The sequence below is a fragment of the Hemicordylus capensis genome, chromosome 7, assembly GCF_027244095.1.
Source record: "Hemicordylus capensis ecotype Gifberg chromosome 7, rHemCap1.1.pri, whole genome shotgun sequence".
In the NCBI taxonomy this organism is placed as follows: Eukaryota; Metazoa; Chordata; class Lepidosauria; order Squamata; family Cordylidae; genus Hemicordylus; species Hemicordylus capensis.
The window spans coordinates 15,677,176-15,749,264 of NC_069663.1; the positions used below are offsets into that span (position 1 = coordinate 15,677,176).

The 72,089-nt window shown below is 45.3% G+C and overlaps 1 long non-coding RNA gene across 1 annotated transcript; it reads left to right on the forward strand.

Annotated features, from left to right (window-relative positions):
• The first annotated feature begins 11,530 nt into the window (after positions 1–11,530).
• LOC128333115 (uncharacterized) lies at positions 11,531–26,148 on the forward strand. The gene is made up of 4 exons (XR_008310853.1): positions 11,531–11,643; positions 11,854–11,927; positions 12,973–13,036; positions 26,052–26,148. It is a non-coding gene; the product is annotated as an uncharacterized LOC128333115 (long non-coding RNA).
• The last annotated feature ends 45,941 nt before the right edge of the window (positions 26,149–72,089 follow it).

Genomic DNA, 72,089 nt, shown 5'->3' on the forward strand with positions numbered 1-72,089 from the left:
CACACACACACACACACACACATACACACACACACACAATTTGGCCCTTAGAAATGACTCCTTAAAATAATTAAAGATATAAATAAAAGGTGTCCATGAAGGGCTAGGCTATGTTTTATGCCTTGTATTTTGAGAAGAAAGGAGAGGCGGGGGGTGGGGGTCTGGAGCAGGTCCCCAGGTGTGGAATTGTTCCTTTGGCTGTTATAGACCTGACGCTGATTTACGCACACTGAAGATCCAGCCCTTGGCATGTCATCAGTGATGTATGATACCACCTGGCAGGCAGAATCAGCACCACTCGGCAGTCCTACTCATGAGCGATCAAGTCTCTTCACTTGGGAAGACAAATGACAATAAGAAAAGAACACAGCAGCATTTTCTCTTCATTGTGTTTGCCTTTCTCTGTTTCTCTAGGTGAATTTTGACAGGGATATTTCGGTACCTTTAATACCATTTTTAAGGTTATTACTTTGCAATTATGAAAGCAACATGATGGGATGATCTAGCATGGATTGCGTTTGAAAACTCATTTTAAACGAGCCTAGTGGCTGTCAAATGGAAGGACTGTTTTCACAATTAATATTAGAGTATGAGAAGGCTCTGTTTGAGAGCTGTGCAGGCTCCTGATATGTGATCATGGGTTCAATAAAAGCAAAGTCGGAGGTGGGGAACTTGTTCGCCTGTCAAGTGAAGGGTTGAGGGTTGACAGGTTTTCTTCCTGGGTCTTTCTTCCTATCTCGCAACCGAAGCTGGGGACAGAATCTGGGTAGGGCATTCTTATCCTACCCAACTGGGGCCAGACTGTTTCACAAGCTCCCCACCACCAGCCTTGCTTTTACCCAATGCACAATCAAATCTCAGAAGCCTGCACCTAGCTCCATTAGCTTTCGTTCTGATCATGAGGACAGTCCTGTACTTGTACTGTTGGGGCTGAGCTGTGGGCAGCAGCCACTAGAAGCCAGGACTGGGAGATCCAAGCAACAGTCTGGGCTCAGGGATCAGAATTAGGGATGTGCAATTCGATTTGCCCATGATTTGATTCAGATTGAATAGGGTGTAATTCAATGATTCTAACCCAAATCGAATTGCCTTGAAAGCTTAGGTCCAGATTCCTGGTAGAATAAAATTAAATTGGTGCTTCTTTCTGGTATACAAATTGGGATCAGCAGGTAGACTAGCTCTCTGAGGCAGGCTGACACACAAAGTCCAGAGTGGAGGGTTGGTCTACACGGTAATCCCAATTTGTAGACCATCTCTCCTGGTTTTCTGGAGAGAGATGGTCTACCAACAGGGATTGGAAGGTAAACCAACCCTCCACTCTGAACTTTGTGCAATAGCCCACCTTGGAGGACTGGTCTACTCACTGATTCCAATTGGTAGATCAGCTCTTCCTGGAAAGGAGCACCATACTGAAGCCTGTTTTTCGAGCAAAATGGGCCTCAAAATGGTGCCCAAATCTTTCTGGATCAAATCAGAGGTGCTTTGTCGTGGCAGCTGGCCAAGCCAGCTGCTTTTGATGAATCAATTAAGAGGTCTGCAATTCGATTCGACCTTGACTCAAATCACAGATCTTGATTTGTGCACACCCCTAATCAGAACTTGTAGCCTGAGGTCAAGCCAAACAGAGAGTCAGGAGTCAGGGACAACTAGGAGCTGAAGGTCAGGAACTCATGAGAGGTCAAGCCAAGTAGGGAGTCAGGAATCAAGGATGAACCAGGAGCAAAAGGTCAGGAACACACAAAAGGTTAAAATGAGCAGGCACAACAATGAAGAACAAACATACCGACAGGAAGGAGATCTTGAAAAAGATACAAGATTTGTTTCAGGCAGGAAGCCTCTCATACTCTTCCTGTCTTCAGAAAGCAACTAACAGGCCTCAAAAGGTAGGGCCAGTATGGCAACTCAAAAGTTGCTACAGTGCAGTATGTCAACACAAGAGGAGTGGAAAACAGAGTCCCAGCCTCAGAGAACTCTGACATGTACAATCTTTAATTTAAAAGAGGGTAGCAGGATAATTAATAATGAGGATAAAATACTGAAGGAGGATGGTTATACAATCAACCTTTGTATCAATGATGGAGGACTAAAATTATTGAGTTCTTTCCCTAGATTTTTCATTATCTATAACAAAAACTTTTTTTAAAAAAATAGACATGAAGGGCAAGTCATAACTAAAAGCAGGAAAGTGCCAAATTTTTTAAAAAACCAGATATATTACCATTCCTTTAGCCAGGAGGAAAAGAAGTTTCCAATAATTAAATTACTTCCCTGTTAGGAACATAGGAAGCCATCTTATATGAAGTCAGACCCTTGTTCCATCTAGCTCAGTATTGTCTACACGGACTGGCAGGACCCTCCAAAAGGGATGTGCACAGACCAATTTTTGCAGTTCAATTCAAATCCACACCGAATTTGAACTGAACCCCCAGTCTGTGAACTGGCGGAGGCTGGAACTGAGTCTCCAGGCTGCTGGGGGCAGCACTGGGGTTTCAAGAACCAGTTGCCACCAGATTGGTAAGCAGCACTTACTTTAAAAGGGGCCCTCTTGCTGCCCCCACCTTGGCTACCATGAGAAGCCTTTCAAAGCCAGGATTCCCCTTTGCTTGTAAAGGGGAATCCTTACCAGATCGCTCTTTACAAGCATAGCCCATTGAACCGTTAGACCATGTCAAATTGGTCTGCAATGGTCTGGTTTTGGTTTGGTTCGATTACGTATTGGCCGCCTCTCCTGGAGGCCAGTTTGGTTTGTAACCAAACCATCGAACCCACCCCATTCATTGAAGACCAGTTCTCTGTCGAATGGTTTTTGTACACCCAAGGTTTCAAGTGAAAACTCCAAGGTTTCAAGTAGGAGTCTCTCCCAGCCCTACCTGGAAATGCCAGGGAGTGACCTTGGGGCCTTCTTCATGAAAAGTAGATGAGCTTCATCTCCATTCTCCAGGTGAGCTTCATCTCCAAGGAGGATATCTTACAGCACTCACATGTACTACTACTTCCACTACTGCAAATATTTTATACCACTCTTCAACCAAAGTTCTTCAAAGTTCTTCAACCAAAGTTGGAAGGGTGACATGTAGTCACCCATCCAAATCAAAACCAAGGTGCACCCAGGTTGACAAAGGGGACACTTCATGTTCACTAGTGTTTTTAAAAAAATAATTATAGACATCTTTTTAGAGAGGCTTTTTCACATCTTATCTGCTGCTTATATCTGGTAGGTTTTCTTAGTTTTTTTACTTACAATTTTTAATTTGGAACTTTTACAATGTTGGGTTTAAATGTAGTTTTTGCTTGGTTGTTTATTATTATTATTTCTTGTTTACACAGTCAGACAGGTGTTATTGACTGGTTTGTTTTATCCAGACATTGAATCCTTCCCAAGGACCTGGGATGGCTGCATTTTATTGTCAATGTTGTTGCTGTTGTTATAGATATCGTCGCAGAATATAGGCTGTTCCCAGTAAAGTTGCTTTTTGTAATTGGCTGATGGTGATTTCTGTGGCCCCTATGGTGTTGAGGTGCTCTTCAAGGTGTTTTGGAATTTCACCTAGGGCGTCAATTACCACCGGGATTCTTTTGGTCTTTTTCTGCCACAGCCTTTCAATTTCAATTTGTAGATCTTTGCATTTGGTGATTTTTTCTATTTCTTTTTCTTCTATTCTGCTATCCTCTGGTATTGCTATGTCGATTATTTTGACTTGTTTTTCTTTCTTCTCGATTACAGTTATATCTGGTGTATTGTGTGGCAGATGTTTGTCTGTTTGTAGTCGGAAGTCCCATAATATTTTTGCACCTTCATTTTCGACAACTTTTTCAATTTTATGGCCCCCACCAATCTTTGGCTACATGTAGCTTGTGTTTTTTGCAGATGTTCCAGTGTATCATCCCTGCTACCTTGTCATGCCTTTGTCTGTAGTCAGTCTGTGTGATCTTTTTACAACAGCTGATTAGGTGGTCCACTGTTTCATCTGCTTCTCTACAAAGGCGGCACTTGCTGTTTGTTGTTGACTTTTCTACTTTTGCTCTACATTTGTTCTTAGTGCCTGTTCTTGTGCAGCCAGTATTAAACCCTCTGTTTCTTTCTTCAAGTTGCCATTCTTAAGCCATTGCCAGGTCAGGGTGATGTCTGATTTTCCACTTATATTGTGCAAATATTGACCATGCAGTGGCACATTTTTCCATTTTTCTGCTCGGTTCTTGACTTGTTCTTTCTTGTAGGCCTGCTTTGTTTCATTGGTGTTGAATAGTTTCTCGTTATTGACCATTTTAAGTGCATCTTCTTTGCTGTCTTTATATTCTTTATATTCTTCAAGGCCTCTTTTCTCCTCCTCTACTGTTTGATGGACTTGCAGCATTCCTCTTCCACCTGAGCTGCAAGGGAGGTATAGCCTCTCTACATCACTGCAGGGGTGTAGAGCATGATTGATGGTCATTATTTTCCTGGTCTTATGATCTAGCGTCTCTAGCTTTGCCTGGCTTGTATAGTGTTCCCGCCATTGAGTTTGGACTTGAGGATTTTTCTAACTCTCCTGATGTATTCACTTCCCATTTTTCTTTTAATTTCAGTGGGTGCAATATTATCAGCCTGGAGAATGCCCAAGTATTTGTAATGTTGTTGTTGTTGTTATTACATTTTATATCCTGCTCTTTCTCCAAGGAGCCCAGAGCAGTGTACTACATACTTAAGTTTCTCCCCACAACAACCCTGTTAAGTAGATTAGGCTGAGAGAGAAGTGACTGGCCCAGAGTCACCCAACAAGTATTATGGCTGAATGGGGATTTGAACATGGCTCTCCCTGGTCCTAGTCCAGCACTCTAACCACTAAACCACGCTGGCTCTCTTTTGAATTGTTTAATTGCATTATTTTTTTATTGTTTTATATTGTATCTATTGTGAGCTGTCCTGATCAGTACTACTACTATCACGACGAATATTTATATACCACTCTTGAACCAAAGTTCTCAAAGCAGTTTACATAGAAAAATAAATAATACATAAATAAATAAGATGATATGCTGTCCTCAAAGGGCACCAAAAAAAAAAATGTTTTTTCTGGGCAACCCACATTCTGTGCCTGAAATGCATGAAGTTCCCTTCCTTGACACTTGCTGTGTGAACTTCCTGTGTTGTTGTCTTCACAATTTAATTTTCAGCAACCGACTGGACAGATGGAAGCAAAACGATAATGTCATGCTTTACTACTGGCCAATGAAATATATTTTCTCTTGAGCACAATTGCAGCATGAAGGTTAGAAAGAGGCAGGCGAGGAACTCCTTGCTTCCATATGTTCCAAGACAGTAGCCAGCTGTACTGTTGGCAAGAGGGCACCCAGGTCTGCAGTATTTGTGTTGTCAAAGGGGTAGTAAGCCTTTTTCTGGTTTGCAGGGGTGGCAGGGGGGCATTCAGATTAGTCGACTGAATAATTGTGGGAGAATTTCAAAGGTCATCAATATGGTGTGGATTCTGGCATGTCAATGGCTCATAAATGGTGACCTAACAGTCTGACCTAACAGTCACCTTGCTCAAGCTACTGGTGTCCACATGAGCAAGGTGACTGTTAGGTCAGAAAAAGCTTTGCTGGACCAGGCCAAACACGCATTCTAGTCCAGCATCACCCAGTGGCCAATGAGGTGTAGTTGGGAACAGGGGTGTAGCAAGGTTGAAGTGAGCCCAGAGACAAGATTTTAAAATGGGTCCCTCCCCCCACTGAAGCTCAGTTCATGAAGTAAAGAAATTGTAAATGAGGCTGAATGGTGGTAACAAAAACACACACACACACACACACACACACACACACACACATATATACATATATATGAATATGAAAGAGGCAGTGTGGAGCAGAGCCCTTGCCCCAGGGAACCATTATGTCATTGTTGTATTATTTATTTATTTATTTATTTATTTAGTCAGTCAGTCAGTCAATTTCTGTACTCCCTTTCCTATATGGGTGCAGGGCAGTATTATTATTATTATTATTATTAAAACCCATAATAAAACAATTACTTTAAAAAAAAAATTAAACCAGATTAAAATTTAAAATTGAAACTAGATATCATTGAAAGCCAGGCTACAAAGATGGGCCTATATGGCTCTCCTGGAGGCCTCCAAGGAAGATAATCCTCTAATATCCACGGTTGTGCCTTCCATAACTCAGGGGTGACAACTGAGAAGGCCTGATCTCAGTTCGCCACCAGATGAACTGGTGGCACCTGAAAATGGACCTCACTCCTGATTATTTTAGTGAGAGGTGGGGCTCTTGTAGGGAAACACACTCTCTCAGGTAACCCAGACCTAAGTCATTTAGGGCTTTAAAGGTAATAACCAGCACTTTGTACTTTGCCCAGAAACATATCGTCAGCCAGTGTAAACCATTTTGCTGTTTCACTGTGTAATCCATTTTAATTTTTTTTGTCTGGAAGTGGTATGTAGATGCTAATAATACTAACAATATCTTTATCTCAGTAACTGGAAAGTCAAGATACAAATGTGCAGAAATAAATACATAATTAAATACAATCCAAATAGCGAGGGATAACTGGTTTGGTGGTTTGAAGGGACATGCCTGTAAAGGGGAATCCAAAGAGGATTCCTCTTAACAAGCAAGGGGGAACCTTGCCTACCTAAAAACAAAATCCTAACAGGGGTGGGTGAGAGAATACCTGTAGTCTGAGGGCTCGGCAGTGGCTCCACCTTTCTGGACCAGACCAGGCGCTCCAATAATCAATAATCACTCCAATAATCAAACCGGGCCAGTTGAACTGGGCCACTTCTATTTGAATCAGGTTAGAATAGAACCGGTTCTGTACAACCCTATTTGCTTTGATCATTGCAATAGTTAACTCTTTTAATCCATAGTATAAAGAAATATTGTTTAACAAGTCATTAGACTAAAGATTGATTGCCCATCTGCTTCTTCTTACCTGTAGTAGAATACTAAGTGAATTACACATTTGTTTAGCTTCCCTTCTGCTCCATTTTGAACACAAAAAAGACTTCACCTTAGCACTGAACTGAGATTTGAGTCGAATGGTAAACTTATTTGAAATTGCTTTCTGAAATACTTCTCTGACTGGATTCTAAAAGCTTGTCATTTTTTCCTCCTGCATTTACTTATTTTAGAGATCAGTAATTTGTTACTTTCTTAGATACCAATTTATGAAACGGCTGTATTTAAGCTGTAAACCACTTCTGGATTAGTCTCACCAACTTTTTTTTTTTTTTTTAAAGTAGGCTGGCAGCTTATTTTTCAGAATGTACTGCCAAATCACAAGGTGAAAGGGATTTTGCTTTGCTGGATGGGTGGACTTTTCGAAAAGTTGAAAGCCACGTTTACTTAGGCCATTGTTTGCCTGCTAAATGAACTAATCAAACTAATACTTTGGCTTTGTTTAAAATGGAGCTAATAACACTTTCACAGGCTGTTTAATTGCATTGAGAAGTTTTTTATTAATGGAAATGCATGATTTTAAATTCAGGTCACTAACCGTGTAAACCTGATTCGTTTTGGGGAAAGGAGGACCCTGTGCCTGCGATTCCACAACCATTCCTCCTTTAGGCAAAACTAAAATAGTATCTTCAAGTCTTTGAGGAAATACTGCTTCCCCAAGCGATCAGAAGTTCCAGTGACAGCATTATCCGCACTGCCGGAGACAGTGCTTATGGAGTCTGGTAAGGCTCCTGTCATGCTCCTCCTTGGATAATCTCTCTGGGGTGGTCAGCATGGTCCAGTGTGCTGCAGCCTAGCCTCAGAGTAGTTGTGGGGGAGGGCACTCCTATCCCCCTGTGAGGGCTTGTTCAGTTCACAAGACCCCTCAAGGGGAAGCATGCCCCCCTAGGCATTAGGCCGAGTCACAGAACTCCTGCCAGGGTGAGCTCTCCTCTGGGTCTGGCCCCTCATCATTGGCAAGCTGGTCTTTAAATAGTCCCTGACCAGTGGAGCAAATCTCACAATATCTAAGCCCACTCTCCCCAAAGACCCGACTGAAGCTCTCATCACGGATCATAAGAACATAAGAACAGCCCTGCTGGATCAGGCCCAAGGCCCATCTAGTCCAGCATCCTGTTTCGCACAGTGGCCCACCAGATGCTGCTGGAAGCCACAGACAGGAGTTGAGGGCGTGAGGATCGTAAGAAGAGCTTCATTCTCTCCTCTCTTGTTGTGTTATGCTGTGGTGGCTGTGTGGGCTGTGGAGTTTTTACAGCCCCCACCCCTACCCCCATGAGGTGGGTTGGGCTGAGAGAGATTAGGAGCCCAGTGAGTTTTGTGGCTGAATGGGGATTTGAACTCTGGTCTTCCCTTCCTGGTCCTAGTCTGACAGCCAGTAAAACCACTGAGTCTCTCCACTCCATCTATGTTATCCTCAACTCTCCTTCTGTTGTCTGTTATGATGAGAGACATTAGGAGCCCAGTGAGTTTCATGGCTGAATGGAGATTTGAACTTTGGTCTTTCCTTCCTGGTCTCAGCCTGACAGCCAGCAAAATCATTGAATTCCCCCGCCCCCCAGTCTACCCTCTACAACTTGTTCACTAAAACTGTCGTTCACTACATCTCCAGCATCCCCAGCGGCCATGGCTTTTGGCTTTTTGTGGGGGAGGGTTGTAGTCAAGAACCTCTGGGAATTCCTGTTAAAGGGAACACTGGTCTCTCCACTTCATCTATGTCAGGGATTCTATTTAGTTTAGAAAAAAGATGACTGCGGGGAGACATGATAGAGGTCTATAAAATCATGCATGGAGTGGAGAAAGTGGATAGAGAGAAATTCCTCTCACATAACACTAGAACCAGCGGTCATCCCATGAAATTGATTGCCGGGAAATTTAGGACCAGCAAACGGAAGTACTTTTTCACACAATGCATAATCAACTTGTGGAATTCTCTGCCACGAGATGTGGTGACAGCCAACAACCTGGATGGCTTTAAGCGGGGCTTGGATAACTTCATGGAGGAGAGGTCTATCAATGGCTACTAGTCAGAGGACTATAGGCCACCTCCAGCCTCAAAGGCAGGATGCCTCTGAGTAGCAGTTGCAGGTGAGTAACAGCAGGAAAGAGGGCATGCCCTCAACTCCTGCCTGTGGCTTCCAGTGGCATCTGGTGGGCCACTGTGTGAAACAGGATGCTGGACTAGATGGACCTTGGACCTGAACCAGCAGGGCTGTTCTTATGTACAAAGGATTACTCTCCAAGGAACCATTGCTGTGGAGATGGCTGGGTCTATCATGTACCACATCGGTGAGTCCCAGAGGCTCCTTGTTGTGTGACAAGCTGCAAAACTATGGATTCCCAGGATGAGAAAATAGTAGCATCCTCCATGTGTCTGTGTGTGCGTGCGTTTCTGCGTACACGTGTGTGTAGATCAAGGGGCAAATGATCACCTGAAATCTGCCTGGCCCAGTTTTTGCTCCTCTTCTCCCAGGGGCCTGAGGGTGATGGCACAAAGCCAGTGGGCTTCTGAATTACCTTGCAGGACATGAGATTTGACTGGCCATCTGCTGCACTTGGCTTAGTGGCCACAATAATCAGGCCTGCCTTAGGAATGAAGCCTTGCTATGATCCAGAAAGAAGAGATTCCTGGCCTGGGCCCCATTTTACACACATGCACACCCTCTGCCAAGGCTTCTGCTCCTCAATAGCTCTATTTCCCACATTTACTGGGAGCTTCCGTCATGTTGGGCAACACCTGTGTGGATACATCTCCCTTTACTTCTCTGAAGATCTGGAGACCCAAATGTTTGGAACATTCCTCCTGCCACTTGGAGAAAAGTCACAACCATGTTGTCCCCCCACCTGTGAGCTCAGTGACTGACTTCTGGATCCAGGCCTGCAGGGTTGCCAACCTTTTTACTGGCCTGGCTCCTGTGCCTTTAATAACAGCTTGACATTCCAAAAAATCAAGCAGATGAAGCTTTTGCTGTAATGGAAATGAAGAGATAAGGAAATCTTCTATTTTCTAATTTCTTAGAACTAATGATCTTTCCTCATCATTAGTTCCTGCCTGGAGTCAGATGTTCATTTTACAAACTTGTATATTACAAAATAAACAAAAACAAATGCTGAAAAGGATGATGAACAGAGCTTCACCGTTCCAGGGCACTGTTTAACACAAGTTGGCAGAAGCCATCCCATCCATTTTGAGGCCTTGACATCTCTTCTTATCCATACAATATACTTCCATTTTTCAAAAATCAAAACAGCAGCAGTCTTCTAATTCTAAAATCTTCTAATTTCTATATGCCAGGTTTCCTCTAAAAGCATAGGTGCAGGATTAGTTAGAGAGTTGGCAACCCTGCTGCTTGTGCCCCATGCCCACCACTGGGCCCTGGGTGTTCCGCCCTAGAGGTGGGGAGATGGAGGGAGGATAGAAATGGAAATATCGGCCAACAGAGAGTTGCAAGTTATTAAATCAAATAGGTTTAATGGGGCGGGGGGAGACCACCAGGGGTTGGATTAGGGTCAAGGTCTAATTTCTATATGCCAGGTTTCCTCTAAAAACATAGGAGCAGGATTAGTTAGAGAGTTGGCAACAATTCTAAGTTGGCAACTTAGGAAGCAAGTCGCTCCTGGACCCTTTGGGCTGACCCAGGTGGGCATGAATGAACTGGCCAAGCCCATCTTCACGTCATCTTCATGGAACACAGGCCCCCATTCAATGGCTCAGTCTCATCTGCCCCCTCCCTCCTCCAGGACCTCTTCCAACAAGGAAGCACAGAGTGGAGGCACCTGCACAGAGCCAGGGAGGGAGCACCTGGCCTCACCGTGCTCTCTGCAGCTTTCCCCTTCAGAGGTGCAGTATTGCCATATTAGGGACTTGAATAAACATACGGAATTCTTCTTTGGGGGCTGGGTATGACTGGATTAAATGATCAAAAGGGCCCAGGCACTGGAGCGTTTAAATATCCAGCACCCCTGCAGGGAGGCTCCTTGTCTCTCTTTATCTTCAGATAGATAGTGAAGATCTCCTTGTTTTGGAAGACTTCTTACTCTGCAGCTTAGGGCAATTTAACGACTTTGAGTGAGATTATGAGTTCTATTGTTTATAATCCACTTTGATATTTTAAAATTAAAAGTAGGTTAGAAATGAAATGAAATGTGGAGGGGAGATGGAGGGAGGATAGAAACTGCAAGATCCCCCAAGTAGGAGTTGCAAGTTATGGGGAGGGTGGGGATTGACACCTCTTGATGTGGCCTGGCTCCTCTGCTTTGAGCAAAGGCTTGACATAATTGAGCAGGTGAAGCCATTTCTAGCCTAAAGTGATAGGAAACTCTTCACCAGCTTAAGAACTGCATGTCAAGCTTCTACTGGAGTCACAGGTGCAGGAGCAGGTAAAGAGTTGGCAACCCTGCCTGCTGGTGCCTCACTCCCACCACTGGGCCCTGGGAGTTCCACCATACTTGTATGGATTCAAAAAGTATCAGTTGCTTCACTGGATCCCAGGGCCGGGTGTGTTTACTTGGTTGCCATGGTGCTGAAGTTCCAATGGACTGTAATGGGACTGGAGGTTCTGCTGCTGCCTTTGGACTCTCTGGACTCAACTGTTGTCAGGAGGGCTTTCTGGTCTCTCCTGCTCCTCACACCAAATTTTGTCCATATTTGGCTGTGAGGGAATGCTGAACATGGCCTCAGGCAAGGAGTTCAGAGTGAGTGTTCTCCACCCTCTCCCAAATGGGTTTAATGGTGGGTAGGGAGGGAGGGGGAGACCACCATAGGTTTGGGTTTGGGTCAAGGTGAGGAATCTAGGATGGAAGTCCCCACTGGCAGCTTAGGAATGACCCAGGTGGGTATGAACTGGCCCACCCCAGCTTGACTTCTGACCCAGGTGGACACCTGCTCTCGACTCTCCTTTACAGGACATGGGGAAAGGATGCCCCTTACTCCACGGCATGGGCAGCCTTGATGAGGAAACTCCTGTGACTTCTTTCAAGTACGTTCTCCTGCTCCTCCTTGATTATTCGGGCCCATTGTTGATTTATGACACCATGGAGTTGTATACTACTTGTGACACTCTCAAGAAACATGGCACTTGCCAGGGTTTCTAGCATAAGCCCCCCCTCCTCCGCCAAGGTCCCTGTTCGCAAAGAGCACCCAGTCTAAATTCTGACAGTTGGAACACTGGAAAGTCAGAAAGGAATGACAGAAAGGACAGGCAAAGGGAGTTCTACAGGAGAAGAGCCGATCAGTCTGAGCTACCTGGGCTTTGGGTGAGAATCCAGAGGTTAAGGCACAGGAGGTGAGGGTGGGTTCTCATGTACATTTAGCTCCCTAGAAATCAGAATGAGGCTGGGTGGGGAATCGGACCCCTAGTCTGCTCGGTGAGGACCAGGCTGAGAGGCTCCATTTGCTGGTGTGCCTGGCCCACAATCTGTCCGTACCTTGATTCGAGGTGAGCCCTTCAGCCACCCGGAGTGTGAATGGCTATTTAGGGCTGGATCCCATGTTGCCTCCTTCAATGGTTGCTGGGATGGGGAGCAGTGGAAGCTCCTCTGTGGGGCAGAGGAGGGGGTCATGGCAGCCTCTCTGAACATGTAATGCTGAGTCAGACCATTGCTCCCATTGGTTCATGGGTGTCTACTGTGACTGGCAGCCACTCTCCAAACCCCAGCAAAGGGAGCTGAGATCTTTTCCAGGGTTGATCCTGGGATCCAGCATGAGCCCTCTCCCTGAGCTGCAGCCCCCTCTCTTAGCTACAGCCCAGGAGAGAAGAGGGAATTTTGGCAGGTGCTGCTTGTCACACCAGGGTGCTCCAGGGGTGAGAGAAGCTGCACTCTCCCCAACTCCTATAGGTCATAGCTAGGAAGCTCCACCCTTTGTCCACCCTAGACTTCCCATAGTGAGATTGAAATGTTCATTATGTTGCTGAGGTGGAGGAAGGGTTGTTGCCTTCACACCCTGCCATGAGGCACCCCGCTGTCTATTCTTGGAAACCGGGTATCACTTAGTTGTGTCTTTTGTCTTTTTTCTCCTCTCAGTAACTTCAAGCCACAGGAGCCTTTTGACCAGCACTCTGTGACCGAAAGAACCAAATGGACACTGGTAAAGGATGAAAATCCCATCCGTACATGGCAGGGCTGGGAGGGGACAGGAGAGACCCCATTTTAAGCTATAATAGAGGGAGTGTGGGAGGAGGCAGGCAGAAGGAATGTTTTGAGAACTTGTATTGAAAAGCCATATACATTGATGTTTGCAGTGGTAGTAGCAGTAACTTGTAGTAGTAGCAGTAACTTGCAGTGGTAGTAGCAGTAAAGTGTGCCGTCAAGTCAGTGTTGACTCCTGGCGACCACCTGTGGTTGTCTTTGGTAGAATACAGGAGGGGTTTACCATTGCCTCCTTCCGTGAAGTATGAGATGATGCCTTTCAGCATCTTCCTATATCGCTGCTGCCTGACATAGTTGTTTCCCATAGTCTGGGAAACATACCAGCAGAGATTCGAACCAGAAACCCAGAGATTCGAACCAGCAAGTCACTTCCCTGCTGTGCCATTAGGTGGCTCTACTCCCCTTTAGGGGTGTGCAAACAGGTTCAAATTTGAACTGGCTTGATGTCAAACATGCTCAGTTCAAGGGTTCGATGTTGAGCCGGCCTTGAACTGCCCCTGCCCCTGTTTGGCTCGATCTCGAGCCGAACACCCCCTGCCATTTCAGGGGTTATACATTTTTGGTTTTTTAAAAAAGAATTATACTGAAACTTACTGCCTCCAGGGTCACTGCTGCAGCCTGGGGTGTGGGGGTGGGGCAGAGTCTTCTGGATGTCCCCACCACCACCAGTGGTGTCATTATGGCCCGGTTCAGGCAGTTTTTGGCCCATTCTGGGCCTCTGTGTAGTTGCTTTGGCCATTGTGGAAGCCATTTTGGAGTTGTGGCAGTCATGACGTAGCCACTCAGAGGCCCATTACGGCCTCCCCCCGATATTTAATAGGAAAGAATTGAGGAGGAAGTCTCATCTTGGATTCAGATAAGTATGGTAGATGCTACCCACAGCAGTATGAGAGTACCCTCAAAATCAGTAGCAATCATTTCATTCCAGGTAATGTGCAAACAGTTCCCAACTCCCACTGTATCTATGTCAGTCTAAAATCTGCATTGTTATATGTAGTAGGTTCTTATCCCACCAATAACACTGGATTTGAAGCACTGCTTAGGAAGTAAGTAACACTTTCTCAGGCTTTTGTGAAAATTAGATTGTCAATTCCCTAGGGCAGTTTGCCATTCCTCGTTGAAGTATTCTAGCATTCCCCACATTTTACACAAATTGCACCCTTTTCTCTGAAATTCACATCAATTGCATGCAAAATTGCAGAAACTGCTTTATAGCCAAGACTCTAAAGAAGGATATCTGGGAAAAGCTCAAGTCTTGACATCCCCCTGGAGAAACATTTAACTTTGATATGAAATGGGATTCTCCAAGGTTCTGTATGTAGTCTGTGCAAGTCTGGAATTGAGCATTGTGTGTAGAATCCAGCATCCTGACAATCTAAGCATTCATTTTCTGAAGTTGCTAGTCTTTATGAGCACAACGAAAGGCTTGAAAGTAAGGATGTGCAGAAGCACCCTGATAAATGTTGCTGGTCTTATAGAAACTAATTGAGGTCATTCACACAATCAACAACTGTGTTCTACGCAGGTTTGGGAGCTGTGTGTGCTCCCAGTTTTCGGTTATGTGGAAGCCAAGTAGGAGGAAAACCTGGGTAGAAGTAATTGTGTGGAAGCAAGGTGGAAGGAAAGCTAGCCAGGTTTTCCTCCTACCTTGCTTCCACACAACTAAAAATCGGGAGCACAAACAGCCCCCCAACCTGGATAGAACACAGTTTTTGATTGTGAGAATGACCTCATTTTGTCTAGTGAGGAACCCTGAATTTTGCTTTATGTTTCATTTTTTCCAATGATTTGGTTCCAACTCTTCCAACTGAAAGAACAATATTTGTTGAAATCTCTGAAGGCGAAGAAGGGGCAGAATAAGATTCATGGTGTTAATAGGCATTGCTTCAATGCCCTGCATGTTGGCCTTCCTCAAACACAACAGAGGCAAAATAAATAAATATATTTATTTATTCTTTATCAAATTCAAAACAATTCATTTTGAATTTGAGTCAGATCCAAATTCAGTCCAAAAATTTGATTTGAATCCAAATTGAGCTTGAATATATTTAACCATGTTTTGGCACCTTTTTTTAACCAATCAAGGGTCCTGAATGGTTTTTAAAAGGTGCCAAATGACTCTTGAATTGAATTTGAATCAAATTTCAAAAATTCATTTTGAATTTGAATTGAATTGTCCTTTTAAGGGGTGATTCAAATTGAATCTGAATCTCTCAAATCAACCAGATTTGAGTTGAATCCATTTTTTGAATCGATTTGCACATCCCTATCTAGGATGCTTATTGTAGCAATTTTTCTAGAACCTGAGGTGCAGATTCTTTCCCAGAGTGCTAGATTATGCATGGGAATCTTCACCATGGGCCCATCTGATTCGGTCACTCTTTGCTTGATCATCAGGTTTCTGTCAAGGGAAGAATTTTCTGGAGTGGTATCACATCCCAGTGAGAGGAATAATCTTTAACATCTTTTCTGAAATTCCTCCTAACAAAGGTCTCATTTATAGAAGATTTAGCCTCTGATATTGTACCAGGAAGTGAAATTACTGGTTAATAATCTTGTTAATTTAATTAGAGACTATCATGCCTTTCTTGCCACCACAGACAATTCTGACAAGATAGGCCAGATTCAATATAAAGAAAAGAGAAAAGATCTCCTCCCTCCCCCCCACCAAATACATATTCAGGAACAAAGGATGGCAGGGCCTGAAAGGCTTCATTCTTGCACCTTTACCATCAAGAGAGTTACAAAGACATGCCAATCTTTTATTCTTTGCAGTCAACAATACAGCCATCCCAGTATATAAAAAAAGAAGTTGGAATGATACCTTGAAAGGCAGCATGCATTTTGATGAAATAGACTAACACCCCACTCTGAAGCAGATTTAGAAATCAAATTTATTGTAATCAATGAAATGTTTGGGAAATGTGGGTATAGGTGTAAATATGCGTAAATATATGCGTAAATATGTGTAAATATGTGTAAATATTTGGTTCGTGCCTAGCACTGGGATAGTTTGAAGCAGTTTGAACTGATTCAGCTCCAGTTCTAGTGCTTGTAAAGGGGAACCCAGTCAGGATTCCCCTTTACAAGCACTGGGGGGAACCCTATGTAGGGATGTGCAAACAGGTTCGACTGTTTTGGATCAAACCAAACCATCCCCTGTTCAGTCCGACCCCAGACCAAACACCCCCCAACGGTTTGTGGGGGTTTGTGGACATTTTTAAAAAAATATATTTAACTTACTCTCTCTGGGGGAATTATTGGAGTAACAAACAGCAGGAGAGAGGGCATGCCCTCAACTCCTGCCTGTGGCTTCCGGCAGCATCTGGTGGGCCACTGTGCGAAATGGGATGCTGGACTAGATGGGCCTTCTTGGGCCTGATCCAGCAGGGCTGTTCTATTCTTATGTTCTTATGAGGTGGCGGGGGGAGTCCACAGAGGTCCCCCCTCCCCCCACCAGCTTTCTTTGATGCCCATACCAGCCATCTGGCCAACTCTGCAGCCCATTCAGGCCTTCCCTCTCTGGCAAGGTGGCCATTTTGGAGGCCACTGTGCCTGTGCAATTGGCCTCTGTAGACCCCCACCCCCCACTCTGCCACCTCCAACAACTCTGCTGCAGGGAGTAAGTAAAGTTTTTTAAAAAAAAAATGTTTGTGAAACTCCACCTCCCCGCCGACCAAACCGAACCCGGGGAGGAGGGTTGAGCGGGTGCTGCGCTGAACTGACCCAGTCTGATTCGGGTCCGGTCCAGACTCAGACTGAACCAGACCAGCCAGTTCCATGCACACCCCTAACCCTATGGGGTTTTAAAAGGGTAGGTGGGACAGATAAGAAGTTATCTTGCCAGGCGGTGGTGGCGTGGCTCCTCGTGGGCTTTTGGTGGCTCCCCTAGGCCCCACCGGAGCTCCCCTCATTGTCTTGGGCCAGCGGGGCTCCAATTTGGTTTGGAAGGCCAGGCTAGTTCGAGCTTAAACCGGTTGAACCGAGCTGGTTTGACTCAAACACCAATTCTAATTGAACCAGTTTGCACACCCCTATATTGGGCAGCAGATATATAGGAAGATGCTGAAAGGCATCATCTCCTATTGTGTGGGAGGAGGCAATGGTCAACCCCTCCTGTATTCTACCAAAGAAAACCACAGGGTTCTGTGGTCGCCAGGAGTCGACACCGACTTGAGGGCACACTTTACCCATACTCAGTGCTAATTTTCTGAAGCCCATAAGTTGGCGGGATTGGTACACTGAGGTTTAGCAGCTAGCCAGCCAATCAAGTACAGAGGAGGAGGGTCTTCACCTGCCTCCCTCACCTTTTGCAGATAACACGTCGCTGAAGATGTGCCAGCATTAAGGCAGCTATACTCAGATGGTGAACAAATAACATGACTGCAGCATGAAGAGGCAGAGGGGCTTTGAGTACCCCATGGGAGCCATTCAATTTCCCCTGGGGGTACTAGTACCCCCCTGTTGGATCACCCCTGGGATTGAATCAAGATTCTTTTTGTGCTCCGCTGCACATATGAACTCCTCAGCATTGGTAAAACACCACACAGAAAGGCTCTTGATGGAATCATACACACGATCATATTAAAACTGCTTTGTTGCAGTGTTTCAAAATGGACATCTGCACATCATTAAGAGGACAGGACATGACCGAGCTGAAAGCTGTGTTCAACTGCTCTCATGGAAGATTCCTAAGATATTGTTTCCACTCCAAAAACAAGGGCAGGTCACTTGGAACTCTTAAATCTGAAGGGAAATTAGGATAAGGAGTGTTGGAAGTATCCATAGTTCAGGGTTGGGGTATAATTGAATTTGTACATCTGTTACTTTTGAAAGAGTTGAGAAGCGGGCACAGAGGCAAAGATGGGGAATTTTAAAAATGCTGAAATAAATCAATTGACTGTTGAGGATGTTCAGAGTTATATCAAATGCAGCATGGGTAAGAAAGGCTGCTGTTATAGACAAATCAGGAAAAAATGCCAAAATGGTTTTGACCCGCACAAAGGAGAGGGTCTTCTTAAAAAGCAAATACCATATCAAAGGGTATATAACTCCATAGTGTAAGTAATGGAAAAGAATGAGCCTGGGAGATAAACACATTGAAGGCTGAGAGGAGCACAAAAGGGAGAAATGAAGCGGTAATGTATAAAACAGAGAGGAAGACCTCATCTAGGAAATAGAAAAATGGTTATGGAGAAGTTGAAGATGCTGGCAGAGGAAAAAGAGGCTGATATTATAGTATTATTGTCCTTCTCACAGGAAGCTCTAGAATAACTAGGGACAGCAAAGTGGTGGCAAAGCGTGTTATTAGGGGATAGAGATGTGCACAAAACCGGTTTTGCCAGTTTGGCTCAGTTTTGTGCCCATTCGAGCCGGACCTGGTTCGAATTTGAACTGAGCTGGTTCATCCAGCTTGGAGCTGTACTGGGCTTGGAGCTCTACTGGTAAAGGGGAATCCAGTGAGGATTCCCTTTCATCAGTAAAGGGATAGCATGGTTCCCTAAGGGTAGAACAGGCAGGAGGGGAATAAATAACTACTTACAAGTGCCAGTGGCTGAGGTGGCCACCGCCATAGGGGAAGGAGTGAGGGTGGGGGTGGCTCCCCCTGTCCCTACTGACCTCCCCCAGAGTATGCCAGGCTGGCAGCAGCATGGTTTGGGTCACTGCGCACACATGGAGGCCATTTTAGTAACCTCTGAGAATGTGCAGAGGCTATTTGCATGCACACTCCGATTAGGGGAGCAAAGATTTTGCTATATAATAATAATAATTTGATTTCTATACCTTCCAAAAATGGCTCAGGGCAGTTTACAAAGAGAAATAACAAATAAGATGGCTCCCTGTCCCCAAAGGGCTCACATTCTAAAAAGAAACATAAGACACACACCAGCAACAGTCACTGGAAGTACTGTGCTGGGGGTGGATAGGGCCAGTTACTCTCCCCCTGCTAAATAAAGAGAATCACCACGGTAAAAGGTGCCTCTTTGCCCAGTTAGCAGTTAAATACTTAATTAATGTTGTTAGTTTATTTAACTTACTAATGAAGCTTGCTTGACATTTTCAAGGTTATTCAGAAATCGGGCCAGATTTCTCTTAGAAAATGCAGTCTGCTTTCCAGGCTAGTTTTATTTTCTTGCTCAAGACCATGTGACACGAAAGACTGGGCTGGAGAGAGAGGTCAGGACCAGGCCAGTTGAAATCTGTGGGGGAGATCCTACACCACCACCCCTGCACAAATGGGGGCTATTCTTACGATCCCAAAAATCGGGCTAGGAAAATCCTAGACCGATTTTTGTGATCGTCAGAACCACCGGGCTCGCAGCCGAGCCCGGTGGTTCCGGAGCAGCTAAGCCGCTCCTATAGCCCACCCCTTGGCCCGGGTTTGCTCACTTTTGTTGAGCAGTTGTGTATAAATATTGAAGAAGGAAGAGGAGAAGGAGAAGGAGAAGCTGCCTTGTAATGAGTCCAGACCATTGGAGTCCATCTAGTTTAGTATTGTCTACATCAACTGGCATTGGCTTTCCAAGGTTTCAGGCAGGAGTCAGTCCCCAGTCCTCTGTGATTCCAGGGAGTGAAGCTGGGACCTGCAGCATGCAAATCAGATGTTCTTCCATTGAGCTACAGCCCCATTGCATAAGATAGATATCTTACAGTGCTCACATGGGGTCACCCATCCAAATGTAAACCAATGCAGACCCTGTTTAGGAAAGGGGGCAATTCATGCTCACTACCTAAAGACTAGCTCTCCTCCCTTAATAACAATAACAATAATAATTGATTATGTTGGCCAGTGGTTAAGAACTGGCCGACATCATTTGTACTACACAGGAGGCAAACCTGAGGTGAGTTCGCCTTTGGCTTGTTATGTCTGAAGGGGGCCATAGAGAAAGGGATTGAAACTGTACCAAATACTTAAGAATTATGTCGCCTGAATCTTTAAGTAGGTTGAGTGCACAGCCTTACTCTCTCCTACTACATTTACACCTGCAATTAACTGTGTCTACATTTTTGCAACTACAATTAACTTGAAGCCACAAATGACAGGATTTAGCTACCTCACTGCGCCTTTTACAGATGCAACCAGATAGCTAATTCCTATAATTTGCAACAGTAATTAGCAGATGGAGGTACAATTTCTATTGCGAATGAAATGGTGCCACTGTAACCAGGAGCTCCCTTTCTACTTCCCTACATCGTGCTCAGAGATTCAATCATGTTGTCAATCTCAGAAAGAGGTGGTTGCACCACATATCTACAATCACTTTCATTTGTGCCTTCCCATCGGCAGGAGTCTGCAGTCTAAGGATTAAACAGATAAAATGCACAAGGCATATAACTAAGTACTACCATGGCTACCACCCACAGTTTCCCAGCTGCTGTTTGCAGAAATCAAGCCCCACTCATATATGGGGGAAACTTGGGGAGAAGGGTATGGGGCCAGAATGCCAGATGTTGCTAGGGCCTCTGAACATATGATAAGATCATATACCAAGTCTACTGGTCCTCCTAGTGTCTCTTGGCAGAGGTCTTTCCCAGCCCAGAATGAAGACACCCAACCAACAATGAAGCCGTCAGGGAAGTGAGCTCTGGAGGGTTGTATAGGGCCTTTCCAGGTGCTGGCCACACACCCGGTATATGATGTCACACACAAGGGGCACGTCTGGCACACGCGAAGAGCCGCAAGCAAGAAGGGCAAACATGAGCCCACTCTCCCCTAGCTATGCACTTGATAGGAGTAACTCGCTCCCCTGGATCAGGGGGTGGGGCACTGTCCATTCATCCCACAACAATGTCCCTGTCAGTGGCAATATGCAAATTGTTTCAAATTCAATTAAAGTTGAATCGAATCACTCTTTAAAAGGGCAAGTTGATTTGAATTTGAATCCAATTTTTTAAATTCTATTCACATTCAATCTGAGAGCTGTTTGGCACCTTTTAAAAACCATTCAGGCCCCCAATTGGTTAAAAAGGTGCCAAAACAGGGTTGAATCGATTCAAATTTGATTCAAATTGAATTTTCAGACCAGATTCGAATTCGATTTGAATTCAAAATGAATTTTTTGGAATTTGTGCACATCTCTAGTGGCTGTTGCTTTGCTCCCCACCCTCCCTGGGATCTCTGCAATCTTTAGAAAATTCAGTCTATGAATAACGTTGTGCAGTATATAAGTCAGTCTGTCCAACAGGGCAATTCTGTGTGTCTCAGTTATTTTGAACCGGAAGTAGAAACACGTGTGTGTGTGTGTGTGTGTGTGTGTGTGTGTGTGTGTGTGTGTGTGTAAATCATAGGAAGGCAGGCTATTGTAAAAATGCATACTCTATTATACTGAGAGAGCTGAGACAAGCCCGTCTTTCCCAAGAGCTTTATTTAAATTATGTAATAGGCCTGAAGCCTTTCTGATGACATCATCAAACCCTTCTCCTAGCGGGGATTAACCCTTTATATCACCCATACGACAAACAGCAGGAGGTGTGCAGCTTCCAGAAATGTGTAATGAGAGAGGGAAAGCTCAGAAATTGGTCTTTAAGATGAGAACTGGGTTATTACAAGCATGTCATGATTTTCCTCTGTGAAATGTTGGAGGGTACATTTTATCGCTTAGGCCCCAGATTCAGAAACCATTGAGGGCTGTAGTCCCGACAAGGAAGCAGAAGAAGGGCACCCTGTTTTAAGGTCAGATGTGGCCCTTTAATATATGGCATTGATTTTGTACTAAGAAATGGCATCTCAGAAAGAACTTTTATTTAAGTTGAACAGCTTTAAGCATCCAGGATTACAGCAGAGCCTTGCCTTCTCATGCTGACTTTTCCCACAGTTCAGAGTTGACTCTCATTTTTGATCCCTTCCTTTGTGTGGAAGTTTTAAAAAGCACCAGGTTGTAAGGTGTGTGATCAATAACGAAGAAACCCATCTCTATTTTGATCCAAGATGTCAGCCTCCGATTGGCTTTTGAAATGCAAATAGTCCCTTTGAAAGCCTGTAATCTTCCCTTAATTCTCAGCAGGGGAAAATCTGACTCTACAAAATCCTGAAAAGATACAGAAAAGATTTAAGATGACCTGAACATGTTAAGAGAGGAAAATATCCTCACTGCTGAATAAAGGATTTGGGACATGGAGAGGCTATCTCTTCTTCATATGGACATTCTGGTGCCAGGCAACCTAAAAGCATTTATATATTCATAGAAAGTAGAAGCTGGGAGTCTTAATTTTATTGGATTGCTTACTGCTACAAGATTCTGGGCCTCAGAGAGCTTTTCATCATGCAGAATTTAGGAGAGGATAATTTAGAGAGAGGATGACGTCCCCCTAGCTAAGCAGGGTCCACCCTGGTTGCATTTGAATGGGAGACCACATGTGAGCACTGTAAGATATTCCCATCAGGGGTTGGAGCCACTCTGGGAAGAGCAGAAGGTTTCAAGTTCCCTCTCTGGCTTCTCCAAGATAGGACTGAGAGAGATTCCTGCCTACAACTTTAGAGAAGCCGCTGTCAGTCTATGAAGACAATACTGAGCTAGATAGACCAATGGTCTGACGCAGTATGCAACAGCTTCCTATGTTTGAATGGCATACTTTCTTCTCTCTCAGGGCAAAGTGAAAACGAGGCCAGTAGTGGCCGGTGCGGGTGTGCCAGGGGGTGGGGGTGAGCGAGAGCCACTTTTAAGTGTAAATTAGTCGGTGCTTACCTCTGCTTTAGCTGCTCCAAAAAGCTGCTCTGAGCAGCGGCGTGGCGGGGCGCCCAGCACCTCTTGTGGCAGGGGATCGGCTCTGCCGCTCACCTTGCAGATGCCATTTGCGAGGCCAGCAAATGGCCTCCATGCATGTGTGGAGGCCAGGTGAGTAGCACAGCTGATCTATCTGTCAGCTAGAAGAAGCCCCTGCCAGTCACACAATGATCTGACTCCGTGTATGGCAGCCTCCTCTGTTCCAGTGTCCCCGGGCCCAGAGGGTCACGGGACCCCCACGGGGCCCCCAAGCAGACCGGCCCTGCCTTTGCGCCACTGCCCTTGCAACGCCACCCCTGCCCTTTCCCCATGCCCCATGCCCCTCCCCTTGCCCCATCGCCGCTTCTTATCTTTGCCCCCATGTGGCGGGCGTTGTGGCTTGGCCATGCTTCTCCTCTCCGGCTGGACAGTGTGCCTCTCTCTCTCTCTCTCTCTCTGGCCGAACTGCGTGCCTACGCAGTTGAACTATGGAAGTCGCATGCTCATGATGTCATGGGCGTGTGCGATGTCCATAGTCAAACTGTGCAAGTGCGCAGTTCGGCCGGCGAGAAAGAAAGGCGCATGCTGGCCAGCCGGAGAGGAGAGCCCCGGCCCAGCCCCATTGCCCACCGCTGCCACACAGGGGCAAAGATAAGAAGCAGCTGCTGGGCAAGGGTAGGGGCAGCGGTGGGGAGGTGTTTGTTGCCCCGCCCCTTGCGTCTGATGTCAGGTGCAGGGGGTGTGGCTTGGGGCATGCTCACGCTTTGTGCACACGATGGGGGGGGGGGCCCTACAATGATTTTGTCCCTGGGCCCCAGGGGTCTCACTACTCCCATGCCCGTGTTCCTAGGTCTGAGGTGGAAAGGGCTGAGAGCTCACTGGTGTATCATATGTCAACTTGCAATGAGTTTTATAGGAAATGTTACAGCTCATTTCTGCTCAGGCAACACAGTACTGAAGATGTATGAGCTCTGGAAGACGGAATGCTGGCTGTATAATAGCGATTTATTTTCTCCTTCTGCTTTGTGGTGGTAACGATATGGAAAATGCTAATCTGCCTGGCTGCATATCACACTCAGAAGGTTATATCCTATGGAGATTATCGTGCTTTGGATACAGATCATAGGGTCGGATCCAAAGAACTATGGACAGAAAACAAAGAACCACAAGTGCTGGTCTGCAAAGGCAGGAGAGAGGGTAGGTTCTTGAGCAGGTCTCATGATCCTATTATAATCTTCTGGAGAAGGATCTTTCTGCGGTTGCCTGCAGCTTGTCTGGTGGCAACATGGGAGGAGATCTGTGGCAGCAAGCATGACTTATCCCACATGCTAAGCAGATTCCACCCTGGTTGCACATGAATGGGAGACTAAATGTGTGAGCACTGTAAGATACTGCCCTTAGGGAATAGAGCTGCTCTGGTAGGAGTTCCCTCCCTGGCATCTCCAAGACAGGGCTGAGAGAGTCACCTGCCTGCAACCTTGGAGAAGCCACTGCCAGTCTGTGTAGACAATACTGAGCTAGACAGACCAATGGTCTGATTCGGTATATAGTAGCTTCCTATTATCCTGTGACTCAGGGTTGGGCCTTTTCTATAGCTGTGACTTTGGAATGAACTTCCTGTGGGTATAAGTGCTTCCCCATCTCGGGGAGCTTTTTAAGAGAGTTCTCCAGATTCATTTTTTCAAGCAAGCCTTCAACCTTGTTTCGTTGGTTGGTTTTATTGCTGTTTTACATTTTAAACTGTCTTAATGCTTGGTGTTTGAAGGGGTTTTTATTGTCTTATTGTTTGTAAACCTCCATGGGACATTTCTGTGTGGTGGCATAGAAATACAAGACATAAATGCTAACTTGGTAACTGCCTGCTAACTTGGCAAAGAGGCACCTTTTAATGTGGTGATTCTCTGAATGTAGCAGGGAGAGAGTAAATGCCCCTATTCACCCCCAGCACAGTACCTCCAGTGACTGTTGCTGGTGTCTATCTTATGTTTCTTTTAGATTGTGAGCCCTTTGGGGACAGGGATCCATCTTATTTATTTATTATTTCTGTGTTTTAACTGCCCTGAGCCATTTTTGGAAGGGTGGTATAGAAACTGAAATAATAATAATAATAATAATAGCGGGAATACAATGCTCTGCACCCCCGCAGTGAATCAGCTGTTGTAAAAAGATCGCACAAACGGAATACAAACAAAGGCAGGACAAGGTAGCAGAGATGATACACTGGAACATCTGCAAAAAATACAAGCTACCTGTAGCCAAAAATTGGTAGGACCATAAAATTGAAAAGGTTGTAGAAAATGAAGATACAAAGATATTATGGGACTTCTGACTACAAACAGACAAACATCTGCCACACAATACACCAGATATAACTAGTCGAGAAGAAAGAAAAACAAGTTAAAATAATCGACATAGCAATACCAGGTGATAGGAGAATAGAAGAAAAAGAAATAGAAAAAAATAGCAAAATACAAAGATCTACAAACTGAAATTGAAAGGTTGTGGCAGAAGAAGACCAAAATCATCCCAGTAGTAATTGGCGCCCTAGGTGCAATTCCAAAAGACCTTGGAGAGCACCTCAATACCATAGGGGCCACAGAAATCACCATCAGCCAATTACAAAAAGCAGCTTTACTGGGAACAGCCTATATTCTGCGACAATATCTATAACAACAGCAACAACATTGACAATAAAATTCAGCCATCCCAGGTCCTTGGGAAGGACTTGATGTCTGGATAAAACATACCAGTCAATAACACCAGTCTGACTGTGTAAACAAGAAATAATAAATGAACAACCAAGCAAAAACACCTGTCTGACTGTGTAAACAAAAATAATAAATAATAAATAACTAAATCTGAAACAGTTTGCTCACAGGAACAGAAGAAACTGCCTTTTACCAAGTCAGAACATTGGTCCATCTAGCTCAGTATTGTCTTCACAGACTGGCAGCGGCTTCTCCAAGGTTGCAGGCAGGAATCTCTCTCAGCCCTCTCTTGGAGAAGCCAGAGAGGGAACTTGAAGCCTTCTGTATACAAGCAGGCAGGTGCTCTTCCCAGAGCAGCCTCATCTCCTAAGGGGAATATCTTACAGTGCTCACATGTTGTCTCCCATTCAAATGTAAACCAGGGTGGTCCCTGCTTAGCAAAGGGGACAAGTCATCCTTTCTAAGAGGTTTTCATTGTGTTAGCAGTTGTTTTGGTACGACATTTCTTCTTTCTCTTCTCATTGTTTCCCTTTCATTTCAGACGCCGCTGGAATAATCCTGGCTCCTGGGTATGATCATCATAAAAGGATCACAATAAACATGAAATGGGTGTAGTGTTTACTTGTTAACAGTGAGAACAGCTGGAATGTTTTGTTTCCGAATTCCTAGGAGGGATATAGGAAAGAACTGGAGACATATTGGGGGCCCTCAGTACTGGTGGGCAGCCCTCAAATCAACATCCTGCCTCTCAAAGTCTTACAAAGGCCGTGGGCTTCTGTATGAATGATCTAGGCCCCTGGAAAACGGAGGTCCTGGACTGCATCTTTTTAATGGCATCGCATAAACTCAGTGCACATCAGCAATTCATTCCTGCAGTCATATTCCAGGACTCTTTTATATTGTTTTTCATTCTTCCCTACCCTGAGAAGGACATGGTTGTATTTTTTTTTTAATAAGGTCAACTTCATTGTGAGAAGACAGCACTGGGGACTTAAGATGTTTGCGTAATATTGGTTTACTGATAAACAAACTGGGCATGGAGGAGCAGGTAAGCATCCACTCCACGCAAATGGTGAAAGCAGCCTGCCTTTCGCAAAGGCAAACAGCACACACTGGAAGCTCTTCAGGCAGCTGGGGAAAAACAAGATTTCTTCCTCTTGTTCTACCGCCTACATAATTTAGCCCTCCCCCCGCCCCGCCCAATCTGGAGAGAAGCTTCTGCCGGCCAACCCAGCTGGGACCTGTGCCGCACTCTGATTGGCTGTACACAGCGGTGGCTCCAGCTGGGCTGCGCCCCTCTGTGGATGAAGCAGAAAGGAGGGCAGCCTAGCTGGTGTATCACCTTTTCCCAATGGTGGTTCTCTTTACTGAGCAGGGGGAGAGCAACTGGCCCTATCCAACCCCACTACAACATCCCTCCAGTGGCTGTTGCTGGTGTCTATGTGTGTCCAGTTGGGTCAGGAGTGCTGCTAACATAGGAACTGTCTGGCGGGGACTCCCGCTGGCCTTACCGGCTCCGACGTGCTTGCGGCAGCTGAGGCCAGAGAGGCCCCAGGCGGGGCGGGCGACCGGGCACTGCAGCCTGATGAGCGGCCTGCCAAGACGCTGTGGGACCAAGGAGCTGGGCTAGAGGGGCCGGGGGAAGAGTGGGGGCAAGTGAGGGAGGAGGCAGTAGCAGACAGAGGCACAGCTGAGGGGAATAAGGGTGAGAGCAGCCTGATATGGCAGGGCAGAGGGCATGGGATACATCAGTTGCCAGGTGGGATTTAAGGCAGGCTCAGCTAGTGGTGAGGGCCAGTTGGAGGGCGTGTGGTGGTGGAGGCCTCCAGAGAGAGACTGCCACAGTGACCCTGAGGAGCCTGGAGGAGGAGGCCTCGGCTGAACCAAACCCCCTCGCCTCAAAAACTCTGAGGCCCTGCCTGGGGGAGGTGAGAAGGAGAAGTAAAGAAGAGAATGGCCATGGAGAGTGAGACCAGTGTCGTGACAGGAATTTAGGAAGCTGCCATATACTGAGTCGGACCGTTGGTCCATCTAGCTCAGCATTGTCTACCCAGACTGGCAACATCTTCTCCAAGGTTGCAGACAGGAGTCTCTCTCCACCCTAACTTGGAGATGCCAGGGAGGGAACATGGAACCTTCTGCATGCCGTATGCAGATGCTCTTCCCAGAGCAGCCCCATCCCCTAAGGGGGAATATCTTACAGTGCTCACATATGTAGTCTCTCATTCAAATACTATCAGGGCAGACACTGCTTAGCAAAGGGGACAGGTCCTGCTTGTTACCAGGGAGATTCCAACTTGGAACCTCTAAGCTGCTGGTACAGGGCCAGGGATGGGTAGAGGGCTTGTGGTTAAGGATGGTGTTGAAAAGTAGAGATATACGTGCAAGCATGCAGGTGCTCTTCCCAGAGCAGCCCCATCCCCTAAGGGGGATATCTTACAGTGCTGACACATGTAGTCTCCCATTCAAATGCAAACCAGGGTGGACCCTGCTTAGCTATGGGGACAAGTCATGCTTGTGACACCAAAGCCAGCTCTGAGCCCTTCTGGGATGGGCAGTATATAAATGTGAATGAATGAATGAGTGAATGAGTGAATGGAGGCAATAGCCTCACCTCGCCTCATGAAAGGGCTGACAGTGTCTACACTTTCGCCATGCAGTTTGGAGCCCCATTTCTCACTCTTTGCTTACCTTCCTCTAGTTATCTGCTATTCAGACCTGCAACCTCCAGGTGGCACTGGGAAGTGATGGAGGCAGCCAAACTAGCAAACGGACCCCTTGGATCCATAGATGCTTCCCATCATGTCTCTGAAAGCACAGAGCAGGATGGGGAGGACAAAGAATGATCCATATCAGCAATGGCATATCTTTATCCAACTTCTATACCAGCAGGCATTGAGAAGTCCTTCTCTACAGATTTATGGCACGCCTCTCTATTCACCCACCCCTCCAAAACTGATATATCTTTCCTGTTCTTTTCTCAGCGATGAATTCCGGAAATTCATGAACTCTTGGGAAGTTATAGCTCTTTAAAACCATATTCATTTGTGGTGTGAAAAATGGGTCCATGTATATCTAAGCCTTGGGAGATTTTATGAGGCTATTATACCGCAGGTTTGCATTGGATTGCTATATATCTGTCTATAATTACTTGGCGTTAACTCTTGCTATGGCTCGGAAAGGTGAAATTGCAGGGGAGGAGAGTTTTTGTTAGTTTAGGCAATATTGTGGGGGGGGGGGGCGAGAAAAAGTTGCACTGTTATTAATTTTAGACCACTTAAATATTAAATCATTCTGAGTTTACTGAGCCTCAAATGAACATGCTATGAGTCTGTCTTATGGTGATTCAGATCATTGGTTATCATCCAATGATTATGCCAGAGGCATTCAAATGAGTGTGCAGATGTTCTGGGACTACAACTCCCATAATCCCCTGCTACAATGACTGGAAGTCACAGAGCATAGTGTAAGACCACACAATAAAGCCACCTTCCTGCAGCTAAGCAATGCAGCCATTCCCAGCGTTTTCCCCACAGGGCTCTTAAGAGAGAATTCCATCTCTCTTAAGGACCTTCCCACCACTGAGAAAAGCACAGTACTGTGCAGGGATCAACACAGTGAGCAACGGCTCTCACACTGAAAGTGTGTGTGTGTGTGTGTGCGCACGCGTGCGTGCACCGAAGTGGCACCACTTGAAAAACAGTAAAGATCGCTGCCCTAGATCTCAGGTTTAATCTTTTACACTTCTCGTTTGTTTGTTTTTTAAGTATATCAGGGCTGGGCAAGACTCAGTTGTATGAATTCTCCTTCTCACTCCCTGGTTAGATCCCCCCTCCCAAGCATAACAGCACCAGAAGTAGTGCTTGTAAAGAGTACTGCTTAGTCCTTTTGGGTTCTGTTGTTCTTCTACTCAGTATAGTTTGGCCCTTTGACGTTCATTTAGGACTTGCATAATTGAGTTCACATTGAGAAGGGACATTCATACTGGCAGCATTCACACATCACGTGGAATTGCAGGTCTAATTGACCCGCGGTTCCACTTCCCCTGCTCTCCTGTCCACATTCGGACGACAGGGAAAGTGTCCTCTCTGCAGTAAGCAAGACTGCAGAGAACATAGGACCTGCCATATACTGAGTCAGACCATAGGTCCATCTTGCTCAGTATTGTCTACACAGACTGGCTGTGGCTTCTCCAAAGTTGCAGGCAGAAGTCTCTCTCAGCCCTATCTTGGAGAGGCCCAGGAGGGAACCTGGAAACTTCTGCTCTTCCCAGAGCAGCCCCATCCCCTAAGTGGAATATCTTACAGTGCTCACACATCAAGTCTCCCATTCAAATGCAACCAGGGGAGACCTTGCTTAGCTAAGCTAGATGATTGATGGTGAGACATGGTATAAAGCAGCTTCCTGTGTTCCTATGTAAGCAGCTGTTTGTATACAAACACTATTAAAATGGCGTGTCCCCCCACCAACAGGTCGATAATGAAATCTGCAATTATATAAATGCAGCACCTTTTCTGTTTGGCTGTGTTGACTTTCCAGAGGTAACCTCTGCATCTTCACAAACCTGAAAACATTCCTCTGCGCGCACAGCAGCTGCAGGAGGGCATTCAGCATCTCGGCATGTCTCTGCCGTTTTCAGCAGATATGAAAGGTTCCATCTTATATTCATTGCCAAGAATAAAAGCTCTGAAGTCTTTGATTTCAGTAAACTACCATTTATTAAACACACGAAAAAGACAGAGAGTCAAAAGGAGAACTCAGCAAAATTTCAGTGTAGGGAAGCCGGCTCCGTCAATCAGCACCTTGAATTCCTCATCATCCACACAACACTGTCTTTTCAACACTTCAAAGGTAAAGTGCTGATGTAAGTAAGATATAAAGTCATTTATGAGATAAGGGTGCACATTAATGGCCCTAAAGAGGGAGATGCGTTGTGATAGATAAGTCAGTCTCTGAATGTACATTCCCATTTATCACCTTTGATGCATTATTCATAGATGTTACAAGTACATGTTTTCTGCCCTCACCTACTAAAGAAAGATTGGAAAGTGTAAATATCTCGATCCCAGCTGGAAAGCATCTTTCATTGAGAGCACGTACTCAAGATAATTTAACGCAGGTTCGTTATTTCTTGTTGCATGGCAGCTCTTTTTGTAAACACAATCAGAGGGTGATAATACACTTGGATCTTCTGTTATTTGTTGCTTTATAACCCACCATACTTTCCTCTGTCATGGAATTCAGAAAGCTCATGATCAGAATCGCAGTAGGAGGAGCACCCAGCCGGAATAGGAGAGTTATGTGTGCTCCCAGGGAGTACATGTGTGCCTCCTCTCAGAGAGGAAAGCTGGTCTTGGGGTAAGGGGTAAAGTTATGCCAGTCGAGTCACTGTTGACTCCTGGCACCCACAGAGCCATCATGTGGTATCCTTGGTAGAATACAGGAGGGATTTACCATTGCCATCTCCCGTGCAATGTAAGATGATGCCTTTCAGCACCTTCCTATATCTCTGCTGCCCAATATAGGTGGTTCCCATACCAGTGGGGATACGAATCAGCAACCTCTTGCTCCCTAGGCAAGTTACTTCCCCGCTGCACCATTAGGTGGCAGGTAGCAAACATGAATTGTCCTCTTTGCTAAGCAGGGTCAACCCTGGTTTGCATTTGGATGGAAGACCACATGTGTCAGCACTGTGAGATATTCCCCTTAGGGGATGGGGCCTCTCTGGGAACAGCATGTGCCTGCTTGCATGCGGAAGTTTCCAAGTTCAATCACTCTTTATTATTACAGTCATATACCAGCATAAAGTATAAGGGGTGATTACATATGGTAAAGGTACATAAGGATAATAGAAATTAAAGTACATTAAAATACATAAGAAGCATAAAGGCATAAACAGCCTTAAAAGGCATCAAAATTATATAAAAGCATAAAAGGCATAAAAAGACATAAAGGGATGGAGGGCATACAAAGGGATGAAAAAGAAGACATAAAAAGATACATATTCTCTTTTTGTACCTTTACCATAATCATGCTGGTCTATGACCGTAATAATAAAGATTGATTGATTGATTAATCCAGGTTCAATCTCTGGCATCTCCAAAATAGGGGTAGAAGAGACTCCTGCCTGCCAGTCTGTGTAGACAATACTGAGCTAGATGGACCAATGGTCTGACTCAGTATAAGGCAACTTCCTGTGTTCCTATGTTATTCCCAATCAGTAGTCATGTACTAGCAAAGATCAAAGTAGGCGGGGAGAATGATCGAATGCAAGCCGGGAGATGGGTAGGACAATTTTTAATAATAATAAAAGTCAATAAAATGTTGGGGACAGAATGAGGGTTGGCCATGGCTGTCCTAGCCAAATAGATAGATATAGATTTTATTTTGGTCTTTGACCAGCTGAAAACACAGTACAGTGCAAGTAACAAGACTAGAATACAGCAAAACAACTTTAAATTACTAACATTAAAATGTTAGCTTACTCGGATTATATAAAGAAAAAGGTCTATTGGAATTTGATATGGCCTCCTGCTGTACACTACGTGCTACGGCACAAAATTTAGCAACATTAAAGGTAATAGTTGAATTCTTGTCAGGAAGGAGACATAAAATTCATCAGATGATCCTGGCAAATTCAATTTTTAAAAGGAGCAATAAGGGAAATACACAGTTCACAATAAAAGCTACAATACAAAATGTCTCACTGTCTCAACCGTACCTGCACCACAAGGGCAGGTGTATTCTGGAAAAGGAATTTCCAAAATCTGCCCTCTAACCCAGTGGAAGGGAGAGCATCACAACTGGCCATAATAAGCACCCTCCAATGGAGCTGTCCATACTTAGCTCCTATGGGAGGAGAGCTGGTCTTGTGGTAGCAAGCATGACTTGTCCCCTTTGCTAAGCAGGGTCTGCCCTGGTTGCATATGAATGGGATACTAGATGTGTGAGGACTGTAAGATAGTCCCCTTAGGGGATGGAGCTGCTCTGGGAATAGGATCTGTATGCTTGCATGCAGAAGGTTCCAAGTTTCCTCTCTGGCATCTCTAAGATAAGGCTGGGAGAGACTCCTGCTTTCAACCTTGGTGAAGGTTGAAAGGTCTATTCTCAGAGCAGACTGGTCACTGCCTGTCTGAGTAGACAATATTGAGTGCAATGGACCAATCAGCTGACTCAGTATATGGCAGTTATCTATGTTCCCAGCTCCCACAAGTTCACCCTCCCCTCTTCCTACCCTGATCTTTGCAAACACACAACTGCTAATCAGGAGTGTGGTTCCCTCAATTTTCTAAAAATCTTTAAATGTTAATTTTATTTTTTGGATGGCAGTGACAGCAATCAGCATTGCCACCACAGAGTTGCTGCTGTGACCACCGCCACCCCCACCCCCAACCAGCGGTGCCTACTAAGCACCAACACCATCTCTCCTCCTCTCCTACACCTGTACCTCCTTCCCCACCACTTCCAGATCTCAGGGTGCTGGCAGCAGAGGAACTAAACAGCACACCTGAAAGGCCAGCCAGGAAATGGTGCACACACACCACTATACGGTGGGTGTGCTACTACTTAGTTCCTCTGCTTCTAGTAATGCAGTGGTTGGAGGTGGGGGATACTCATAGGAACATAGGAAACTGCCATATACTGAGTCAGACCATAGGCCTATCTAGCTCAGAATTGTCTTCACAGACTGGCAGCGGCTTCTGCAAGGCAGGAATCTCTCTCAGCTCTATCTTGGAGAAGCCAGAGAGGGAACTTGAAACCTTCTGCTCTTCCCAGAGCAGCTTCATCCCCTAAGGAGAATATCTTGCAGTGCTCACACATCAAGTCTCCCATTCATATGCAACCAGGGCAGACCCTGCTTAGCTATGGTGACAAGTCATGCTTGCTACCACAAGACCAGCTCTCTTCTCCCCATTTAATGGGGCCACAAGAACAGCTCTCCTCTCCCCATTTAATGGGGCCTGGCTCAATCCAGGGGGGCAACTGCCCCCTCTTGCTCACCCCAGATGCCCACATTCAGCATGCCAAGCCGTGCTTTCCTGGCAATCTAGTCCGGTGGGTAGGCTGCATACAGCACAACATGTGACAACTCTCCAGGTGATAACTTCTCTCATTGCCCTTAGACTGCAAAGAATGTACTTATGTCATTTTAATGCAACCCACAGAACAAACTGTATCAAAAGAATTCTTTATTCCTGATCAACTTTATTTTGGCCAGGTGAGCTCTCAAAAAAATAAGGCTTTGGGAGCTTTGAACTCAACCCGTACATTTCTTTGACCAATCTCTATACCGTTGCCATGAAAAGTTTGCCAGAGCTTCTGAGACTGTCTTCTTTGTGCATCTCTGCACCCAGTAGGTTGCTCTTTAGTGCTTTGCTATGTCCGTTCTTTTGAAGATGAAGCCTGGACATCTCATGATTTTCTCCTTTTTTTGTTTTCTCTGAAAGAAGTGAGGAAGGAGTTTCTATAAAGCAGGTAGCTGGAAGGAGAGGGTTTCAGCTTTGCAAAAGCCAAGAAGGCACATAATTATGTTGCAGAAGTTGCATCAGATCACTTGGGGATGGAAGAGCAGGAAAATATCAACAACACAGTCATTAAAAATGAAGCATTATGGAAGCCAAACTTGGTCGAGCACCTCTTAGCTCTTGACAGCTGAGGGTTCCTATGGAAACTGCCAAAAAATAGTCACTGGAATCACGTACTTACAAACAACTGATAACGAGAATGAATTTCCCCAAGTGGGAAATATTAGATTTCATGGTTTGGGACCAAGCTCTAAATTATTCCAGCTTCTCCTATTCCTGATGGAAATGAAGGTGGGCAAAAAGATACCAGACCCCAGGAAGCTGTTGTGTGGACACCTGGATCCAACCAAGTTTACCACTTATTGTAGCTATTTCCCCTAGTTCAGGGATTCCCAGTAGAGGGTTCTAGTACCCCATGGGTACTTCAAAGGCTCCCAGGCAGTACTCAGAGCCCTCCTGCCTTCCTATGCGGCCCCCACACTTTTTATTACCCCATCTGAAGAGCACCACCTTGAAGCCAACGTGTCCGTGATGAGTCTCCTACAGAAGACCCTCCTCCTCTGCTCCTGATTGGCTGCCTATATGCTGAAGCTCACCCTCTTGTAGGCTTCAGAACATTTAGCAGTAAATACTCTAAATACTCCCATTGAAGTCAATAGGACAAGTAAACTTGTCCCATTAATTTCAGCTGGAGTAATCATGAGTATCTTTGCCCTTCAAGGGCATCGGAGCCCTTTTAATCCCTTGCACTTTCTTGGAAGGCATGCACACAGTGCTGGAAGTGTAGCCCTTCCCAGTGTTTTCCCCACAGAGCTCTTAAGAGAGGGCTCTGTCTCTCTTAAAGGGCCCTCCCAGCACCAAAAAAAAAAAAAAAAGTTCAGTACTGTGCAGAGATCAGCACAGTGGGAAACAACTCTCATGTTGAAGGTTTGATGCCAAAGTGGCCCCCGCTTGAAAAAACAGTGAAAATCATTGCCCTAGCATTCAGCGAAGTAGATGGAGCCAGTTGGATTTCCCAGGCAAGGGCCTTCCACAAGGTGGGAGAAGAGCCTAAGAAGCCCTCTCTTGCATGGACATCAAGCATGTATCTGAATGCCATGCAAGAAATCTCCTCTGAAAGTTCTCTTGAGGCAGACCGATTCATGAAGCAGGAGAGAGTCCTTTATAGGGGTGTGCAAGCTGGTTCAGGTTAAGCTGGGCTTGATGTCAAGTCAATTTGCCTCGGTGGGTTCAGAGTCAAACTGGACTGGCCCTAGCCAGTCCAAGTCTGAACCGATCCAGGCCCAGTTCAAACTGAGCCAGCTTGTAACTCTACCGGTAAAGAGGAATTTGGCGAGGATTCCCCTTTACCAGTAACGGGGGCTGTCCTAAGTGTAGAGAGGGTGAGATGAAAGTAAATAGGTAAGTAAGTACTCACTGGTGGGGGCCATGGGGTAGGTGGGTGGGTGAGGGCTCTCCCCCACACCCGCTGGCTTCCTCCAGAGTAGCCCAGGCCAGTGGCAGCCCAGTTCGGGCCTGCCTCTGCCCGGTTTGGGCTTCTGAACATGCGTGGAGGCCATTTTAGTGACCTCCACTCTTGCTCAGAGGCCATTTGTTTGACCAGCCAATGAGATCATTTCTGGCTGCCATTTTGTGTCACAGAACCATTTTGTGCCCCCCCCCTCAAACCCCCCCCCCCACCGAGGGGAAAACAGAGAAAATTGGAGAATTTAAGGAGTTGGGGGAACATCACTCGTGAACTAGAGAGTAAGGTAATGTGCTTATTTATGCCCCCCTTTTTCTAGCAATTATTAGCACAATTGAGTGTGCTTAGGGACCTCCCTCCCGCATCCCATCAGGTCAAAGTATCTTTATTCGTGGCTTCTGTATCCATGGCAATAGGCTGAAATGGAACCCCTAATAATAAAGAGGGCTTCCTGTGTAATCAAAACCAACTTACAATTTGACGTCCCATGAGTTCCTTGAGCTAGTTCTAGAGAGAAGGGTAAGTCTTGTTTTGGTGTGTTTTTTAACTTTTCCAATGACCTTCCATTGTGCAATATATGATGCATGCAGTTTGATGTTTGAGGGTGGGAGGGACCGCAGGAGCATTGATTGGGGTGGAGGGAAAGGAGCCAATTAATGGTTTTTGCTCTCTTTTGTTTTTATGGGGCAGAATCCATCTGGGGAGATGGCTGCAGAGGGGAATGATGCACTTGGATCAGTGGCGTTTGCCATTGACAACTTCTGTTTTATCAGCAAAGTGGAGCGGGGAGGGGGGTGGCAAGATCAGAGGCAAGTCAGAGAGAAATATTGGTCAGCCATAAAAGTCTACTTGATGGAAGGTTAGAACACAGGTTACATGAAAGGGGAGTCCTTTTTTATAAGGTCATAAAGACGTTTATTATGGATCTACATTAGAAAATGACAGGGCAATTAGAGTCTCAGGCTGTCACAGAATCGTAGCAGTGCAATGGATCGGGCTTTGTCTTAAAGAAACATCAGCAAATAGTTGGGCCCAAAGCTTAGGTCTCATAGAGTCAGCGGACTTGTCTCTGGGCCGGTGGTCCCTGTAATAGGCCTTCCCAGATGGTGTTGACTACTCCTGCTAACTGAGCAAAGAGACACCTTTTAAAAGTGGTGATTCTCTTTCTTTAGCAGGGGGAGAGCAACTGGCCCTATCCATCCAGCGGCTGTTGCTGGTGTCTACCTAATGTTTCTTTTTTAGATTGTAAGCCAGTGGCGTAGCAAGGTTGGAGCGGGCCCAGAGGCAAGATTTTGAAATGCCCCCCCTCACTGAAGTTCAGCTCATGAAGTAAAGAAATCTTAAATGAGGCTGAATAGTGGTAACAAAAAGCATAGAAAATTATTTTTTTTAAAGGTTTTATAAATTGTGGACAATGCAAGTCATTTAATGGTACTAGAGAAAGACCTGTTGTCCTGGTAGCTCCAGGTCTTAACGCTCACATCAGTTTCAGAGGATGAATACAACTGAAGGAAGCCCGGGAGGGTGCATGGCTGGGGGAGTCAGTCATGTGACTTGCCCCTGGGGGGCGCCCCAAGGCAGTAGGCCCCCAGACAACTGTCTTCCCTTGCCCTATTATAGTTATGCCCCTGTTGTGAGCTCTTTGGGGACAGAGACCTGTTTTTTTATTTTATTTATTTATTTATTTATTTATTTATTTATTTATATCTATGTAAACCACTTTGAGAACTTTTGTTGAAAAGCAGTATATAAATATTTGCCATATTCATATTGACTACAACTCCCAGCATTCCCAACCGCAATGGCCTTTGCCTGGGTGTAATGGGATTATAGTCAACAATATCTGGGAATCCCTGTTACAGCGAACACTGCTCTAGACTGAACCATTTCAGACTGCAGATGAGGGCATACGTAGGGGTGTGCAAACCAATTCAGTTCGAACCCTGGTTTGACTCGGACTGGCGTTGTTCGAGTGGTCCAGGTTGGAACTGGATGGGCCACCCAAAAGGGGTTGCTGGTCCAAGTTAGAACTGGACCAGCCCTGGTTTGAACCAGACCAGTTTGGTTCTCAAACCAATTCCCTCCACATAGGGGGAGAAAAACCCTTAGCATGACAGGGGAAATGTTATTTTATGTTTGTTTATATATTTTCTTAAGAGGGCAACCAAGATGACCAAGGGCCTGGAGCCTTGCCTTGTAAGGAAGGTTCTCCTGGCCCCTGATCATCTTGGTTGCCCTCTTCTGCACCTTCTCCAGTTCTATAATGTCCTTTCTAAGGATAAGCTGTCTTTCTTCACGATTTCATTATCCATGGAAAGAGGTGGGAACAGAACCTCTGCGAATAAAGAGGGCCTCCTGTATATCTTTATTTTGTTCCCTTTCCCAGTCATGACAATGGCAATGTCTAACTGATGACACTGCTTCATAAACAACATCTTTATCTTTTACCATCTGCAAGCATTAAGAAAATCTGTGGCATTATTAGGTAGCCAGCAAGACCATAAAATCTCCCTCTGCTTTGTTTTTGTTGTGCACATGATGCAGCACATTAAATCTCTCAGTTGAACAGAATCCTCTGGTGCCCCCTGCCTCTTTATACTCCTTCAAGCTCTGAGGTTCAATAAACCAGCAAGCATGCACACTGGATAGAGCAAAGAACGTTCCTTCCACTGCAATTTGTACGTCAGAGAAGCAGATTCCCAGCATACAGATGTTCAGCTAGCAAGTTGTCCAAAGCACTTTTGCTCTGTAAAGCCTCTTTTGCATATGTCCATTTGTTCCCATTGTTAATTAGAGAGGGCTACAAACATCCTTTACATGGACCGCCTACTTTAGACAGTAATTAATCATTGCCCAAGTACCTGACAATAACCGTCTCTTTGGCTATATTATTTGCAGCATAAGCAATGGAGAAATATCTCCATCCCAGTTAATTTTCCTAAAGATTGCCTCCATTTATTTTTGTCAATAAATAGATTCATGCATTTGAAGGCCAAAAAGGACAACTGTGATTTCATCAGGCTTGATCTCCTAGATACCACAACAACATGTTTCTAATCACTAGGCCAGGAACTGCGAGAAGGACAAAATAAAACGCGATGGGAATAATCCAGAATGAAGATTTCACATAACTGGTAGGGATGGAGGAGAGCTGGTCTGGGGAGGAGAGCTAGTGTTGTGACATGAATTGTCCCCTTTGCTAAGCAGGGTCCACTCTGGTGTACATTTGAATGAGAAACTATAAATGTGAGCAGCACTATAAGATATTCTTTATAGGGGATGGGGCCGCTGACACAATGACTCCATCTCTGTAAATAATAAAGACATTTTTATCAGCCCACCAAAAAGGGTTACCAGAATAAATACTGAACTTTGCACCATTATTTTTGTAGAACAGGTATGCACCCTTTCCATTATGAAACAGATAGCTTTTTTCATGCTTTCTGTCTCCTCTTTAAGGAGGTTATTTTAGAAATGTGGCCTCCAAGGGCCTGGGACGCCAATAAAATACAGATTAGAGCCTTATGGTGTTTTGTTCCAGGAAACCAGAAAGATTAATGCACTTGCCTGTAATTCGAACCATTTGCTATTCCCAGCTCACCACAAGACATACCATATATACAGAAATTCCTTTATTACTTAAATCACATCCAATAATTATTACCTCTTTGACCAGACTACAGCAGAACTGTGGTTGCTGACATGAGGAAAGGTCAGGTGGCATATTCTGTTTAAAGAAACAAACAAAACCACTGAGACAACTTCTCAGTTTTGTTCAGTGGTTGTTGGGACCAAGCATAACAACACTCATCCCAACTTGGCACTAGCAGCAGTAGTAACAAAGATGGCCAGTGTTGGATTGACGTGGCTCTTGGGCACTGTAGTTTCCCAGAAGTCCTTGTGTTTTGGATCCTGATATTCTGGGGCTCTTGTAATGATCAAAGGTGGTGGGGGGGGGATACAAATTCCTCCTCTAGATGTGAGGAGTCCTGTGTAGGCTGCCACCACCCACATTTTAAAATATGAGCAGATTCACTCTTTCAAGGGAATATATTGGGAGAGCAAAGTGGAAAGCATCACAATTGCTGCTTTCATTCAAGTAAAACCCTTCCCCAGGAACCATAACAACCATGCAGTCAAATCCAAGCACTTAAACAAGAATAAATCCCCTGTTGCATCTAGCTAAACTGGTCCCTATCCTTCCTACTTACTTCCAGGTAAGGAACTCTCAAGTGATTCCCAGCCCAAGGCTGTTAGTCTCTCCTTTCCCTATAGTGGTTGCTGATCAGACCTCACTCAGAGGCCTCCAGGGGAGATCTGAACTATCACACACCACTCCCCTACTCCTCTATAGGCTGTTGTCCAGTAAACCCTGCCCTCACTCTGGATTGGGCCACAGGGATTTGATTCTCCTGGGCTTTCTTCCTTATTTGGAAGAAAACACCCTCCAAGCAGTTACTCTAATTGAGACCTAGTCCTCCCTCAAGCCTGACCATCACTACATCACTGCACACTCCTAAGCAGGGGTGCTGCTAGGTACTTGAACAATCTGAATCATACACCCCCACCCTGAAATAATAATGTATGTTTGGAAGAGGAAGATGGCTGGTGAGATTTGGTGTTCTGAGCAATTCACTGGGGGCCCATGCCCCATGTGCCACCCCCTAATAATGCCCCTTACAATGTCATTGGGAGTGCAACAGGACCTCAACTTTGGAAGGAGCTCAGAAATAATGCAAGGGTTGCTCATTCCAAATTGAGATGGGAAGGGCTTGCCCATCAGTAGGTCAGCTCCCTTTTTTAAAAGTGTGTTTCTATGATTTTCTTCTTCTTAGTCTGTGTTATTGACTTGGTAATGGCATTACAAATGGTACAGAAGTAGGGTAGTCTAGCAGGCAAAATATTATTGGTGCAACCAACAAAAATACTGTATTTGTATCAGTACTGGGTTCTGAAAAGCCAACAGAGTTCAGACACTGCTTGGCTTAACCCATTACTAGGTGGATTCCATGTTGGGTCCATCATTGACAAAGTTTTCCCCAGGCTCCCCCATCCCCTTAACCCACCAAGTTCTCTCTCTCTCTATGTGTGTGTGTGTGTGTGTGTGTGTGTGTGTGTATGAGAGAATGATATAAATCCAAAGCTGGCAACCCTGAAGAGAGATGGGGGTATAATTATTAGTTTAAATAATACATAGTTTAGTTTTGAATGGTTTGCACAGTTGTCAGAAAATAGCAATGCGTCTTAAACCACAGTCTTGAAATTGTCTAGATCAAATATTAAAAATGTCCAAAACGCATATTTAAAAACACACAGTTAAAAGCACCCGAGACTCATATTTTAAAACACATACACAAGGTGAAAACTCATGCAGGCATTAAAGCCCCTTTGTCACCTGATTAAGACCACAAATGCAATGACTGCACATTATTGTATGAATGAATCATCAGAATGGCCATGACAATACACAGCCATATTTTTTTAAAATGAATACATCTTTCGAATGGAAGACATTCAGCTCAGCTGCATTTAGAAGCTGATCTTATGTACCTTCTAGCAGTAGTGCAAAAGGAATTGGAGATGGGCCATAGGAAGGACAAGAGAAATTATCAAGAGGCTAGGAAACCAGCTTGATGACAGAAGAAGGAGATTGATGAAGTCCAACCTGCTCAGTTGAGAGTTGACTGAATCATTGAAAAATAGCTCGGAGGAGGAAAAAAGTCAGGATGCTATGTCTTTGTTTCTCTCATTTTCACTTTCCCTGAGCAATAGGAACGTTCAGGGAACTTCCATTATCTCCTACTCAGCCCCACAAAGGCAACTGTCTAGACCAGGGATAGACAATCTTTGGCACTCCTGTTGTGGCTAAAGTACAACTTTCATCACCCGCAAAAATAATTGATTGGGCTAGAACCAGACTAACAGACTTCTGGCAGATGGGCAGAGTTGCCCATGCAAAATACAGGAGGAGAGCTGGTCTTGAGGTAGTGAGTGTCAATTGTCCCCTTTGCTAAGCAAGGTGTGCCCTGGTCTTCATTTGGATGGGGGACATGTGAGTGCTCTCTGCTGTAAGATATTCACTTTAGGCATGTGGCTGTAGCTCAGTGGTAGAGCATATAGTTTGCATGCAGAAGGTCCCAGGTTCAATCCTTGGCATCTCTAGGTAGGGCTGGGAGTGATTCCTGCCGGAATCTTGGAGATGTGCTACCGGTCAGTGAAGACAATCCTCAGCTAGATGGACCAGTGGTCTGAATTAGTCTAAGGCAGCTTCCTATGTTCACAAAAACTGCTGGTGTGGCACAGGATGCAGCAAGTATTTAGGAACATAGGAAGCTGCCTTATACTGAGTCAGACCACTGGTCCATTTAACTCAGTATTGTCTACACAGACTGGCAGCAACCTCTGCAAGGTTACAGGCAGGAGTTTCTCTCAGCCCTATCTGGAGGTGCCAGGGAGGGAACTTGGAACCTTCTGCATGCAAGCAGGCAGATGCTCTTTCCAGAGTGGCCCTAGGAAATATCTTACAGTGCTCACATGTAGTCCCCAATTCAAATGCAAACTAGGGCAGACTCTGCTTAGCAAAAGGGACAATTCATGCTCACTACCACAAGACCAGCCCTTCTCTCATTTAAGATGTGTTGGGGTTACAATAATTAAGAACACTGTCCCAAGATGAAGGGGTCATGACCCCTGAGCTGGACACCAGGGCCTCTCCAGGTGAAGCGGCTGCGATGCCTGAGCCTGACTCTGACCGAGAAGACTCGCAGGACGAAGCAAGCTTTGAGGGGTCCTCACTCCCACTAGTGGAAATGCCAGCACCTGCTGACCTCCTCTTGCCTGTGTCATCTGAGTTAGCGACATAGGGACATAGGAAGCTGCCATATACTGAGTCAGATCATAGGTCCATCTAGCTCAGTATTGTCTGCCCAGACTGGCAGCGGCTTCTCCAGGATTGCAGGCAGGAATCTCTCTCAGTCCTATCTTGGAGATGCTGCCAGGAAGGGAATGTGGAACCTAGATGCTCTTCCCAGAGTGTCTCCGTCTCCTGAAGGGAATATCTTACAGTGCTCACACATCAAGTCTCCCATTCATATGCAACCAGGGCAGACCCTGCTTAGCTAAGGGGACAAGTCATGCTTGCTACCACAAGACCAGCTCTCCTCTTGGAGGATGAACCTGAAGCACCACAATCCCCACCTGCAGCCACCCAGCTAAGTCACAGCCAGTGCTTAAGACATGCCTCCTGAGCCACCCTGAATGAGCCATTTTTGCAACAATAGCAAATGCTTTGCCTGTGGTCTCTTGTTCCATCCTAACAATGGGTGCATCAGCTGTGCCCCAAAACCATGGCAAGGGGGCATTCTTGCTTTTCATTCTCTCTTATCCCTGCTCAATCCAAGCTGCCTCAAGAAGTTCTGGTAAGAACTAATCTGCCTACTTTCCTTTCACTATAATCTTAATTGATAATTGCCAACTTATGCTTCGTCCTTGGCAATTGAGCAAGGATGTGTAGTGAGCAAGCTGTACAACTGCTCAGCATTTCTTCAACTCAGCACTATGTAGTATAACACACTTGATCTCACTTGGCTTCATCATGTTGTCATACAACATGATGAAGCCAAGCAGGATCAAGTGTCTGAGAATCAAAATTGTCCAAATTCAGCCTCCCTGTCTATTGACACAAATCAGAGTTAAGAGTCTTCAAATCATATCTGTTGCTTTTTAGAATGTTTGCATTCATACAGAGAGCTGCTGCCTGGAAGCGGGGAGAGAAGATGAAAAACATGATTTTCTTTATTATTCCTCTTGTTCATTTGCCTTCAGTGCGACTCCTCCTGAATTCTTTTTTTTTTTAATGCCACGAAGACGTCTCTCCCTTGATTTGCCAGGATTCTGCTTTATCGAGCCTCAGATGGACTTGGATGTGAGGCCAAGTTCTTCCCCATAGTTCATTTTTCAGTCTATCTGAGGGGATTTGGGGGACATTTGCTCATCTCTAATCAAAGCGGCTCCCCCCCCCCAGTCTTTAATTGATGCATGCGTAATGTAGAAAGGGAAGAAAAGCCCTGAATGAACTAGGACACTGCAGCAAATGGTGCAGGCACAGCAGGGCCAATCAGAAGGGGGCCAGGAGAGCCATTGGGTTTGGGCCTTAAGTTCAAAAGGGGCCTCAGATTTAGGTACTTAATGAGGCTATTCTCACAACCACAGGAAAATTGGCGAAGGGAGCCCAGCCTGCTTTCCTGCAGTTGTGGGAACTGCCGAGAGCTGCCCAGCTCCTGGTGGTTAGCCCGCTTAATTCCCCCCCCCCTTAAATGAGGTTAGCAGAGCAAGCGCTCTGCTAACCTCATTTGACTGATCGTGTGCTGCCATGGCACAGCCTCCTGGCCTCGGGGGTCTCCCCAGAATGCCCCACAGACTCACGTGGGCATCCTGGGACTTCCGGGTGCCCCCCAATCCCTGCTGCCCCTACCGATCCAGCTACCCAGGGATGGCTCCCTGCTCATTTGTGTGCAGAGCAGGCTCCCAGCTCTCCTCACAGAGCCCGGTAAGGCTCTCCACACTGCTCGTGCAGGTTTTAGGACTTGTATGAATGTGTATGCCTTTTAGAATAAAATGTGACACACTGGCTGCATTTGCATGTAACATGGAGCCATGGGTCCAGTGATCCTGCGGTTCCATGCCTCTCCCCCCCCCCCGACTCTTCTGTCCAAATTTGGATGTTAAGGAGAACTCTCTCTTTGCAGTCTCACTGACTGCAGAGCGTACGGGAAACTGGCTGCCTTTCCCTCCTTCTTTATTGAAGGACAGCCCCAGCGGCCAATAGCAGCTGGAGTGAGGGAGGGACTTCCTCTCTTGTCACCAATTGCAAAACAACCAGACTGTGGTGCCTATGTTCGGACGTTATGTTGGCACTGCAGAACCGGAAGTCTAGATAGCCATCCTCACTACAAACTGAAGGCACAAATCACTGTCTGGGAAGAGAAACCGAGGATTCATTTTCTATTGTGACTGTGGTTGCCTACATTTGGATGTACAGATATTGAAACCGAAGGTCCCTTCACCTCTGGTTTCATGTCACGTGCAAATGTCCCCACACTCTCAGCTTTTGATGGTGCCTTATTTTGTGAGTCATCATTTTTTTTTTTTATTATGGCTGGGGGTCTCAAAAGCTGGAAGTGGCCCAGGCCTCTCTGGACACCTGAGAGGGCCTGATGCACAGTTTGCTATACAACATTGTGAAATTTTTAAAAAGAAAGAAACAATGGGGAATTCCAAATCTATTAGTTCCACTTTGGCAAGCACACTAGAGCCCTATTCAGACCTTTGATTGTATGACTTTACAGATGACTGTATATTTGTGCATGTGTTTGTGTGAATGACTGTACCTAGGTTCATTAAAAACTGAAACTGCATATAGGTCCTTCAAATGCAGGGTACAACAAATGAGAAAGAAGGACAAATGCAGGTACCAAGATACATGTGTTCAACATAACATGTGAATTATTGCACCTGTGTATAGTACTGTCCTTTTGCACACTCTACACTCATTGTACAAGTGTTCAACATAATGTCTGAATAGGGCTTAAGTAATTTGAATTCCAGAATTCAAATTTGAAATGTCAAATTTGGCATTCCAAAGCCCATTTAGATGATAAGAATTTTGGAAGCATCCTTAACAAGTTCTTGGATATGATTTTTCATCTGCATTGTTCTGCAGTTTCATTTTCCAATCTTGACCAGCAAATTCACAGAAAATGGAGTTGCCAGTTTCAGTGGGTTCTGTTTGTTTATCAGCGAATCAGTTTGTTCAATATGATCAACTCTTTGCTTTAGATGAAGGCAAATATGTCTATGCATGCAAAATACATGAAGATAGTTTTATGCAAAAGGGAGTACAGTATCTCAGAAATAAAGATCATTTGGTGCAAAAAATATTCCTCAAGGATGCAGATTTGATATGATGACTGGCATGTAGATTACACTGAATATTCTCCCATTGTACTGTGTGTGTGTGTGCGCGCACACACACACGCCAAAAATAGTGTTGAGAGGAAAGGAGTGTGGTCTAATCTCCACTCTTGAATTTGGGGATCTGTTCACTGTCAAAGTTTCCTCATATTTGCTGTTCTTTTAGAACTTTTTTATTTTTTCTACTTACTGCTGGTTTCTTCTTCTGGAGAAGCCACATAAGCAGTCCTAGCCCATCAGAGATTACGCCACACTACAGGGGAAGACTCCTGCCTGAAACCTTGGAGAGCTACTAAGGGTCAGTGTAGACAACAGTGAGCTAGATGGACCAATAGTCTGACTGGATGTAAGGTAACCTCCTGTGTTCCTATGTTCCTAAGACCCTTTAAATGGCAATTCCAGGAGCTGAACCTGCAATCGTATACATACAAAGCCTGCATACTTCCACTGAGTCACAAATGACTTCTCCCCATAACTCGTGGTAAGATGCCATGTACTGGAATAACCTTAACACTTTAAAGGTTTATTTAAACTGACTAACATCTTTGAAAAATCTCAGTGGGCGTTTGCACCTTTGCAATGGCGGCTACATATGTTATACTTCAAACAGTTCAAGTTGGTAGTGATGATTTGCACAAAGCACCAGGGGTGTCATGACGTGCAGCATACTGAGGGCAATTCTGCATCACCTGTGCTGCCGGATATGTCTAAACCTTTTGCAATGGCTATAGAATTGCAGTGCAGAATCACCCATAGCACACTGGACATCACTTCAGCCAGTGGGTGACAGTCACTTTTCCCTTCCTCCAGACTAAGAGGAAAGAAAGCTGTTGAGGAAGATTTGTTGTTCCATAAGATGGGAAACTGGGGAGGTCTCCCATTAAGAGTTGCTTTTCAAACCATATCTAATTAACAATTTTTCAACGGATCTGCACCACATTTGGAGGGGTGAGTCTCTTGTCCCCTAGTTGATGTCTGCCTGTGGTCAGGTAGATTTGACAGACAGTTTTGATTTGATGACCAATAGAATGTCACATACCTGCCAACACATCCCGATTTCCCCATTTACCAGAATGGGAAAATAGGGACATCTTGGCAGGTATGGAATGAACAGGGCTTATAAAGGTAGAATGTTGAAATGACTCCTAATCTTAACTACAATGGCGCTACTGTATCAGTATAATTTTACTCAGCTACCATGAAATTAGTAGTCCCCACTTTATAGAACTTAAGCTGAGTCAGGAAGCCAGTTATCAAGTGTGATGAACCTTGATCTATTCCATCCAAAGGCCACAGATTTTGTGATGGAGATTTTCATGAATGGTGTCCCTATTTTGACAGACAAGGGTGAATGACAGCCAAGTAAAGGTTCCTGATTCACAATTCCTGACATAATATTTTGACTGTTGCATCATAGATAAGACTGTGACCTGTCAGCTCAAATGCTAATGTGACAGTTATTTATTAATGGAAAAGGAGAGGGATAAAAATATGAAAAAAATGGTAGGAAATCTGGTAGAAGGAACAGAAAAGGATATTGTTGCTGAATAACAACAACAACAAAAACAGCCAATTACAAAAAGCAACTTTACTGGGAACAGCCTATATTCTGTGACGATATCTATAATAACGACAAGAACAATATTGATAATAAAATTCAGCCATCCCAGATCCTTGGGAAGGACTCAATGTCTGGATAAAACAAACCAGTCAATAACACCTGTCTGACTATGTAAACAAGAAATAATAATACAACTTTATTTGTTAGCTGCCCCATATAAAGCCATAAACAGGAGAACCTCAATATTCACAGATCCTGCATCCACAGATTTGCTTATCCGCTGGTGGCGCAGTGGTAAAACTGCCGCCCTGTAACCAGAAGGTTACAAGTTCGATCCTGACCAAGGGCTCAAGGTTGACTCAGCCTTCCATCCTTCCGAGGTCGGTAAAATGAGTACCCAGAATGTTGGGGGCAATATGCTAAATCATTGTAAACCGCTTAGAGAGCTTCCAGCTATAGAGTGGTATATAAATGTAAGTGCTATTGCTATTGCTATTGCTATCCACAGTTGGGTAATTGACACTCAACCTTGGTATATACAGTTTAAAATCTGGCAAAAAAACTTGCATATCCGTGGGTCATTTCCACCTGCCATCTAAAGGAAAGGAGCCATTTTATGGCTCGTTTTGCCCACACATACCCTCTAAAAAAATGGGGGGAAACAATGATTTCTGGCCAATTTTCAGCTGACTTTTGACTCTCGGGGGGCACTGCAGGACTGCTGGAGACCCGCGGAGCACAATAGGGCACATTTTCACGGTTTTTGGTTATTTTTTGGTTGTTTCCCCCTTAGGAACCTAACCCCTGGATCTGCATTGCTCCAATGCCTCGGTATTCATGGTTTTGGTATCCATGGCACTACCTGGGAACAGAACCCCCATGAATACAAAGGTTTCCCTATACAGGAAAGCAGAATGAAACAGCAGCTCTTTCTAAGTGCTTTTTCTTCAGAATATCCTTAATGGCCTCAGGTTTTTCACCTCACCTCATGGGTGCATTGTTGGCACTGATAGCTTTCCATTCTATGATCCCTTTCATTCCTATTATTGCCTTTTAGGTCATGTTTACTTTGCAGTTTGGTTTTATTAGATTTAAAATATGCCTTGTGCGCAAACATTTTTTGAAATGAATAGGTTGGTGCAGGATAGTGATTTTTTAACAAATACATAGATTTCCCCACATTTGCCCACACTGGAAGGCACAGCGTTGGGTCCCAAGGTGCCTTTCCACATGCAGATCAAAAGCGGTTTTTCTCCCACTCTCCGAATACTAGAGCTAGTCAGCCAGTGAAACTTGGCAGGAGATTCAGAACAGAAGAAAGTCCATAATTCATTTATGGACTTCTCCTGCTTGAGATGTGATGCTGACCACTAGCCTTAAAAACAGATTCAAGGATAGGTTTAGCAATGGCTATTAGCCATGATGGTCCACTGCCAACTGGGCAAAGAGGCGCCTTTTAAAGTGGTGATTTCCTTATATTTAGCAGGTGGGAAACAGCTGTCCCTATCTAACCCCAGCACAGTTCAAATTCCAGGCTTCAGGAGGCCTTTGGCAACCTGCCCTACGAAGGCTTTTCTTATTTGGGTGGGTAGCAGTGTTCCCTCTAACAGGAGTTTCCAGCTGTTGTTGACTACAACTCCCAGAATCCCCAAGCAAAGGCCATTGCAGCTGGGGATTCTGGGAGTTGTAGTCAACAACATCTGGGAATCCCTGTTAGAGGGAACACTGGTGGGCACCATGAGACCCAGAGACCCCCCCACACCACTCTGAACTAGGGGTGTGCACAGAAAAGCCAGGTGACTTCCCGTCTGCCCCCCAACACACTTTTCAACCCTGAATCAGTCACTAGCCATCCCCTGATGCTTGTAAAGCAGAATCCTTACCGAAGTCTCCTTTATAAGCATCCAGAAACAGCCAAACTGGGCCAAACTGATTCAATCCCACCTGGGCCTGGTTTAGTACGAACGCAGATGGTCCCCCTTTGTGGGGGTGGGCTGGTCCAGTTTGAGCTTGAACAGTTGAACCAGGTTCCATTTGAACTGGTTCTGCAAACCCCTACTCTGGGCACAGAGTTGGTCTTTAGGATCAACAGTGGTCTGTTCTGAAAGTCCTCCTAGGCATACAGCAGCTGCCTAATCATACTGACCTGGACACCCTGCCCAGCTGGTGGTGTAGGACAACTGCTGCTAGCCTGGTAAGGGCTGAGAAGGCATGACTTCCATTGATTGATTGATTGATTGATTGATTGTTAGATTTATATACCGCCTCTCATTAAAGCAATCCCAAGGCGGTTTAAAAAAATTTAAACACAAGATGGTAAAAAAGACACAATTAAAATATTAAGTGAAAAAAATTAAACAAATCTGATTAAAAATGTTAAACAAAAGCATAAAAGCAATACAGACTATAAAAAGCAGCAGCAGAGAACCAAATAAATGCCTTTCAACCAGGGATGTTGATGGCATTGGGCCACCCCAACGCTTGCCCCAGATCAATTCTTTAGTGTACCAGTCCTCTGCACTGTCTGACATTGGTGAATGCATTGATGATCAATGGCTTCAAAAAGTGGAAGAGAGCACTGGATTCCTTTGGAAGAACATCTGCATGTTTGCATGCAGAAGTTCCCAGGTTCACTCCCTGGCATCTCCAGGTAGGGTTTGGAGAGACTCCTGCCTGCAACATTGAATGGCCACTGCCTTGGTCCATCATACTGTACTAGATGGACCACTGATGGACCACCCGCTTCCTAGGTTCCTACATTCCTGTGCCCCTGAACCAATGGGCATCAAGGGCAGAGCTATAATAGGGCAAACTGCTTCAATGAACCTGGGCCCTTCTGTATCCAGGAACTGCCAAGGATGAGTTCCCTCCCACAGCCATAGCTGCCACTGCCATTCCCCACCTCCTGCTGCTGGCTACCCACCCAGGTCCCAGGTCCTTCCTCCTTCCATTGGCCAGGTTCTCAGCCAATGGAAGCAGGACACACACATGCTTCCTGGGAGATGGGCTGCCTGGTGGTGGAGCAGCAGAAGACTGAGGCAGCCAGAAGCTGTGGTAAGGGAAGGGGCAGCAGCTGGGTGGGGGGTGGCCAGCGGGAGGAGGGAGATGCGTGGGTGGTTAATGTGCTGCTTTCTGGGAGAGGCCGCCCATGTTTACTATGTGAACACGAGCCCACTTTCCCCTTGCTACACCTCTGATGGACTTACGGATACGACAAATATTTATATACCGCTTTTCAACAAAAGTTCCCAGAGTGGTTGACACAGATAGAAATCAATAAAATGGCTCTCTGTCCCCCAAAGGGCTCACAATCTGAAAAAGAAACTTAATATGGACACCAGCAACAGCCACTGGAGGGATGCTGTGCTGGAGCTGGATAGAGCCAGTTGCTTTCCGCCTGCCCAATACAGAGAATTACCACTTTTAAAGGCTGCTTCTTTGCTCAGTCCACAAAGGAATGGGATTACTAGCTCCCCTAGACTTGCTCGCTCCCTTTCGCTCTCAGAGGTCATTATCCCCTTCTAGTAAGGAATGAGGTCATGAAGAGGAGCAGAAGAACTTCACTGGGAGAGAGTTAGTGAGTGAGTTTTGCTTCCGAGCATGAAATCAGCCCCCTATGAAAGTCAACTTTATCATTCCGGCAGACACTTTCCAATAACTGGGGACTGTTAACGGGATCTGTCAAGATTTGGCACGACCGAGCTTCGCTTTAAGCACTTGTCCCAGTTGCTTTGAATCTCAACGCCCATGATTCACATCCTGCTCTGGGTAAGGCAAGGTCAAGCCTTCGTCTTCAAGTTACTTATGATTAGAAAATTGAAGTCATTTGAACTGCTATGATATGTCTTAATATAGCCATGGCTAGGAACCATTTGAGCTATACAAATGGTGTGGTTTTTTTGCTCTCCGTTCTTTAAAAAAAAAGAAAGAAATTACTCTATCAAGGGGATGTCTACAACCTATTACCAAAATAGATGGCCCCTCCTGAGTTAGTTCTAGAAGCTCCAGAGATAATTAGAGTTAAAGTAGGGCTAAGATTAAAAAGAGCCTTTAAAACTTTTCAGATGCGTGGACTGAATCTGAGATTTCCAACCCTTTGATAAGTATTTGAACTTCTATTTAGACCCCTTGAGAGCATCAAGAAAAAACTGGCATGGCTCTGAATAGTTTTATTGAACTTTAGCAGCAATTAATTTTTAATTTTTGGCTCATAAATTTGTAATTTGTTGATTCCTCATTTTAATATATCCCAATTGGTAAATTATCAATTTGTGATGTAAAATTCCCATAGGTTTCAAGCAGTGGGTCTGTTTTTATGCCAACCAGACAGTGAAGCAAGTGGACTGTCTCTTTGTTGGGATACATTTTAGAGATTCTTGCTTGAAATGAACCCAGAATAGCTGGTTTATTATTATTATTATTATTATTATTATTATTATTATTATTAATAATAATAATAATTATTATTATTATTATTATATTGAAAATCTAATCAGCCTGCATGGTTCTGCCCATTACAAGACCCATTCTAGGTATTCAGATTTTATATTTGTGCTGAGATTCCCCCATCTGTAATGTCATTAATGAAGGAAGCTGATCCACATGCACATTCCTTTGCATTCGTAGACCTGCTCTCTGTCATGGGAAAACCTACACGAATGAGATATTTGCCTCTGTTTGCGTACAGACTGGTCACTTGATCAAGGCATTTCTTACTGACAGTTGTTTGGCTTCCCTCGAAAATTCTGAGAGGTCTCACTAGTACATGCACCAGCTGTGGGGTGTAGAATCCAAGGGAGAGAGTTGTGGCATGCAAGGCCAGGGCAGTGGAGTGGAATAAGAATATTAATAGTTTAATGAAATGGATATTATGTACAGAGAGGCCAGTGCAAACTGCTTTACGGTGCTCTTGCTGCTGGCTGTTTGTTAGCCCTGCCTCTACTTCAGGACTGGAATATATATGTAACTAAAATCCCTTTCAAAAGCTGGCCTGGATCAAGGAAAGGATTAACCAAAAACACCACAGGCAGGGGCAGATTAAGCTTTTTGCCGCCCATAGACAACCAAATATTTGCCTCCCCGCCTCAAGGGGCTCAACAGCTATCCTTGCAAAGGGGTATCCAGCAAGGATTTCCTTTAGAAGTAAAGAGCAGGGGGGCAGAGGGAAAGTTAAATTTTTGTTTTCTACCTTTAAAAAATGCCGGCCGAGACAGGTCCTTCCATGGGCCCGCCTGCCTCCCAAATGCCTCCCAAATGCCACGAAATGGGTCGAAAATGGGCCGACCCATCATTTGGGAGGCAGGCGGGCCCATGGAAGGAGCTTTCCCTGCTGTCCCTGTCATGCAGGAAAAACTTTTGTGCCCACATGACAGTTAAGCACTGGAGTCATAGAGAAGATATCTGCGAAAATCCTCCACATTTTCTCCTTAGAACAGGCCCCCCAGCTGTTTTTAGACTACAGTTCCCATAATCCTCAGCCACAGTGGCCAATAGCCTGGGATTATGCGAGCTGCAGGCCAACCTCTGTAGGAGGGCTGAAGTTGAGCAGCCCTGCCTTAGAAAGACCTCTGAAATTTGAAAAGAATTTCAGTTGCTTCTTGGGGAAGCCAGCAAATCTGAAATGCAGATATAGTGTCCACTTTGGAGGCCTTTGAAGACCCCAGATGCCAGGAATCACCCCCTATTTCTTACAATTTTGCATACAGGTTTCGCAGTAAATTCTTCTCACAATTTCCTGCCGCTGTGACATCTTGCTGCTCTGCAGGATGCATTGTCAAGTTAGCAGAAAGCAAGATTACCCACCTCCTGAAAGAGACTAATTTAATACTTCAGCATATGGCTGTGCTCTGCATCTCCCTAAGATCAATGGGGAATCCCTGCTTAATGCCTTTATCCCAGCAAGAGCTGATGGTTCCTGTAAAAGGTGCGATGAGAAGAGGATGCAGCCGTAACCCAGATTCCACAAGGTGATTCTAACTGCCGTTTAAATGAGGCATGTTGCAGACAAAATGCTCAAATCTGATGGAATTCCTCACTTTTCTCTCGCTCTCTAAGAGCTTATAGAAGGCCTGCTGGAGGAGGGTCTGTTGGCTATGTACACAAAGGGGGCCATGTACATCTAATTAATTAATTAATTAGATGGTATAATAGTGATGGAATACGCATTCTCCAAAAGAACACAAGCTTTTTTCACGATTTCTTTAATGTGTAAATACATGGATAGATAGATAGATAGATAGATAGATAGATAGATAGATAGATAGATAGATAGATAGATAGAGTAAACCGGCCACACGGGCCTGCTCAGACCCTGCAATAACCATTCGTGGTCTTCCTCCAAGTTCTACCATAGTCTGAAATTAAAGGTGGTGACTGTGGAGAAGGTGAGAATATATATATTCTTTCCTTGGAGGAGGAGAGAATGCTCAGGAGAATTTATCCCCCATTCACCATTTCTCACCACACAAATTTTCACACACTATAATAATTCAAATATCCACAGATGGCTGCTTGGGGCATTGTGATTCTGCTGTGGCCCCAGCGGTTGCCTTGATCATCTGTTTCCTGGGTTTGCAGACCCAAATGGAAGTGATGCGCAAGTGCTACTGATGAGGTAAATGCTTGCCTGGTGGTGCACCACCAGAGCCCCTGGTGGTGCAGTGGTAAAACTGCCGCCCTGTAACCAGAAGGTTACAAGTTCAATCCTGACCAAGGGGCTCAAGGTTGACTCAGCCTTCCATCCTTCCGAGGTTGGTAAAATGAGTACCCAGAATGTTGGGGGCAATATGCTAAATCATTGTAAACCGCTTCGGCTATAGAGCGGTATATAAATGTAAGTGCTATTGCTATTGCTATTGCCTGCCCTTCCCACCTCCGAATGGACATATGAATGAGCCTAGTGGCTGATATACTGTGCAATGTTACCTGCACTGTGCAACATAACTGCGCAATTGATGATAATGACGGCGAATATTTGTATGCTACTTCTCAACAAAAGTTCCCAGTTGCTCAAGGGCAGTCTTGCACAAATGCAAAAATGGTACAAACAGAGTTGTGCAACAGTATGCGCATTATTTCCAATGTCTGTATTGTTGCAAAAATCCGTTGCGCAATAGCGCACTCACGCTACAGCACCAACATTACATTGTGACATACAATAATGTTGCACAGGATGTCAGACATTAGGCTTGTTCACATGGCCATTGGGGGAGTGGGTTGGAGGGCAAACAAGCTTCTATCCCATTAGTAGCACAGGAGCAGCACCTCTGCTTGGGTCTGCAAAGCCAGGATGCAAACAATCGAGGCAGCAACTGGGTCCATTGCTGAACTTGGCACTGGCAAGCCCCATCCCTCCTTGGAAAGTCCCCTCAAGGCACCTCTGCCTTCCCAGCATGCTTTGCATGGCCAGCAGACTGAAAAAGCTTCATCACATCAGTGGCCACCCTCCCATTGGCCACAAAGGAGCAAGAGGTAGGCATAACCCTGCCAAAGCTGCTCCTGCCTCAGGACATAGAGTGTGCTTTGCAGACTAGAGTGTTAATTGACAGCAGCCAATTTAACCACAGCTCTCTATGGTTTCCACGTGCGGGAGGGCATGCTGAGTTCCAGTGGCTAGATAGGAGAGGCATGAGAGTTCTAATGACCAGAGAATAAGGGTGGTAGGTCTATGCTCTCCTCTAGCCTTGGTAAGAAGCTGGGAACAAAAGCTGGATAGCTCTGCAGGAAAATTTTAGCTGGGAGGGAACTGCGTGAATTCTTTCAATCATGGAAATCAGGGTAGCCTACCTCTTGCCCCAATTTTGATAGTCATGCGAACTAGGAGGAGAGCTGGTCTTGTGGTAGCAAGCATGAAATGTCTCCTTTGCTAAGCAGGGTCCACACTGGTTTGCATTTGAATGGGAGACTACATGTGAGCACTGCAAGATATTCCCCTTTGGGGATGGGGCCACTCTGGGAAGAGTACCTGCCTGCTTGCATGTAGAAGGTTCCAAATTCCCTCCTTGGAATCTCCACGATAGGGATGAGAGTAGAGGTGTGCAGAACCAGTTTGAATCAAACCAGACCAGTTTGACTGGTTAAAACACAAACCAAACTGTTCTTAAAAAGGGGGCAGCTAGTCCAGGTTTGAAGCGAACTGAGCCCAGCCTGTTATGGACTGATTTGAACCAGATTCCATCCCTGGCATCTCCAAGATAGGGCTGGGAGAGACTCCTGCCTGCAACCTTGGAGAAGCTGCTGCCAGTCTGCGTAGACAATACTGAGTTAGATAGACCAATGGTCTGGCTCGGTATATGGCAGCTTTCTATGTTCCTATGTAGTCTACTGCCTGCTGACCCACTGAGCTTCACTAATAGGAGTGATTTGGTGGGGCAGATGAACTTGCAAAATTCCCACTTTTTGGAGGTGCCAGTTGCCACTCAATCACAAGTAGATGATGCAGAATGAGCAAACTCCCAATAGCATTTCTATCAGGATTCCTCTCATCTGAAGCTCTGCCAGGACTAACAGTTCAGCAATCCTTTACAGTAACTGCACCATCATAGACATGGGATTTGTAGCCTTATTATGGAAAGCTTCTTATAAACAGGAGTTCCTTTAATAATCTTTGCAGCCAAAGTAGTCCATTTACATTCATCTGCATAGATTTGCATGCCTGCCATTAATACTGAGTTAGGCATGCTCTGATTACATTATACTGCTAAATCCAGCCTTAATCTGAAAGCCTTGGGATTCGATAACATGATTTGGGTAATATGTGTGCACGTTAGCATTGGTGACAACAGCCCTAAAACAGTTTAACAAGCAGGGCTCTGTCCTCTGCAAAGAGGAGTCCCTTTGTTCACTGCTGGTACCTGCCAGGAAGGTTTGATTCTGAATAGCTCTGCGACAAGCATTTCTCTGCAATCCTTCACTGTTTAACAATCGCTCAAATGCCTAGTAGCTTGACTGAGCAGTTTTGTATATTTAGATAGCAAAAATGAGTGGGGGAAACAGTGAGGTCATTCACACAATCAAACTAAGGAAAACCTGGGTAGAAGTGACTGTGTGGAAGCAAGCTAGGAGGAAAAGCTGGGTAGAAGTGATTGAGGCTCTACACACAAGCGGTGTGTAGAGCCTGGGAGGGTTCAGCGAGGCTGCTTGTAGCCTCCCGGTCGGGGGTCTACTCATGTGTCGCCAAGCGCCTCGGCAGCACACAATTTAAAAAACCAAGGTTAATGGAGCACTCACTCTGTTAACCTCATGTAAGGGGAAGGGGAATTAGGCGGGCTAGCCACCTTGGAACCACCGGGTGAGCCCAGTGGTTTTAACAATCACTAGAAAGTGGGCTAGGCTCCCTTAACCCGCTTTCTAGTGATTGTGGAAATAGGCTCATTGCATGAAAGCAAGATAGGATGAAAAGCTGGGTAGAAGTGATTGTGTGGAAGCAAGGTAGAAGGAAAAACTACCCAGGTTTTCCTCCCAGCTTACACACAATTAGGCTCACAATATCAGCTCAAGGAACCTACAAACTAATACTAAACAGAGGGCAAGACCCTAGGCCGGTGATCTTCATTATTCTTCAGGCAGGGGCTATTTTGGCAAAAACTACAACAACAACAACAAACCACCCTTCAGTGTGAGAGCCATTTCCCAGAGTGCTGACCTCCGCACAGTACTGTGCTTTTCTCAGTGTTGGGAGGGCCCTTTAAGAGAGACAGAGCCCTCTCTTAAGAGCTCTATGAGAAAAGCACTGCGAAGGACTACACTTCCCAGCACTCTGTGCATGCCTTCTAAGATGGTGCAGGGCTGATGTCTTCTGCATGCAATGCAGGTGCTCTGTACTAAATGACAGCCTCTTCCTCAGAGCTCCACAACTGCGACCCTTTGGCAGGTCTTGGACTACAACTACCATATTCCCTAACTATTGACCACTGTGGCTAGGGAATGCTCCGTGTGAACCCTCCAGAGCCCATTCCAGCCAGTGTTTGCTGGCTGGGTGCATTTATTTCCCTTTCTCTCCCTCGCTGGAGGAAGAGGAAGTGAAATAAATGCACCCAGCCAGCAAACACTGGCTGAGAATGAGCTCTGGACGGCTTGAGCGGGCCCTCCAGAGACTGGGCCATGCCCGTGTGCTCATGACAGGGAATCTCCCAAGGCATCGCATTCATCACACAGTGCCTTGTGGGATATGTGGAGGCTGGGAAAATTAGTCCCATTCTCTGGTACTCCACACTGCTGAGAGCAGCCGAGAGGCGGTTCTCACGATCAAAGAGACCCGCCTGGGGAGGGTGAGCGGGGGGAGTGGGCTGAGCCTGCTCTCCCTGCAGATGACCAGCCAGTCTGCTCTGGGCAGCCTCAGCGGCCGCCCACACAACTGCCGGCTCCGTCACAGAGTTGGCTGGGGCTGGGGAGTTCGGGCCCCCAAAAGCTCCAGCATGCCCCGCGCCAGTGCGCAGGGCTTACTGGAGAGACCCCCAAGCCAGGAGGCTGCTTTTAAGCCTCCAGGTTGGGGGTCTACTCATGAGTAGCCACACCATGGAGCTGCAGCAACTCACGAGCAAAAAAAAATGTGTTCGCGGAGTAAGGGGAGGGTTACCTGAGCAGGTTACCCTCTCAGGAAATACCGGGCTCACAGCTGAGCCTGGTGGTTCATACGGTTGTAGAAAATTGGGCTAGCAGAGGCTAGCCCAATTTACTACAATCATGTGAATAGCCTCACAGACAGTCATTTGTGTTGCTCCCGGCCACACATGTTGTGTTGGCTCATGGCTTGTGCGCCAAAAGGATCAAGAGTAATCATCTGAGGGAAGGTAGATTGAACCCTGCCTCCTCCCCACCACCACCCTCACCTGCCTTCCTGCAGGTGCGGTCCTGTGAATAGCCCCACTGTAGTTTCGGATTAGATCACACTTTCTAGTCTGCTTTCTGGACTAGTTTTCTCTTCCTGTCCAAGACCATGTGGCAGAAAAGATGGGTGTGAAGAGAGAGGTCATTTGCAGACTAGCTGAAATGTGCAGGGTTGATGAGCTTGCACCGCATTGAACACATGGTCTCACCCAGCCTACTTCCTGTACAAGAAGGAAGCTGAGGGGTTGGCATGGCTCCTGGGAGGCTGGAGGGATCTCCTACATACTTGGCTGCATGGGCTTCTGCTGCTTGTCCCGGGGTACAGAAGTGAGTGGATGAGACATCTTTAAACAATAGAGCCTTTGAAAAGGATTAATTCCATAATAGACTGTATTGCCTGACACTGCTGTAAATTTCCAGTCTGGTGGATGAGGGTACAAAAGGGAGAGTGGGAAACAGTGTTCGCTTTTAACAGGGATTCCCAGATGTTTATGTATTTATAAATGATTTATTTATTCGATTTCTATACTGCCCTTCCAAAAATGGCTCAGGGAGGTTGTTGGCTACAACTCCCAGCATCCCCAGCTGCACTAGTCTTTGCTTGGGGGTTATGGGAATTGTAGTCAACAACATCTGGGAATCCCTGTTAGAGGGAACACTGGTGGGAAATATTTAGGGGGGGGTGCACTACCCTATTCTATCCCTTGGAGTTATATCTGCAGGTGTGTATGTGCTTGTGACGGGGAGGGTCTGTTCTTCTGCCCCTGGACCAGTGGTGAGCAATCTTGGTCCTCCAGCTGTTATTGAACTACAACTTCCATCATCCTCAGGGATGTTGGGAATTGTAGTTCAACAAAAGCTAGAGGGTCAAGATTGCCCACCCCTGCCCTATACTATTCTTCTGAGCATTCACAATAACCCAGGAAGGAACCAACATGAAGCACACACCCCTATGAAAGAAATGTGAGCTGTCTCCTCAAGGCACACCACAGTACTGGAGCAAAGTGTATGTTGGGGGGAGGTGGCAGGCGGGCGGGCGGGGGGGGAGACTGCTTTCACTGAGCGATGTTGCAAATCTTATCCCAAAAAGAGAGGTGAAATGCAATATTTACTTTGCTAAGTGCAGCAAGTGAGAAGCACTCCGCTGTGAAATAAATAACTGGGGATATTAAAATTCAATATGTAAAAGTAATGGTGTAATGGAAGATGTATGACATTGTGTACAGCACGTATAACAGGAGCAATGAATAGGCTGACTGAAAAATAACATGCCTGGCAAAGCGGCTTTCTGGGCAGGAGAACTGAGGGTCAAAAGGGCTCCTTGCAAGAGAAACTGGGGCGGTGGGGGGAGAATTAACCCAGGGCTTGTTCCCCCCCCCCAAGATAAATCAGAAGCATGTGGGACCATTTATGCCACAATAAATTTGTTGGTCTTTATGTTTGTTTATGAATCTTTAGGAACACAGGAAGCTGCCTTATACTGAGTCAGACCATTGGTCCCTCTAGCTCAGTATTGTCTTCACAGACTGGCAGCAGCTTCTCCAAGGTTGCAAGCAGGAGTCTCTCTCAGCCCTGTCTTGCAGATGTGAGGGAGTGGACGGAGCCTTCTGCAGGTAAGCATGCAAATGCTTTTCCCAGAGCAGCCCCATTCCCTGAAGGAAATATCTTACAGTGCTTGCCGATGTCGTTTCCCATTCAAATAAAAACCAGGGTGGACCCTGCTTAGCAAAGGGGTCAACGTATGCTTGCTAGCACAAGACCAGTTCTCCTTAGTAGCTTTTAATACATCATGAATATATTGGAGAATTGAAGAGACACACTCTCAGGCCCAGGGGCGGCCTTTTCGTGAGGTGAGGTGAGGCAGTCACCTCAGGCAGCATTAACTGGGGAGCCAGCCAGGAGGCAAGAATGCCCACTGCTATTTCTATTGGAGCAGCTCTTTGAGAGTGATCTGACCTTTGCAGGCTTTGCCAGGAGCGCCTGTCCTCACACTCCTTTCAAAGCTTGAAAATAGGACAAAGAGATAAGAGGAAGTCGCGGGGAACCTTTCCTCCCACTGCCCACCTATGCACTTTCAAAGCTTGCAAGCATTGATTTTGAAAAGGGGATTGGCCCCCATGGGGGATATGGGGCAGTGTAGATTTGGAACCTCGCCTCATAGGGATATGCACAACATTTGACCGAATTCGATTCGAGGTTGGCTGAATTTGAATCGATTTGAATGGTTCCAATTTGAATTGGATCTATTCAAATTCAAATAGAATTCGATCACATGTTGTGCACACCTCTATCGCTTCAGGTACTGCGATACCTTGGGCCATCCCTGCTCTAGCCTCAGCCATTTTGTCTTCAAACCACACTGGATGCATTTAGGAAGTCTGTTCATCTCCATTCCCAAAAGACTACAGGGTGACAGGCTTCCATTGCAAGTTGCTCTAACACTGTGCCATAGAGCAAAGAGAGAAGGGAAAGTCTCAGATATAGGAACAAGAAGGGAGAAGACCTCAAAGTAAAGAAATTTAATCTCCCCCATGAGAGTTGCCAACCCTCCACGGCTGGTCTCAGGAGTACTCCCAGTGCCCCAGACAACCACAGATTCCCGGGCTAACCCCCTTCTACCTAGGAATCTGTGGTCATGAGAACAGTCACTGTTTTATGTGGGGATTTTTCCACATCCTGGGATTTTTAAATTAAGATCTAATGTCTTTCAGAAGCAGAGCGTCTATGCCAACCACAGACTCTTAATTCAGGAGGAGGGAGTTTTTCTATAACCCTCATTGTCCTGGAAATCTGATGAGATCAATGCTAATGGCTCCGAGTGAGTTTAAATTGATACACACAAAAAATAGCACTAAACTTTCCTACTATTCAGCATTTAAAGCAATCAGTAAGGAAACATTTACAGTGTTTGTGGTTTATGTTTTCTTGAGGAAATTCTACCCGGCAAGTTAATCAGATAAATCAAAAGGAAACAATGCAACCGAGACTGCAAACCTCATATCTGTTCCATGGTTTTATTATTTTTCAATAGTTTATAGGTTTGGCTTGTAAATCTTGGCTTTCAGTGGTAGGACTTAGCACGTTCAATATTTGCTGTACGGTATTGGGTTTCACAGTGTAAGTGAAAAACCTGATTGACATATTTGAACATTTCAGTATAAAGTTCAGATCCAGTGAGATCAGTGGTTTTGGTCCACACATCCCTGTTTTCCCCCATCATAATGACCTTTGCACTCTTTAGCATCCCAGGAGCTCACATGTATGAGAGGAGCACAATTTATGGCTTCCTGACTGTGCGCTATGGTCCTGTAGTATATAATTTGCAACAAAGAGAGGTTTCAAGACCTTGAAACCCAACCACCGCATGTCTAGTGTCAGGAAGCACCTCATGGGATGAAGGAAAGTGTTAATTAGTACACAAGCCAGCTGGGGTGGTCCGTATCATCTGGGAGGTCAAATGCTCATTGTGATTCCTGACAAGGTCTACACTCATAAAGAAGGAAAATAGGCGGTAGCTGCTATACTCTTGGCTTTCAGTATGTTCTTGTGCTTTTATTGTCCTGACCATCGAGCCTGCAGTGATCAAATTTGCAATAGTGTTTTAGAAACTTTTGGAAGTTTAAAAAACACAGAAACCAAACTACAACGGTATTTAGTCAAATTCAAGAACATGAGCCCTTTCTCGCGATTGAGGGAGAGGACTTGAGGGTGGGCGGTGGGGAAGGCAGCAGAAGCTTGCCTTCCCCTCAAACGATCCATGTGGACTTGATGGGCACTCGAATTGCTTGCTCAGATGGTCCGCAGCTGCCACAGGCAGTGCGGAGGTGTGGGGGTCGTGACGCATCAATGCACGAATCCTGTAATGTACCGTGCAAGTGCACAGGGCATCGTGGAGATCCCCCCAGCGACAGGCAAGTGCCCATCAGTGTTTCAGTGCTGGCTGAAAGCACATGGTCAATTGAATGAGATTAAGGGAGTGCTCGCTCCCTTAACCTCATTTAACAGCCCAGCTTCTTAGCTGGGTTTGCCACTAAGGTGCAACTGGGAGTCGTGTGACTCCCAGCAATTCCCATGGGCAGCCATGATTGGGTCCTCTTCCTTTGGGGGTAAGTCAAGGGTGGAGCCACCATTGAGCGAACGGGTTCAAAGAACCCAGGCCGCCACCAATCAGGGGCCGCTAGTGCAGCCCCAGACATGCCCTCTACGTCTGATGTCAGACATGGAGGGCATTATTTCAGTCCCAAATGGGGCTGCGCGGCCCCATTGGGAGCCGAAATGGTCTTGGACGGGAAGAAGAGACTTGCCTGGAAGCAATCTGGAAAGTTTGGCCTATTCCAAAAAGATGGAATTTTCTAAGAGGAATCTGGCCCATTTCTGAATAAGTTTGAAAATGTCAAGCAAGCTTAATTAATAAAGTAAATAAACTAACATTAATTACCTCACTTCCATAAGTATATAATGTATAGCCAAATCCTCATTCCCCTAATAACAACTAGGGTTGTGCACAAAACCCAGTCATAATCCGGCAGCACAAATGGCACACGTGCATACACGGAGACCTAAAAAATAGCTGCCGCGCACTCACAGAAGGCCTCGATGGCCCCTAAATGGGCCAAAGTGTCCCATAGGAGACCAGGGGAGGCCGGCAAGTGGAGGGGGAACAACCGGAGACCCCCTCATGGCTACAGCAGCACCACCCGAGGCTGCCTTTTAAAACAAATTTTAACGTTGATGACAGCATGAACCTGTCTGGGGTGGGGTGGGGGCAGTTGGCTCAAGGTCAAGCCACTAGTTCATCCAACACAGATCTACCTGTTGTGGCTGCCTGCAGCTCTTCAGGGTATTTCCCAACCCGGCACTTAAGATTCTTTGAACTAGAGGCGTCAGGGATTGAACCACTGACAGTCTGCATGCAAAGATGTGCTATGCCCCCTCCACACTGATTCATCACTTCAAATAACGACTTCTCAGGCCAATCAGGGATTTCCCTCTTTGAGCCCTCTGAAACTTTCTCTTGCTCCTTAAGCAAAACAAGAGAAATGAGCAGGATCACCTCCTCCCCTAGAGCAGAGGGCCTACTTTGTCTTTGTGGCTATCTATGCAGCAAGTCAAAAACATGATATTAGTTTAATGAAAGATCAGTTCCTTTCTGCAATGCAAATGCCCTGTCCCAGTAAATCCCCCTTCTGAAGTTGGCAGATGCAAATTAAATCCTGTGCACTGAAGTGTGATTTGGCTTGGAACACTCTGAAAGGCCCTCAGTGATTCCGTGGGTGGAGGGGAATTAGGCTTAAGCTGCGTTTGTTGAGTTTCTTCTTCTTTAATTTATGTATGGGAATATTACTGAAGCAAGGTTTGAATCAGACAAACTGCCAAGTCACAAATGTGATTGAGAGACAAAGTTTTACTATTAAAATCTTGAGCCACAAATAACAAAGAGCCAGGCTGTTTTGCAAGAGTAATAAATAATAGGCCATGTGTCATCAACATATTTGAAGAACCCATCAGGCTTGGAACAGCCCAAATAATCAATGATAAAATAATGCAAGGACAGCATCATGCTTTCTTTGGGCAATTCCAAAGGTAACGGAATCAGGCATGTTAGCACTTTTTTGATGACTGCAGTCATTAGCAATTTTTCAAGCTGATGTTATATATATACCCACTTGCCAAAGAACATCTTTTTGCCTTTTCTTTTTTTTTACAAAACCTTAAACATTATAGTGTCTGAAATATGCAAAATGCATTGGTAATGGAATCAGAAATGAAGTCCAAAAATTCTGATCCCATTACTAATGTATTTTGCATGTTTCAGACACTATCATATTTCTTTTGTAAAAATATGGCCTTATAATAGATGTTCTCTTGCCAGTGAGTGTATAGAATATCAGCTTGACCATTTGCTTATGACTACAGTCATTGAAAGCATGCAACATGCCTGATTCCGTTACCTTTGAAATGACTCCTTTCTGAACTGGTAGAGATGCTTTTGAAATCTTCCTCATCCAGATTGCATCCCAAGTTTTTTTATTCCAAGTTGCCCAGCCTTGTTGCTGAAATGAAACCAATGCATTAGGACTTCACAATTTTATTTATTTATTTATTTAAAGCTTTCTCATGTTTGTTCCTGGAGGTGCATAATGTACTGCAGTTTTCAGATCCTTTTGCCCACTTTTGCCACTCTGCATTACTTATGTTTATTGATAAAACACTGCAGAAACCAATCTCGTTGTGATCATGCTCACTGATTCCATGAGCGGCAACCTCCATCAATCAAGTTTGCAGCTCAGAGAATCACTGGTGAATCTGCTTACGGCCCCACCCCTTCAGACAAATGGCACCATAAGTGTGCTCATCAGGTGGCAGGGGTGAGTAATAGTAACTTCCTCCCCATTTTCTCCACATGAGCACTGCTTACGCTCTATGATGTCTGAAGAGGGCTTCTGTTTCTGTGATATGTTACCAGTGTGCAGTTGTGCCTGTGCACATTAGTGAAGCACCACACAAAAAGAAGCTTGGTGCAACATACACATGATCACATCCAGATTGCTTTTGTGCAGTGGTTTTATAATGTTCTCAATTCACATGTACATGTTAGTAAAAAGCAGAGGTGGAAAAAGAGGCAGATGAATGGAAGGAACCAAAGACCAGGTTACCTCTCAGGAGCCTTTCTTTGTCATGACTCCTGGGCTGAATGGGGGCCAGCGTACAGCACAGTGTGATGCTAATGGAAGAGGGACACACACACTTTCCACCCCAGTCAAGAGCCTATCCTTGCATTGAGTGGTGGTAGGGATAGCTGTGTTCACACTAAGGTGGGGGGGGCATTGAAGGAGCATATTGTGCTCTTTTCCATGGGTAGTGTGCTACACTGTAGAGTTAGCCTATAACTCTTAGTCAGTTCCTGTGGTGACACCACCACTAGACCCAGTCACCATCCTCAACACCAAGCAAGAGACTGAGGGATCCATAGAACCAGGGCCCCCCAGAAATGGTATCTTTGGAGTCCAAGCTCCCAAAGAGCCAGCTGAACCCAGAGCTCCTTCATACTTACATATACTTTGTGCCCCCTCATACTTGGACACCAGTGCCAGGAACAAACTAGGTAAGATATGACAGAGAGGAGCACTAGACTCCACACCAGAAGGCTGCCCCTTTAAGGAACCTGATCTCAGAGGTATTTAAGGGCTCAGTATAGCTCTGAACACTGTGGGAGCAACTTTCCCCTTAGAGCTGTCTGTGGTACTGAAACCCTATCTGCCAGGCTTGTCTTGCCTCGCCTCACCTCACCACGTTTCACCTCACCTCACTGTTCACACCCCATGAGTTCTAGACTGTGGGACAGACCAGGACAGCTACGGCAAAAAGCAGAGACTTCAGTTTTGGTACTGAATTAAACCAGAATTCAGGAGAAGCAGAACACAAGGCAGAGCAAAGAATAGGAACATAAAGGAACAAATCTGGAAAAATCTGTGAATCCCTAACTTACTCTTGAACAAAAGAGTCTTGGATTGCATCTGGAAGATGCAACTGTTCTGTGAAAGAAAGGGGGCAGGGGTGGAATTGGATGCAATGCATGGCTCAAGGACATCCCAAAATGAAACCACTTTCGGAAAAGACGGTCCCTCAAAATCCAATTTTCCCTTGTAAACACAGTAAACATATTAATCTCACTCAAACTAGGCATATTTATGAAGTGCACTCTTTTAAGCATCATATCAGCTACTAGAGTGAGGACCTCTTCTGGTATAAAGTCCCACCCCACTATTTTTTTTTAATTACCCCTTCCTTGCTTTAAAGCATTGGGATTTTCTAAAGGTTTTGGATTTTGCAATGTCTTGAAGGAAATTATTTCTTTACATTATTCTTCTCAGTTTGATAATAAATAACTAAAGTAAGTAAAGTGTGCTTCAAGTCAATTTCAACTCCTGGCGCCCACAGGACCCTGTGGTTTTCTTTGGTAGAATACAGGAGGGGTTTACCATTGCCTCCTCCCACACAGTAGGGGTGTGCAATTCGGGTTTTTGGTGATTCGGTTCGGAACCCGAACCGAATCACCCCGTTCTGTTCTGTGCCCGAATCTGGGCTACCCGAATCACCCCTGATTCGGTTCGGATTCGGATTAAATCCGAATCTGAATCGATTCGGGTATGAAAAACGGGTCCCAGGGGCAAAATAGTGGGGTGGGGTGCTTGCTACCACAAGACCAGCTCTTCTCCTTTCCTCTCACTTTTTCTACCTTGCTTGTAGAATTGCCAGTCAAACTTCCTAAGGGCTGATATACATAATGTGACCATCATGTGTGGAGCAGCAGCTTGTGCACAAAGCTTGCCCCCACTGAGTAAAGAATGTCAGTGTTACTGGCAGACATTCCTGAAAGCAGAAACCAGCCAGCGCTGCGGAATGAAATGAAGGTATAGAGGTAAAACTAATATACTTCAAATTCAGCACCATGGAGAGAGATTCGAAGAAAGTGGAAGGAAACGCAGGATTAAGCCCGGAATAGTTACAATTAGAGAGATGGGTGGCCACATTTTTTCTTGCTGTAAAATAGCTTGGGGCTTTTTGAATGTTCCAACTGAGTTCTTGGAAAGCATCAAGGGGCTTTTTGAGCACTCGGTGCACTTGAAAGGCCCTGAGTTGCTGGGCCCCCCATTGTTCCCCCTCATGCCCCTCCACAGGGCAAAAAAATGGGGGGAGGAAGAGAAGCAGGCAGCAATAATAGGCAATCACATAGATGCTTTTTCCTGCCTTTGATTTGTAAGCAATTGTCCTAACAACAAAATGCAGTCCAAAATTCAGTCCAAGCAAAGGCTGAAAAGAGGGCTGCTTGGTGGCCGCAAATGACTAATTAAGGTTTTGCATTTTAGATACATTGCTCCTCTTGTTTTAGATAACCAAATAACTCTGAGTTTTATAGAAACTTATTTCTTTCTGATAAATACATCGATGTCTTGCATCTGGTGGCAAATTCTGCACGGCTGTGATTAAAATTCACAAATGGTGTGTAAGAAATGGTTAATTCAGGTTTTTAGTTTGTTTCATCCTATTCTTTTTTATTGAAATTGTGTGTGTGTACACACACACACACACACAAAATTTCTATCAATATTCACTTTTAAGGATCCCTTTATCTGAGTTTGGACTGTGTATTTGATCAATGATGGTAATACACTAAACTGAAACTGACTAATTAAGATGCTAGTTTCAGATCATTTGCTGATGTAGAATTGAAATTTAGTTCTGAGTAAATTTAGCTCTTTTTAATGTGGACAGACATTGTTACAATTACTATGAGGAATATAGTCATAGATTAAGCGCCCTTTGGAAACAGAATTCCACCTCCAGCTGATAGCAGAAGAGCAAGACAACTCTAAGGGAAGGACCCAAGAGTGGCAAGGACCCCAGAGGACTGGTGTGTCATGCGGTTATATTGTTGAAGCTCTGCAGATCCTTGGCTAGTCAAGGGTTGCACAGAAGGGTCTCTGGGAGGCCCATAGAAGCTGCTTTGAGCTCCCTAAAGAAATCAGGATATAAGGTTTGGGGATCCAGGGTGGTATATGCCCCAGAGGAAGAGCTTGGCCTCCTGTTTTGTCAGCAGGACATACTATGGGTCGTTAACAAGAAGAACACCTTCTGGCAACTAAACTAAGCACACATTTCTATTCTAGGCAGAACCTTCCTCCCCCCACCCTTTTTATCAATTGTTCTGATGCCTTCAACTGCAAGCCTCCTGATTCAAGCATTTAGGATAGCTAAGCAGATTTGCTGAAATAATGATCATCCTGAGTGGGTCTGATTTGCTAGAAGCAGGCAGTGAAAGGCCCTTGAAGTCTGGCTGGGAGAAATTCACCCTACTAAAGGGAAATATGCTGAGATGTGGTATTGAATTATGCTACATTTATAATAGAATTTTGTGCCGTTATTTAACCACATCAGAGGCAGAATTAGCCACTGAGAGGAAGAGGGTTTTTTTTTTTTCCTCCTTTGAAATCAGCTTGCCCTCAGCACAAAGAATTGTTCTAGGGTGAAGCAAGTTGCCACTGGGAGGGAGGCAGAGCATAGTGTGAATATGTGTGGTCAAAAGCGCTTTCGGAGGCGGGGCTCCCTGCCCGTGCAAAGCTAATCGTGTGAAGCGCACGATTACTAATCGTGTGAAGCGCCTCTATGGGTAAGTTCACACAGAACACCAAACCTCATTTTATTTCATTCAACCTTGGTTTGTTTTCTTGTCTGAAGCCATGCTGGCAACAAACCTAGGAGGCGATTCTCATGAGCAACAGAAACCGGGCTAAGGGAGCCCAGCCTGGTTTTTGCTGCTCGTGTGCAGCCATGGGAGCTGCTCTGCTGCAAGCCCGCTTATGGAGTCCGCCACTTAACTCAGGTTTGGGGGGAGATGGGTTAATGGATGGTGTGTCTGCCATGGCTGCTTGCAGCTGCGGCAGACACACTCGGGGAGGGAGGCTCTGGGGGTGGGGCGCCATGGGGCGGTGCTTCCCTTCACCTGACACCCGGAGCTTCTGGGCAAGGCACAGGTGGACAGCAGGAGAGCTCCTGCTCATCTGCACTGCCAATCCGCCTGCACAGAGGCCTGGCTGTGATTGTCTGTATGGAGATAAGTGCTTTCGGGCTTCGTCCGCGCAGAAGCGGGTGGCCTCCTCATGCGATCGTGAGGATCGCTTCTAGGTTTTTTGAGGCCATCAAACCATAACTTGAAATTTAGGTTGGAAATTGGTTTGTGAACCTTGGTTGGTGCTTTTCTTAGCCAGCAGTGGGGAAATGCAGGCTGGGGTAGAATCTGGGCTGCCTGCCTGCCTGGGGACACATGCCTGTGTGTGCTGCACAAAAGGGTTAGGGTTGGAACCAGGGGGGAATCACAGCCAATTGTTGCACACTGTAAGCCATCAATCTGAAGCTTGGGAGGGGTCGAATTGTCAAAGAATTTTCCTGACACAAAATGGAGACAGCAAGAGAGATCGTCACAAAATGGAGGTCCGAATCTACAAATTTTTCGGGTCTGAAATCCAAGTGATTTGTTTTGGACCCAAATCTGGCCAGCTAGCACAAGGGCAATTTGTTTTGTCCACAAATTGCCCGAAACAGGTAGATTCGGGTACAAATCATTTTGTACCTGAATCGATTCACACATCCCTATTGTAGACCTTCCTGCTTTTCATGCCTGGCTGACCCTTCTAGCTATTTAGTCCTTAATTTTGCCTTGGGTGAAGTCTGACTTGGGGCGGGGGATCATTCTCAGCATTGACAAAATAATTCAATCCCAAAGCATGAGTTGGACTAGATTCCTGTATTGTCACTGTAATTTCTAAAACCTAATTATTCAATGCCTTAAATTATGTATTTACAGATTCTGTGTGTGTGTGTGTGTGTGTGTGTGTGTGTGTGTGTGTGTGTGTGTGTGTGTGTCACATACACTTTGGTATGATTAGCAGAGGTTTTTTTCAGGAGTAGTCAGTCAGAATTCACCATTCATCTGATGTGGAAGCACATCTGCATTCTTGGATGGAAGGACACCTAGAATGATCTCATCCATCAAAATGTTGCTATCTATGAATCAAAGGAGGTGAGAAGCCTACCTGTCTAAAGCATAAGCAATGATGGTTAGCAAAGCATGAACTTGTCACAAATTAGTGCCAGAAATACATGCACAATTAATCAAAATTATATCCAATTCTCCTTGAGGTTAGCTGATATATTACCCCCAATCAATAACTAGAGGAAGGAAAACTGGCTTGAAGTAATATTTGCTTAGGCTCCCTCTGAAAAAAAGATTTATTGCAACATAAAAACCAAATTTAGCCTCTAGCTTAATAGCCAGTTCATCCATGTGATATTGCAAAATCATATTTACCATGCATCCTAATACAAAGACATTAATATCCCTTGTACCTGCTCAGCTATGTCATATTGGATATTAGCCAGGATGAAGCATCCATTGACTCTTTGACTCAAAACTAGCTTGTTCAAGCAAACATTTTCCTTAATGCATTATACATTTCAACCCAGTAAGTTGGTTAGAAATTATTGCTAAGAATACAGAAGGAAATGGAGGTTTGGTTTATGTCTTATAAATAATTGTTCCCACAAGCAGAGTAGTGGTGCAAGCACTTTAATATTGGAGGTTGCATGAAATGCTGGTGGCATAGTCATCCAGCTTGAAATGTTAATCATGTGTCGCTCGCACTCCCTGCCAGGTTTGCAGCACGTACCCGTCTGTTTGCTATGAGGTAAAAATAGGGTTCTATCTGCTTTCAGAATGTGACCCTATTTTCTGCTCGTCTGAATAGCTTCAGTGAGTTTCATGGCTGAACAAGCATTTGACCTTGGGTTTCCCCAGGCCTAGTCCAGCACTCTAACCATTACACTATGCTGAATGTTTTCAAAATTGGAGGGCACTGAGATTCTAAAGAGAAATGTGCTGAATGAGTTGGAATCTCAGTCTTATAAACGTCATGAAAGCACCTATTGCTTTGGGCTTAATTCCCTCATTTTCAGTTGCTTCAAGTGTCTGTTAGCATTACTCCTAGTTAGGCATGCCTAGTACATTTATCAGGATGCTAGTGGGCCTGATGATAAATTCCTGAGACCAAATGTGACCTTTGGGGGAGTTTATCACCACTGAGAAAAGAAGGCCTCTCCAAAAAAAACCTCACATGGGGACTGACAAGGCCAAATAACATTGACAGAGCTTGGAAATTAATGGGTATTTCTGAAACAAAGGGACAGCATTCATGGGCTCTTTTCTGAAGGAACACAGGAGTTGCTTCAGCAATAGAAACAGATGTCTCCAATGGACCCAGACTTCTGTATGGAGAATTTTTCTTTCAGCGATTGCAGTTGTAATTAAATTTTTTCCCTATCATCAATTGTATTTCAGTTGCAAGGAAGGCGGGGAGCTTGTGCTTTTCTCACAGCTCTGTTTCATCTCATAGCTGTTGTGAATTAAGAAATCCTTGGAGACACCCCCCACACACACACACACCTTCAGCCATTCACTATTGAAAAGTGACAGTGCTATTATTCCAGTGCAGGGAGGGAGAGAGAGAGAGAGGGAGAGTGTTAACAATGAGTCCGTTCCCACAAACGCACACGTGTTTGTTTTTTAAAGCATTTACCTGATACAACTAAAAAAAAAAAAGCCTGAAAAATAAGAACGCACACAAGACATTTAGGATGACGTGCAATTAAAGGATTAAAAATCCATACATTTGATGGGAAAGATGCTTGAAATCACAGAGCAACTAATGTCCATGAATGAAAGGGGAACTTATCTGTCCATTCAACCATAGCGGTTGGATCTGTTATCTTGTTATCTTTTCTTTGAGTTATCTTTTATCTTTTTTCTTTGAGTTATCTGTTATCTTTTCTTTGAGTTGCTCCATTAGCACACATACCAGATGCATGCACCTTGGGTGCCAGCATAGTTTTGATGTTTTCAGATGCCAAAGGGAGTGTTTCTACACTTGCCCCCCTACATTTGGGAAGGAAAACACAATTCTGTGGGATAGGCAATAGAATCTGTGTTTCTACGCCCTGCTCAACTTAGCCCCCCCCCAGCTGTTTTTGGACGACAACTCCCATAATTCCCAGCCATAGTGGCCAGGCCAATAATCCTTGGGGATTGGCCTCTGTGGCTGGGGATTATGGGAGTTGTTGGCCAACTTCAGCAGGAGGGCTGAAGTTGAGCAGCCCTGTTTACAGAGCACAATGACCCACAGTGGGGCTATTCTGACGATCTGCAAAAATCGGGCTGGGAGAGCCTAGCCCTATTTTTGCAGATTGTCAGAACCACCAGGCTCGGCTGCGAGCCCGGTGGTTCTAGAGCGGTAACCCACTCAAGAACCCCCACCCCAAAACCAAGTTTGCAGAGCAAGCGCTCCGCAAACCTGTTTTTCAAAATCGTGAGTAGCCGCGGTGCGGCTTTGCGCCACACCTACTCATGACTAGACCCCTGGAGGGGAGGCAAAAAGCCACCTCCCAAATCCAGGGGTCTCCCCAGTATGCCCTGTGTGCTTGCACAGGGCATACTGGGGCTTCCAGGGGCCACGCAGCCCCTGAGCTCCCCAGCCCCCACTGGCTCCATCTCGGAGCCAGCAATCGTGTGGGTGGCCGATCCACCTGCCCAGGGCTCCCTCTCTGCTCGCGAGTGGGGAGAGCGGGCTTAGCCTGCTCTCCCCGCTCTCAAGGATCGTGAGACCCAGCTCTGTGTGT